Source organism: Cervus elaphus, chromosome 1 (assembly GCF_910594005.1).
Source record: "Cervus elaphus chromosome 1, mCerEla1.1, whole genome shotgun sequence".
Classification (NCBI taxonomy): Eukaryota; Metazoa; Chordata; class Mammalia; order Artiodactyla; family Cervidae; genus Cervus; species Cervus elaphus.
The window spans coordinates 99,203,577-99,275,665 of record NC_057815.1 but is presented as its reverse complement, the minus strand read 5'-3'; the positions used below and the strand labels follow the sequence as shown (position 1 = coordinate 99,275,665).

The 72,089-nt window shown below is 44.5% G+C and overlaps 2 protein-coding genes across 2 annotated transcripts in view; both read left to right on the top strand.

Annotated features, from left to right (window-relative positions):
* LOC122703521 (histone-lysine N-methyltransferase PRDM9-like) overlaps positions 1-14,327 on the top strand; it is a gene marked incomplete at its 5' end in the record, with an annotated part of 100,610 nt that extends 86,283 nt beyond the window's left edge. Inside the window, one exon of the mRNA XM_043917839.1 lies at positions 14,259-14,327. Within this exon, the coding sequence (XP_043773774.1) occupies positions 14,259-14,327 (69 nt within the window). The remainder of the gene's footprint in view (positions 1-14,258) is intronic.
* A 1,015-nt stretch (positions 14,328-15,342) lies between these two features.
* On the top strand, positions 15,343-34,828 carry LOC122703514 (histone-lysine N-methyltransferase PRDM9-like). Its single transcript, XM_043917826.1, has 11 exons — positions 15,343-15,418; positions 15,826-15,942; positions 16,244-16,351; positions 20,515-20,564; positions 22,307-22,463; positions 23,292-23,393; positions 30,433-30,704; positions 31,543-31,610; positions 32,706-32,899; positions 34,574-34,627; positions 34,824-34,828. Exons 1-11 carry the CDS (start codon positions 15,343-15,345, stop codon positions 34,826-34,828), a joined length of 1,203 nt encoding a protein of 400 aa, XP_043773761.1.
* The last annotated feature ends 37,261 nt before the right edge of the window (positions 34,829-72,089 follow it).

The following is a 72,089-nucleotide window of genomic DNA, read 5'->3' as shown; positions in this document are numbered from 1 at the left end:
TGGGTTAACAGTGAACTTCTCCAAGAGGGCTTATGCCATACCCAGGTCTACTGCCCCCAGAGTCCCTGTTCCTGCGGCAGCACACTGCTGACCCGTATCTCCTCAGGACACACCCAGACACAGTTCTGTCTCAGTCTCTGTGTGGCTGAGGTCCTGGTGTGCACAGGGTGCGTTTGAGCCCTCTGAGTGTCTCTGGCAGGTGTGGGGTTTGATTCTGAATGTGACTGTGCCCCTCGTACCATCTTTCTGGGGCTTCTCCTTTGCCCCTGGACGTGGGGTATCTCCTCAGAGTCACTCGAGTGTGACGCAATTGCTGCTCCAGCATATGATAGAAACATCAGTCAGTTCAGTGGCTCAGTCGTGTCCGACTCTTTGCGACCCAATGGACTCTAGCACACCAGGCCTCCCTATCCATCACCAACTCCCGGAGTTTACTCAAATTCATGTCCATTGAGTTGTGATGCCATCCAACCATCTCATCCTCTGTCGTCCCCTTCTCCTCCTGCCTTCAATCTTTCCCAGCATCAGGGTCTTTTCAAATGAGTCAGCTCTTCACATCAGGTGGCCAAAGTATTGGAGTTTCAGCTTCAACATCAGTCCTTCCAATGAACACGCAAGACTGATCTCCTTTCGGAGGGACTGGTTGGATCTCCTTGCAGTCCAAGGGACTCTCAAGTGTCTTCTCCAACACCACAGTTCAAAAGCACCAACTCTTCTGTGCTCAGCTTTCTTTATAGTCCAATACTCACATTCATACATGACCACTGGAAAAACCATAGCCCTGACTAGATGGAACTTTGTTGGCAAAGTAATATGTCTGCTTTTTATATGCTGTCTTGGTTGATCATAACTTTTCTTCCAAGTAGTAAGAGTCTTTTAATTTCATGGCTGCAATCACCATCTGCAGTGATTTTGGAGCCCCCAAAAATAAAGTCAGCCACTGTTTCCACTGTTTCCCCATCTATTTGCCATGAAGTGATGGGACCGGATGCCATGATCTTAGATTTCTGAATGTTGAGCTTTAAACGAACTTTTTCACTCTCCTCTTTCACTTTCATCAAGAGCCTCTTCAGTTCTTCTTTTTGCGCCATAAGGGTGATGTCATCTGCATATCTGAGGTTATTGATATTTCTCCTGGCAATCTTGATTCCAGCTTGTGCTTCCTCCAGCCCAGCATTTCTCATGATGTACTCTACATATAAGTTAAATAAGCAGGGTGACAATATACAGCCTTGACATACTCCTTTTCCTATTTGGAACCAGTCTGTTGTTCTATGTCCAGTTCTAACTGTTGTTTCCTGACCTGTATACAGGTTTCTCAAGAGGCAGGTCAGTGGTCTGGTATTCCCATCTCTTTCAGAATTTTCCCCAGTTTATTGTGACCCACATAGTCAAAGGCTTTGGCATAGTCAATAAGCAGAAACAGATGTTTTTCTGGAACTCTCTTACTTTTTTCATGACCCAGCGGATGTTGGCAATGTGATCTCTAGTTGCTCTGCCTTTTCTAAAACCAGCTTTAACATCTGGAAGTTCACGGTTCACAAATTGCTAAGCCTGGCTTGGAGAATTTTAAGCATTACTTTGCAAGCATATAAGATGTGTGCAGTTGTGGGTTAGTTTGAGCAGTCTTTAGCATTGCCATTCTTTGGGATTGGGATGAAAACTGACGTTTTCCAGTCCTGTGGCCACTGCTGAGTTTTCCAAATTTGCTGGCATATTGAGTGCAGCACTTTCACAGCATCATCTTTTAGGATTTGAAATAGCTCAAGTGGAATTTCATCACCACCACTAGCTTTGTTCGTAGGGATACTTCCTAAGGCCCACTTGACTTCACATTCCAGGATGTCTGGCTCTAGGTGAGTGATCACACCATCATGATTATCTGGGTCATGAAGATCTTTTTTGTACAGTTCTTCTGTGTATTCTTGCCACCTCTTCTTAATATCTTCTGCTTCTCTTAGGTCCCTACCATTTCTGTCCTTTGTTGAACTCATCTTTGCATAAAATGTTCCCTTGGTATCTCTGATTTTCTTGAAGAGATCTCTAGTCTTTCCCATTCCATTGTTTTCCTCTACTTCTTTGCACTGATTGCTGAGGAAGGCTTTCTTATCTATCCTTGCTATCCTTTGGAACTCTGCATCAAATGCATATATCTTTCCTTTTCTCCTTTGCTTTTCACTTCCCTCTTTCACAGCTATTTGTAAGGCCTCCTCAGACAGCCATTTCACTTTTTTGTATTTCTTTTTCTTTTCTGTATTTTTGGGGATAGTCTTGATTAGTGTCTCCTCTACAATGCCATGAACCTTCATCCATAGTTCATCAAGCACTCTATCAGATCTAGTCCCTTAAATCTATTTCTCTCTTCCACTGTATAGTCATAAGGGATTTGATTTAGGTCATACCTGAATGGTCTAGTGGTTTTCTCCACTTTCTTCAATTTCACTCTGAATTTGGCAATAAGGAGTTCGTGATCTGAGTCACAGTTGGCTCCCAGTCTTGTTTTTGCTGACTGTATAGAGCTTCTCCATCTTTGGCTGCAAATAATATAATCAATCTGATTTCAGTGTCATGCAACTGTTGATGTCCACGTGTAGAGTCTTCTCTCGTGTTGTTGGAAGTCAGTGTTTGCTATGACCAGTGCATTCTCTTGGAAGAACTCTACTAGCCTTTGCCCTGCTTCATTCTGTACTCCAGGGCCAAATTTGCCTGTTACTCAAGGTATTTCTTGACCTCCTACTTTTGCATCCCAGTCCCCTATAATGAAAAGGACATCTTCTTTGGGTGTTAGTTCTAGAAGGTCTTGTAGGTCTTCATAGAACTGTTCAACTTCAGCTTCTTCATCATTACTGGTTGGGGATAGACTTGGATTACTGTGATATTGAATGGTTCGCCTTGGAAATGAACAGGGATCATTCTGTCATTTTTGAGATTGCATCCAATTTCTGTATCTCAGATTCCTTTGTTGACTATGATGGCTACTCCACTTCTGCTAAGGGATTCCTGCCTGCAGTAGTAGATATAATTGTCATCTGAGTTAAAGTCACCCATACCAGTTCACCTTAGCTTGCTGATTCCTAGAATGTCGATATTCACTCTTGTCATCTCCTCTCTGACCACTTCCAATTAGCCTTGATTCATGGACCTAACATTCCAGGTTCCTATGCAATATTGCTCTTACAGCATCAAACCTTGCTTCTTATCACAAGTCCCATACACAACTGGGTGTTGTTTTAGCTTTGGCTCCATCCCTTCATTTTTTCTGGAGTTATTTCTCCACTGATCTCCAGTAGCATATTGGGTACCTACCCACCTGGGGAGTTCATCTTTCAGTGTCTTATCTTTTTGCCTTTTCATACTATTCATGGGGTTCTCAAGGCAAGAATACTGAAGTGGTTTGCCATTCCCTTCTCCAGTGGACCACATTCTAAACCTAACACTAACCCATCCAACTTAGGTCACTTATTCTTCAAATGTCAATGTTCACTCTTGCTATCTTCTTCTTGACCACTTCTAATTCACCTGGATTCACAGACCTAACATTCCAGGTTCCAATGCAAGATTGCTCTTTACAGAATCGGACTTTACTTATACCACCAGACACACCCCCAACTGTTTCTGTTTTTACTTAGCCTTTTCATTCCTTCTGGATTTATTTCTTCACTCTTCTCCAGTAGCATATTGAACACCTACAAACCAGGGGAATTTATCTTTCAGTGTAATATCTTTTTGTCTTTTCATACTGTACAGCTGAATATTAAATGCCAGCTGAATTGCTAGGCAGTTAATATTCAGGAGGATTCAGGGTTTTGTAGTTGTTCAGTTGCTAAGTCATGTCTGACTCTTTGTGACCCCATGGACTGCAGCACACCAGGCCTCGCTGTCCTTGACTATCTCTGGGAGTTTGCTCAAACTCATGTCTGTGAGTGGGTAAAATCATCCAAACATCTCATCCTCTGCTGCCCACGTCTCTTCCTGTCCTCAATCTTTCCCAGCATCAGGGTCTTTTCCAATGAGTCAACTCTTTGCACCATGTGGCCAAAAGATTGGAGTTTCAGTACTTCCAGTGAATATTCAGGGTTGATTTCACAAGAACTTTCTCTTCAACACATACAAATTATTAGTACAGTTCAATTTAAAAAAAAAACTCAACAAAAACAATCAGGCAAAGGTCTAAATGCATGTTTCTCTAAAGAGGTCATAGAGACGGTGATAAAAGCACATGAAAAGATGTTCAGTATCACTAGCGCTTTGAGAAACGCAAATCAAATGTACCATGAGGTATCACCTCACATTGGTCAGAATGGCCACATCAAAAACCTACAACAATAAATTCTGCAGAGGGTGTGGAAAGAAAGAAACCCTCCTACACTGTTGGTGGGAATGTAAATTGGTACACCCAATAGGTAGAACATTATGGAGATTCTTTTAAAAACTAAGCATAGAGGTACCCAGTGATCCAGAAATCCAATACCTAGAAGTAAATCCAGAAAAAAACGCAAAATTTTAAAAGATACCTGCACTCCAAAGATCATGGCAGCACTAGGTACAATAGCCAAGACAGGGGAGCAACTTAAGTGTACAACAACAGACGAATGGATACAGAAAATGAGGTACATATATGCAAAGCAATATTGCTCAGACATAAAAAAAGGATGAAATTATGCCATTTCCAGTTACAGGGAAGAAACTAGAGGTGATCAAACGAAGTGAAATAACTGAGGAAGGGAAAGATAATAGAGAGTATCACTTCTGTGGAATCTAAAAATGGATACAAATGAGCGTCATTACAAAATGCAAACAGATTCACAGACTCAGAAACTTAGGCTTACCAAAATGGAAAGGTGTCAGGGGGTGGGGGCAGTAATTAGCTGGTACAGATCAATATTTACATGTCAAAACTGGTGCATTTTTTGTTGTTTAGTTGCTCAGTCCTGTCAGACTCTTTGCAACCCCATGGACTGCAGCCTGCCAGGACAAAGGATGTCAATGGGATTCTCCAGGCAAGAATACTGGAGTGGTTTGCCATTTCCTTCTTCAGGGAATCTTCCCAAACCAGGGATCGAGCCCAGGTCTCCTGAAAGTCTCCTGCATTGCAGGTGGATTCTTTTACCACTGAGTGAGCAGGGAAGCCATAAAATAGGTGCTGAAGGGCTCTAAATAGTCACAAGTTTGACAGGGCTTTAAATGACATCTGCCCTCAAGAAATGTCCTGGGGTATTTCATCCGAAAAGAATTCCAAGCAGGGCCAAGTTGCAAGAGGCCAGTTCCAAGAGACAAATTGTACTCACAAAGTATAAAATAATAAAAGCACATGGATAGATAGTCCACACCAATAATTATTAAATCAATGCCAATCAAAACTACAGTAAATTATCACCTCATGCTGTTCACAGTGGCCATCATCAAAATGATCTACAAAGAATAAAGATTAAATAAATAAACAAAATAAAACATCTGCAATGAATATACGGAAAATGAAATCCTCCTACAAGGTTTTTGGGAATGTAAATGGTGAAGTCACTATGAAAAACACCATGGAACTTCCAAGAAATACAAGACATAGACATATCACATGACCCTGCAATCCCACTCATGGGCCTAGGTCCAGAGAATGTGAAGTGAAAGTCACTCAGTCGTGTTCAACACTTTGCAACACTATGGACTATACAGTCCATGGAATTCTCTAGGCCAGAACACTGGAGTGGGTAGCCTTTCCCTTCTCCAGGGGATCTTGCCAACCCAGGGATCAAGCCGAGGTCTCCCACATTGCAGGCAGATTCTTTACCAGCTGAGCCACAAAGGAAGCCCAAGAATACTGGAGTGGGTAGCCCATCCGTTCTCCAGTGGATCTTCCTGTCCCAGGAATCGAACTGGGGTCTCCTGTATTGCAGGCAGATTCTTTCCCAACTGAGCCATCAGGGAAGCATGGTCCACAGAAATTCACCATTCAAAATGACACTTGCACCTTGATTTTCAGGGCAGCACTGTTTCAATAGGCAAGACATGGAATCCACCAAAAGGTCCAGTGGAAGAAAAGTGAAGAGAAGGCAGTGCATCTATAATTGGAACACCACTCAACCATAAAACAGAGTGAAACAAGGATGCTGTCAGCAGCATGGGTGTGCTAAGAAATCGTCACCCCAAGTGAGGGAACTCGAGACAGAAAGACACATATCATGAGATATCTCTTACAGGCATAGTCTATAAATTCATACCAATGACTAATACACAAAACGGACTTCACAGTGTGCGAAAATCAAATTATGATTATCAAAAGAAAAAAAGAAGGGATAAAGAGTTTAGGATTTATATACACACTAATATCTAACAAATTGATAAGCAAATAGGACCTAGTGAAAAGAACAGGGAACTCTACTAAAGAGACTGTAATAATCTATATGAGGGAATACATGGAAAAAGAATAGATTCACTTCTATAGAGAATCAAATTAAGTTCCTGTACAGCTAAAACTAATAAAACAATGGAAATCAACCTGACTCCAATAGAAAATAAAAATTACATCACAGAAAATCCATCTAGGGGACCCCAGACAGTGGCGACCCTACAGATTAGGTTTGTGATACACTATGATGTTAATATGACACCACCAAAGATTTTCACCCAGCAGAACACAGAGCAGCAACCCATTCAAAGGGGCCTGACCTCACGTGAATGTCCCAAGATGAAGAGAAGAAAGACCACAGGTTAATCAGGGCAACACCCTCAACTCAGTTGTTGGGGATCTCCAAGGGGCAAGACACACAGAGGTGAAGAGCAGACACGGGGCCTCTGGGCACAGGATCCGGACCCGTGTGGATGGGGTGAGACCCACACGGTCCCCAAACCCTGCATCTGGGGCTGCATGACTCTTGGTTAGGACACCAGGTCCCTGATGGCTGGGCCCCAAAGGCGGAAACAACTGGGTTCCTGCAACCTCCTGGGTTCCTGGAACCTTCTCTCGTCCCAGAGAAGTCCCCACTCCTGCCTTTGTTTATGTCTGATACTAACTGTTTTGACAGCTGTCACGATAATGCTGAACACACTGCCTTGGTTCCAGTGGGCTCCGTTCTTTGTTTTCCCACTGAGGTGTTGAGAAAACACACAAGGTGTGGGGCTAGAAGACTAGGGGCAGGTCTGGTGTCGGCTGAGCAGGGACAGCCGACGGGAAGGCGATCACATAGCAACCTCACCTGCTGCCCGTTGGATTTTTGCCTGATCCTTGTTCCCCGGAATCAATTAGCCAGGTGAACCTGCCTCCCTACTCAAACTGAATGCACTGAAACACTGGAATAATTACCAAGTAGCCCACCTGAGGGGTCTCCATGAGCCTCAGGGCAGGTGAGCCTGGCAGGAGGATAGACTAAGAGCCCTACTGCAGCACTGACCCCTGGGAGGGCCATGGAACCCCACTCAGAGGAGGGCACATTACCCAGAGAAGCCCACCTCAGCTCCAGGCCCCAGACCTCTGAGCACTGACATTCAGACACAGGCACGGAGTTTGCCAGGACGGAGGCCAGGCCCAGTCCGCACCCAGGTCTCCACGTCCTCATGCACACAGAACATGGTCAGGTGTCAATATTCTCATTGCAGAAAGCAAGCAGTCTTGTCTAAACATAATCAGTGCAGACAGGATTGAAAAGTCAAAGTATTCATCCTTCAGACATGTCTGACTGTTTGTGACCACATGGACTGTAGCCCTCCAGCCTCCTCTGTCCATGGGATTCTGCAGGCAAGAATACTGGAGTAGGTTACCATTCCCTTCTCCAGGGGATCTTCCCAATCCAGAGATGAACCCAATTCTCCTGCACTGCATGCAGATTCTTTACCATGTAAGCAACCACAGAAAGTCCTAGACAAGACAGAGAGGTCTAAATCTACCATGCAGACAGAAGTTGGTCAGGTTTAAACTAGCATAAATTTGCTCTCCCTGGAGGCACAGGTTTCTCATCATTGGACAGGGGCCTCACCCTCAGGTGGGAACTAGCAAGAAAGTTTCTCAAAGGAAAAATCATCACTGGGCCCCACATGTCACCCACATCAGGAAACCGAAAGAATCTTTGACATTAAACACTTTAACAGGCAAAACAAAACTGTTACCAGTATCGTTGGCCATGTGGTGGTCAGGATCCAGGGAAGATCCAGGAACTTCTTAGAGTTGAGTCCAGTGTCTTGTAAAGACAGACAAACAGTGCCCTGATTCCTTCTCCCATGCTTCCAGCAGGAGGCAGCCACACTGGAAGCCTTCTAGAAAAGGATATTCTGTATCAGAATAAGAATTGTTGAAATGGAAAGCATACTAGTTAGTATTTGCCAACCTAAAATATTCTTAAAAGCTTGGCCCCCAGATCTTTGTGGTTCCCACTGGTTCCTTTGTGTACAGATTGTCAGGGTAGAAACAATCCATTGTTTCAAATTGGTTTCTTCTAATTCTGTTATTTGCTATTATATGAATGAAAGGTCACACTTGAAAAATACCTAAGAAAATTCTTGCAAGAAAAAATGTAGTCAAGGAGCCCATAAGCTGTATGAACGCTGCCTTCTAACCATTTCAATTTCAACGACTGAGGGCAGGAGGACAAGGGGATGACAGAGGACAAAATGCTTGGATAGCATCACCAACATAATGAACAGGAGTTTGAGCAAACTCTGGTAGATGATGAAGGACAGGGAAGCCCAGCATGCTGCAGTCTATGGGGTTGCAAAGAGTTGGACACGACTGAGCAACTGAAAAACATCAAGCTTCAATTTTCTGCCTGGAGAAACCTGATAAAATAGGCACCCTGATTTTGTCACTTCTCTGTTTAAACTCTCCTAAAATGAAATTGATATTCATATCAACATGTAAGAGTTTCTGAGTTTTGAGATGTCACACCAAGGTAAGAGGTGCTGGTGAGAATAGAACGCTGCTGGTGGGCAAAACCTTCTTCAAATAAAGCTCTGTTTCAAACTGGATTTAAATACAACACTACATGGGTACATGAAGTATGAACCAAGAGCCTAAATATAGCAGGCAACATGTAAAAACAAATTTGATATCCCATATGTGAGAGTAAATGCTACTGGTTTTTGCAGTAGTCATGTACGGATGTGAGAGTAGGACTACAACAACATGAGAATAAATGTTTCTTGTCAGACCTGCAGCTGGTACGCACACATTGGTTTAGAACACTCTCCAACACAGATTGTCTCTAAGCTGATGAAGTGTGTCACAAGTGCATGAACCAAAAGGTAATGGATTCATTCCGGGATGGAACAGAATGTAACTTTGAACAGTCTGTAAAATTTGCAGAGTCTGTAATCCGCTTAAGATTTCAAATAATAAAACATTCACCTGAAATTTAAAGCCTCTTGGAAAGTTGCATCCTACCTATGAAAACATTCCATAGATTTCTTTTCATAATCATTTTTCACAGTGATAACACTTTAACTCTTCAGTTGCTGATATTTTTACCAAGATAAACTTGTCCTCATGGGTGTGGGAGATGAAGTCGATCCATTGTGATTGCTCTCTGGTCAAGTGACTCTCGCTATTTCTAATTATGTTCTATATCCACAATGTTTATTTTTACATCCATCGAAGTCTACTTCTCAGATCTTTATGTACACCAAACAATAGATACCTGGTGAGTTCAGATTATATTAAACACTCTTTCCATAACTTTTCCAATGTCAATTGAATCAGAACAAGGTGAAGCAGGGACAAGTGTTGAAATTTTAAATGATCTCTAAGGACCCTAAAAAAAAAAAACTTTAGACAGAAATCCTAACCATTACTGGTCTATACAAAAGAATCACAATGTGTCTTTTTCATGAAACTCCGACCACTGACTAAATAGAGCTGCAAAAAGTTGGAGTTATGCTTGATTTGAGTTGAAACAGTACGGATGTGGGCATATGAGGATATATAGATGATACATACTTAAGGAGGTAACAAGTATGAATCCAAAAATGTATAAGCTATACTTTGTAAACAAAGATGAAACATTTAACTTGTTTTCACTACCTCACCCTTCCAGACTTTGCCATCATCTACCAACTCCCTGTGGACTTGTTGGTTTAGTGCCCTCAGATTAAAACTAGTCACATGCATCTTGCTTAGCTCTGTTCTCTTTGTTTGGAATTGTTTATGTTTCTCTCTCCTAGTATGCTCTTATAAATGCCACTATCTGTATCACTTATTTTGTCTATAAGGTGGTCTCCTTCATTGTCCACTGTGTAACCATCCTCCGTGTATACAGATATTTACATGTCTATGTATATAGATACCTATGTCTATATGTATCTATAATAGATATTTATATCTGTATATACATAGATAGTTATGTCTATATGTACATATACATTTATATGTCTATGTATATAGATATTTATGTCTCTATGGACCTAAGTATTTATACATCTATGTACCTACAATATGTATTTCTATACATATAGACATTTGTATATCTACATACCTAGACATTTATATCTCTATCTGGATATTTACATATCGATGTACCTAGATATTTACATTTATGTACACTTACGCATGTACAAATAGATGTCTTACCAGTATAACAGGGCCTGTAGCAAAGGGAGCGCTCCTACAAAAAGACCTGACTTGGCAACTGAACAAAAACAAAATAGAAAATACACTCGATTCACCTGCCACCAACAACACATGGTATATCAATGTTACTACAATATGAAATAAAGGTTACTTTAAAAAAATAATGCTTAGGGGGACTTCCCTGCAGTCCAGTGGTTAAGATTCTGTGCTTCAAAAGCAAGGGGTGAGGGTTCGACACTTGGTCAGGGAACTAAAAATCCCACATGCCACATGGACCTGCCATTAAATTTTAAAAAATTTAATATAAATAAATAAGAATGCTCAGAAAGAACACTCAAGGTTTTGGGTGTTTCTTCAGGTACATTCCATATTGAATTACACTCTTGGGTTAAAACTTGAAAGTTTTCACTTTCAAGGCAATCACAACTGGGCATGAAAAAGTCCTGACGCCTTGTGGCCACTTCCTGCAATAGCACCCTTAAAACTTATGCTTAAGATTTGCATTTCTCTGATAATGAGTGATGTTGAGCATCTTTACATGTGTTGATAGCCATCTGTATTTCTTCTTTGGAGAAACCCACTACAATATTGTAAAGTAATTAGCCTTCAACTAATAAAAATAAATGGGAAAAAAAAACCTTATGCTTATGAGAACATTTCACGCAAAGATGGGCTCAGTAAAGGACAGAAATTGTATGGACCTAACAGAAGCAGAAGATATTAAGAAGGGGTGGCAAGAAAACACAGAAGAACTGTACAAAAAAATATCTTCATGAACCAGATAATCACGATGGTGTGATCACTCATCTAGAGCCAGACATCCTGGAATGTGAAGTCAAGTGGGCCTTAGGAGACATCACTACAAACAAAGCTAGTAGAGGTGATGGAATTCCAGTTGAGCTATTTCAGATCCTAAAAGATGATGCTCTGAAAGTGTTGCACTCAATATGCCAGCAAATTTGGAAAACTCAGCAGTGGCCACAGGACTGGAAAAGGTCAGTTTTCATTCCAATCCCAAAGAAAGGTAATGCCAAAGAATGCTCCAACTACTGCACAATTGCACTCATCTCATACACTAGCAAAATAATGCTCAAAATTCTCCAAGCCAGGCTTGAACAATACGTGAACTGTGAACTTCCAGATCTTCAAGCTGGCTTTAGAAAAGGCAGAGAAACCAGAGATCAAATTGCCAACATCCACTGAGTCATCGAAAAAGCAAGAGAGTTCCAGAAAAAAATATCTATTTCTGTTCTACTGACTATGCCAAAGCCTTTGACTATGTGGGTCACAATAAACTGTGGAAAATTCCCAAACGATGGGAATACCAGACCACCTGACCTGCCTCTTGAGAAATCTGTATGCAGGTTGGAAGCAACAGTCAGAACCAGACATGGAACAACAGACTGGTTCCAAATTGGGAAAGGAGCATATCAAGGCTATATATTGTCACCCTGCTTATTTAACTTCTATGCAGAGTACATCATGAGAAATACCGGGCTGGATGAAGCACAATCTAGATTCAAGATTGCTGGGAGAAATATCAGCAATGCAGATGGCACAACCCTTATGGCAGAAACTGAAGAAGAACTAAAGAGCCTCCTGATGAAAGTGAAAGACGAGAGTGAAAATGTTGGCTTAAAGCTCAACATTCAGAAAACTAAGATCATGGCATCTGGTCCCATCACTTCATGGCAAATAGATGGGGAAACAATGGCTGATGTTATTTCGGGGGGCTCAAAATCACTGCAGATGGTGACTGCAGCCATGAAATTAAAAGACAGTTCCTCCTTGGAAGAAAGGTTATTACCAACCTAGACAGTATATTAAAAAGCAGAGATGTTACTTTGCTAACAAAGGTCTGTCTAGTCAAGGCTATGGTTTTTCCAGTGGTCATGTATGGATGGGAGAGTTGGACTGTCAAGAAAGCTGACTGCTGATGAATGGATGCTTTTGAACTGTGGTGTTGGAGAAGACTCGAGAGTCCCTTGGACTGCAAGGGGATCCAACCAGTCCATTCTAAATGAGATCAGACCTGAGTGTTCATTGAAAAGACTGATATTGAAGCTGAAACTCCAAAGCTTTGGCCACCTTATGTGAAGAGTTGGAGACTGGACCAGCTGATGCTGAGGACCCTGATGCTGAGAAAGATTGAGGGCAGGAGGAGCAGGGGACGACAGAGGATGAGATGGTTGGATGGCATCACCAACTCAATGGACACGAGTTTGGGTAAACTCCGAGAGTTACTGATAGACAGGGAGGCCTGGCGTGCTACAGTCTATAGGGCTGCAGAGTCAGACACGACTGAGTGACTGAATTGAACCGATAAGGGGAAAGAATATGAAGAAGAATAGATATCTAAATCTATATCAAGAATAGATATCTATATGTATACCAGACAAGCTGGAATGTAAGGGATGCTGATGGTGACTGGTTCTGACTCTCAAGACTTTAATCGACTGAAGCTTAGAGTCTTCCACAGCCCAAGACCCTTAAAGAACATGCCTGTAAAGTTAACGTGTTAGTCACTCACTCATGCCTGACTCTTTGCAACCCCATGGACCACCAGCCTCCTCTGTCCATGGGATTCTCCAGGCAAGAATACTGGAGTGGACTGCCCCGCCCTCCTCTTGGGATCTTCCTCATTTAGGGGTTGAACCCGGGTCTTCTGCTATGCAGAGATTGTTTACCATCCGAGTCAACACAGAAGCCGGAACATGCCTGTACTCATAGATTAAAGCTTACCCAACTTTGTGGTTTACAAACACCCTGCTCTGGAAAGCTCGGTGGTGTTCTCCATGGTTCTGCAAGTAATACACTTTTCCTTCCCATGAGCTTTGGCTGGGTTGTACCTTCTGGCTCTACACCCACCAAGAGGTAAACTCGCTTTTCTGGTAACATTTCTCCATACAGACTCCCAACCACCACTTCATACTAATTCTACAGTCAGTCGCTTTGCTTCCAATACATGGAAATCACATTATTTTTCTGTGAGCAAAGCTACCTAAGGGCCAGAAACAGTATCCCTATTTTATCTTGTGAAGCCAGTAGGTGTCACGCAATCTCAGCTCCGTGGATCCACAATCTTCAAGATCTATGCCTCGGCTTACAGAAAACACTTTCAGGGCTTTGAGATTTTACTTATACCTCATTTCTGAAGGCTTTTCATACCTACATTACATATACAGATGGCTCATCAGTGCCACTTCCCCTTTCAGGTTAAAAATCCTCCAAGCTTTTTCTAACATCCTTATTCCACGCGTTGTGTTTAAATCTTTGATCATACGGCGTTTATCTTGTGTCTCATCAGAATGTAGCTAATAACACCATTTCCCTTGAATAATGCAGTAATCAACACATAAGAGTTCTTGCCAAAACTGGATTTGACAAGTTAGGGCACAGGGCGGCCTAGGATACACTCCGGGAGCACGGTTACAGTCTGGTGGAGCCGATATACCAGTTGAGGGCACTGGAAAGAAACATTCAGCCTGAGGACAACCCGCCGACTTGATGATCCAGGCCTAAGCGGCCATGCATGAAAACAAAGAAACCAGCCAAACTGCGCATGCGCGCTGGAGGCTTGACAGACACGCCCACAGAGCAGCCAATCCCGAGCGGTGGGGCGGGGCCTCCATCACGCTCCCCACCCTCCGGCCGCCTATTGGCCAGACTGCCTCAGTCACAACGCCGATTGGTCGCTTGTGCCTGACAGGGTACAGGCAGGCTGCTGGCCCTTCACTTCACCTCAGCGCCGAAGGACTGGACTTCGCTGAACCTCTAGCTCTCCTGGGGACAGGGTGGGCAGCGCGGCAGGACAGCGGGGAGGCTGACGGGAACGCGCCCTGCGCAGCCCTCATAAACTCTTAGCATGACGGCTTCAAATTCCAGGGTGGGAGGCCCGAAATCCTGTCAACTTTGAGTAACCTGAGTCTCGATCGGAAGGGGACTTGCTTCTCGTCAGCTTCAGAGATTACAAGTCCCTTCACCCACAGAAACAACAAACCCCTTAGTGCTGTGACCCTCAAATAGCTAGATTAACCCCACTTCCCCACAGCCTGAGGCACCCTAAAAATACCGCCCGCAGAGAGACCAAATTTCCTCAACCTCGCAGACCCTGAATCCCTCCGCCTGCGAGCTCTTAAAACTCTTCCTCCTCAAGACCCTAACTGTCCTACCTGTCAGAGACTTGAAGTCCCTTAATAAGAAACCCCCGATTTCCTCAGCCTCAGAGTTCCCAAGTTTTCTCACCCTGCGCATTCTACATCAGCCAAAAGATCCCCAGTCCCCTCTGTCTGAGGACCCCAGTTACTTCAGCCCGTGGGACCCAGATCTCCTCAAGCCGAGTGAGTTGTCCCTTAGAAGTAGAAGCTACGTTATGCCCAGATTTTTCTGAGTCCCCAGGAGGAGATCCTCAAAACATTCTTGGAGAAACATTCCCTCTGCTGCACTGGAACAGAGCCCTGATTTCAGCCTGACCCCAGTCCAGCAGTTAGGGGTTTCCGGGTCTCCTCAAGAATTCCTCCGTCACCCACAGACACATCCCTCCCAGTGCCTTCCCTCAGAGGGGCTGAATTGTAGGGGAACCAAAGAAACCAAATCTAGTTCACATTAGGCTGATCTGTCATATCTAGTCAGGATCCATCCATCCCACCAATACCCTCACCCTGACTTTCCCCTCACCTTCCTGCCCTGGACACTCCACCCAAGGAAGACACACCAGGCTCTGGACACTGGTCTGGGCCATCTCAGCACCTTCTTCTTCCACAGGCACCTTGGCCTTGAGCACTCCAATGGCCATGAGGCCAAACAGGTCTCCAGAGGAGAGCACTGAGGAAGATGCTGGGAGAACAGAGTGGAAGCCTACGGTGAGAGGTGGAGGCGGCAAAGCTGGGCTCTAAGCCAGCTCTATAGGAAGGACATGGTGCTGGTCCCTGAAGCACCACAGACTGCTTGCCTGGGCAGCTGAATGAACTTCCCTGTGACTGTACACAGGATGGGAATGCCTGGTCCTGTCTGAGATGGTGGGGGTGGAGTGGGACAAAACAGGACACTAGCTTCGTCAACTGCTCTGTGTCCAGGGAGAGTTAGGAAAATGCTCAGCGTTTGTTCAGGTAAGCAGGACACAGTCGGGAAGGAAAGTCTTCATCCCTGTCTCACACAGACCATCCAGTAGCTTCAGGCTACTCCCTGCACAAAAGGTGGAGGAGAAGGCCCAGCTCTAAGGTCTGACTTAGATTAGTAAATCACTGATGAAATCTATTATTTTCCTTAGGCCAAAGATGCTTTCAAAGACATCTCCGTATACTTCTCCAAGGAACAATGGGAAAAGATGGGAGAATGGGAAAAAATCCGATATAGGAATATGAAAAGAAACTATGAAGCGCTGATTGCTATAGGTAACAGGAAGTGCTGGGTGCCTGTGAGCCTGGGAAACATGAAACAGGTCTTCACCCTCACTGTTCACTTGGCCAGCTCTTAGGTGGCTTCATCTGCTCACAGTTCCCTTTTGTGTGGAGACTAAGGAAATGTTTACAGTTTTGTACCAAAGGGAGGTTGACCCTGCAGTGCACAGCTCACCTCTTGCCTTATTCTAGATTCCCCCAGCCCATCCTACAGATTTCCTTGACTTTGTGACACTTCCCATTGCTTCTATGCTTTGTTTCTCCTTCTTAGAACAAATGTTTTGCTTCTTTCCAGGTTTCAGAGCCACTCGACCGGATTTCATGCATCACCGCAGGCAGGTTATCAAGCCCCAGGTAGATGACACTGAGGATTCTGATGAAGAATGGACACCAAGGCAGCAAGGTGAGAGGCCAGGAGGATTTGGAGGTGTCTTCCTGAAACCAGCCTGGGCTTAGGTCTCAACTACATCTCAGCCAGTAATAGAGAAAACATAATTTTCAGCATTCCGAAGTGGTTGTGGCTGAATATTGACATTAGCCTGAATGAAGATGAATGTATAGGTTTTCCAGTGTAATTCTCAAAAGTTTTATGGTTAAAATTTATCATTCTTTTTACAAAGAATTATTTTTGCTAAACATTCTTAGTGAAAGGCAGTTAAAGAAACCTTAGAAATAAATTCACCAAACAGATTTATTACTAATCTCATTGGTTATTGGATTAAATCTCTTCGAAGAGGAAATGATTAACATATTATGTCAAGATACATTATTTATGTATGTATATAAAACAAAACCTGTGATCTTCTTACCCTAAGGTTAAACTAATTCTTTATTTTGATTCTGGGAAAGGGTTGGAGAGAACTATTTATTCTCCATGATCTTTCCCACATTTCACTGACCAGAGATGGCATCAGGTAAATAAAATGAAGTGCACTTATTATAAAATAGAAGTGAGCAGCTCACTTCCTCTTCTGCTGCTCAAAGAGTTTAGAAGAGTTAATCTGCCTAGACTGGAGGAAACAATTTAGATAGTTCTATGATTCTCCATCTATGAATTTCTGTTCTCCCAGATTTTTAAAAATTATTTATTTAGTTTTGGCTGCACTGGGTCTTCATTGCTGTCCATGGGCTTTCTCTGGTTGCGGTGAGTGTCTTCTTGTTGCAGAGCACGTGCAGGCTCTGTAGTTTGTAAAACACAGGCTTAGCTGCCCCGCAGAAAGTGGAATCTTCCTGGACCAGCCATCAAACCTGTGTCCTCTGCATTTGCAGGCAGATTCTCATCCACTGTGCACCAGGGAAGTCCCTCTGTTCCCTGAGGTTATTAAAACTAGTGAAAGGGACATGAAAAGCAAACATTTGGTTGTCTGCAAAGGTTTTGACATAAGGAGAGATTCTTCACAGGGAATACATACGCCTCGGTTCACCACACGCCTGCACGTCTTTATTTACCTTTTTAACAACTTCTGAGTGTATGGCACACTGTTGCTAACTATGTGCACATTAGTGTTAGTGGCCATAGTGCTAATCGCTCAGTCATGTCTGACTCTGCGTACCCATAGACTGTAGCCCATCAGGCTCCTCTGTCCGTGGGATTCTCTAGGCAAGAATCCTAGAGTGGGTTGCCATCTCCTGCTCCAGGTGATCTTCCCAACCCAGGGATTGAGCCTGCATCTGTTGCATCACCTGCATTGCAGGTGGATTTTTTACCACTGAGCCACAGGGGATATATATACACATTGATGTATAACAAATCTGTAGAAATGATACATCTTGCATAACTGAAGCCCTAACCCACTGAGTAAGAATTCTCCAATCCTTCCTCCTCACAGCCCTTGGCAACCACGATTATATTTTCTGTTTCCATGGATTTGATTAATTTAGATACCTCATAGAAGTGGAAGTGGGCAATATTTCTCATTTTTGATTGGTTCATTTCACTTAGTAAAATATCATCAAGGCCCATCCATGATGTAGCATGTGACAGAATTCTTTTTTAAGGCTTCAAAGCATTCCGTTGTGTGCATGTGGATGTAAGAGCTATAATATATATCTTATATATAATCTTTATCTTTTATCCACCAATGAACATTTAGGTTGCTTACACACCTTGCCCATTGGGAATAATGCAGCAGTGACCATACATGTGCCCACTATTTATTCAATAACTTGCTTTCAATTTTTTATGGAAATACACTTTTGATTGGGATTGCTAGATCATACAGCAGTTCTAATTTTCTGTGGAAACTCCATACTGCTTTCTAGAAAGCTTGCAACATTTTACATTGCCAACAATAGTGTATAAGTGTTACAATTTCTCCATATCCTTACCAAGCTTGCTATTGTCTTCTTAGACATATTGCCCATCACAGAAGGTTTCAGTTTGTATTTCCCTATTGATTAGTAATATTGAGCATCTTTTCATATGTTTGTTGGCCATTTGTATATTTTCTCTGGAGAAATGCCTATTCAATTCCTTCTCTCACTGTTAGTCAGCTCTGACTGCCATAACGAAGCAGACTGCATTCCTTAAACCACAGAAATTTGTTTTCTTAAAAGGCTGGAGTGTGGAAATTTGATATCAAGGTGCCATCATGGTCAATCAGGGTCTCTTCCTGGCTTATAGTTAGCCTTCATACTGGTGTATGCTTAGTAACCCCTTATCAGATGCATATTTTACAAATATTTTCTACCATCCTCTAGGTGGCCTTTTCAACTCTGTTCAGTGTCCTTTGCTGCACAGAGGTCTTAAGATTAATCTCATTTGTCTATTTTTACTTTGTTCCTAATACTTGTGCACTTGGCACCATATCTAAGAAATCATTGCTGTTTCAGTGTCGTGAAGCTTCACCCTTGTTGTCTTCTAAGAGTCTTATCAAGTCTTGTATTTAGGTCTTTCATCCATTCTGAATTGATTTTTCTTCAAGATGTAAGATGTTCATTATTTTGCATATGGATATTTTGTTTCCCCAGCACCATTCATTACAGGGATTAAACTTTCCCCATTATCCTGACACTCTAGATGAAGATCATTAGACCATGTATCCAAGAGTTTATTTCTGGCTGTCTATACTGTTCCATTGATTGACATATCTGTCTTTATGCCAGCCAGCTTCCTCAGTGGCTCAGCAGGTGAAGAATCTGCCTTCAGTGCAGGAGACACAGGAGATGCGGGTTCACTCCATGGGTTAAGAAGATCCCCTGGAGAAGGAAATGGCAACCCTGTCCAGTGTTCTTGCCTGAGAAATCCCCTGGACAGAGGAGCCTGGTGGGCTACAGTCAAAAAGGTCACAAAAAGTCACGAAGACTGAGCGACTAAGGATACATTTTTTGCTAAATCTACACTCTTTTGGTTCCTGTACCTTTGTAGTATGTTCTGAAATCAGAGGCCTCCAGCTTTGCTGTTCTTTCTAAGATTGCTTTGCCTATTTGGGGTGCTCTGAGATTCCGTGTTAACTGTTGGATGGATTTTCTATATCTGAAAAAAATTCCATTGGGATTTTAATAGGAATTGCATTGAATCTTTAAATTGCCTTGGGTAGTATGAACAGCTTAATAATATTAAGCCTCCAAATCCATAAACACGAGACACCTATCTATTTATTTATGTCAGATTCCTTTCAGCAATATTTTGTAGTTTTCAACATATAAGTCTTTCATCTCCTTAAGTTTACTCCTAATTACTTCATTCTTTTCAATGCTATTATAAATAAGATTATTTGTCCAGTGGCTAAGACTCCACACTCCCAATGCAGAGAACATGGGTTCAGTCCCTAGTCAGGGAATTAGATCCCACATGCCGCAACAAAGACCTGGCACAAACAAATAAATAAAAATAAATATATTGTTTTTTAATTCAGCTGTTCAGTATAGCTTTAAAAAAATAAAAAATAAATAGGATTGTTTTCTTACTTTCCTTTCTGGAATGGTCATTCTTCATGCATGGAAAGATATTTGAATGTTGATTTTGTACCGTGCAACTTTCTGTGCAGGATTTTTGTGTGTGTGGATTTAAAGATATTTCTGCACATAAAACCATGCCCCTGTGAACAGACATAATTTTACTTCTTTCTTTCCAAATGGAAGCCTTTTGTTTCCATTTCTAACCTAAAGCCCTGGCTAGGAGTTCTAATATTATGGTGAACAGAAATGTAGATATCAGGCATCCTTGCCTTTTTTTCTGGATCATAGAAGTTTTCAGCTTTTCACTGATGACTATGATGTTAGAGGTAGACTTTCAACATATGACCTTTATTATATTGCAGTCACTTCCTCGTATTTCTACATTGATGAGTAGTTTTGTCATAAAAGGCTACTAAATTTATTACTTTATGAACATCAGATGAGGCACAGATGAAGTTTCATTTTTTTTTTTTTTTAATTTTAAGAAAATTATGTAATGCTCCCAGTGGAAGCATAGAAGTTGATGATATAGAAATCATCTTCCATTCCTCCTTTGCTAATCATTGTCTTTGTCACTCTCTGGCTTAGATTTATGTCTCCTTAGTTAGAATACCCAGAGTTTGGAAATATTTACCAACCAAAACACTGATTCTCACCTCTTTTTAGGTAAACCTTCTTCGATGGCCTTCAGAGTAGAGCACAGTAAACACCAGAAGGTGAGTATTTCCCAAATCCTGTTGCCAAAATGTCCTCCTCATGGATCCAGTTACAGGTGAAAATAGGAGAAAACACGGAGATCCTGGAGATGGCTGCCTTCCTGCCCTGGATCTTTAGCACACTGTCTGATATCATCACCACCTTTACAGTTAGTAAGAACAACAGCAGTAGTAGGCGGTTCTGTTGTTACATTATTTTCATAATATTTCAGACTTTAAGCATTTTATATGAATAAACTTACTTAAACCTTAAATCAATCCTACAGTACCTATAAGTAGGTATATAGCTATCACCATTATAGATCCAGAAAATGAGGTAAAAAACCTTTGATTATATGTCTGAGATCACAGTATCATTGGTAGTGCAATCTAAACCAATGCACGTTCTCTAAACCCTTTACAAACTGATTAAAACTCCCATAGTTCTCTGAAGCTTATTCATACATCTTTATATCATTCATCTGAGAGATGTTTTCAACCTCAGTTCTTTTGTGCTGTGCTAGGGAGGGATATGCTGAGACATCTGACTAAGGGAAGCTAAGGACATGCTGGGCAGTTTGTAGAGTGGACAGTCCAAGATGAAGAAGGAGACAGGATCCCTACCTCAGAGCCTCCCACTCCAATAAGAGGAAGCAACTCGCCACCCTGAGAAGCCTCAGGGTTATGACTGAAAAGCAACAAATAAGAAAATAACAGAAGGACGTCACATAGATTACCCACTTTTGAGTAGAAACTCATCATCTGGGCATCATTTCAAATGCTCCTTCTTGCAGGAGGAGTAACAGCTCCTCCTCTGAGCTCTAACAGGCAACTCTCCTGTTTGGAATCATGTGTTTAGCCTGCCCCTGTGTTGTGAGCTTTGGGAGCCTAGCCCACACCCATTCACTCTCAGAAGTCCAGGCCCAGCTCAAAGCCCCTGAGGGACCCTGAATGTTTTGTGAATGAGTGACTCCACATTTAAGCATTCATCTAGGAGTAGAAAGGTCAAAGAATGCTGAAGATAGTATCTGTGAGCTGGACTTCAATTATAGATGCAGTTTAGGGAATAAATTGATACCAGGGATGTACGCTCACGTTCTAACTGTATTAAATAGCTCACACAACAATTTGTTGAAGGTTATTAAATTTCATGTCCACTATAATATTAAGAATTAGCCTGCATACCAATGAATGGATCAGGAAACTAAGCAGAACCAGCTAGTCATACAGCCTTGTTCAAGGAGAACTGATGAGACCAGCTACTTTAATTCCAAACATTGTCTCTAGGACATGGCAACCTGCAACTTTCATCTCATTTTCTTTATTGTCTAAATGTGTTTCTGCCGATCGTCTTTTCTCTTCTTAATCTCACTGCTTTGTCACCTTATTTTCCAGATGTGTTTTGTCCCCTCTGTAATTTTCCATACTTCCTCATCCATCAAAGGGCCACTAATTAATAAAACACCCCTGATTCTCTCTACGAGCTCTTACCCTCTTCTTTCCCTGACCTCCACCTATTCTTCCTCCCTTGCTCTCACTTTTATGCAGAAAGTTGAAGGGGAAGAACCTTAAGATATGAATTCTAGCTTTGATTCACTATCCACCTAGGCCCTTTTGTTACACTCCAATGTTCAGACCCACCCCCCTCCAAATCAGGTATTTCTAAGAATTGTCAAATATTAACTAAAATCATGCATGTGAAAACACTTCATAAAGTCCTAAAGAACTAAAGAACTGCATGTTGTCTCTTACTCACATGGAAGAGAATGTCCAGGGCCCCATTAAGTAAGGAATCTAGTTTGAAGGAATTGCCGGGAGCAGCAAAATCGCTGAAGACGAGTGGCTCCAAGCAGGCTCAGAAACCAGTGCCCCATCACAGAAAAGCAAGGACCCCTGGACAGCACCCCAGACAAAAAGTCGGTAAGAGAAATTTGGGGGAGTTCCTCTAATTCCTCTAATCCCTGTAGAAAAACTAATAAGTATGGCCTAGGTGTGTGGCACGGACTTTGGGTAGGCATGGGTTTAAGCTGGACTGATCTGAGACATGAAGTTAGCCCTGGGGCCTTGGGAAAATCTTATACATTTTCTGAGGTCCCGGTTGCTATCTGGAAAGTGAAGATACGGATACATAACTCATACGATGCTTGAAAGCCTTACATTAAATGCAAAAGTCTGACATCTACAAGTACTTCAATATATCCAGCTGTGATGATGGGAACCGTGCTTTGTTAGTGTTTATGCCCAGATCTCTGCTCATGTGCCCTTACATGTCATGTGCCCTTAACATATGTTTTCTGAGTAGATGTGTCGGTGAACTATTTCCTAAGTAGGAAGGTTTGGAAGTTAAACCTACTAACGGGAAGTGCAGGATGCTATCACTGAACTGGGCATCTGTGGTCAGTGGAGCCTCAGTCTCCTGAACCTGTAGTTAAAGGGAGAAGAAAGAAAGTATAGAGAAGGGACTTCTTGGGGGTGAAGTGGTTAAGGCTCCACACTTCCACTGCAGGAGGTGTGGGTTCCATTCCTGGTCGGGGAACTAAGATCCCACAAGCCATGCAGTGTGGCCAAGAAATAAATAATGTAACATGAAAACATAAAATTACAAAAGTAAAAGTTTGAAAAATACATGTAAGAAAGTTTTAACAACGTGTATAGATGGACAGGTAGGAGAACTCACACTTTCTGATAAAACAGGGACTAACTCCCCAGACCCCATCAGCCTTGCTTAGCTTCTGTTCTCCATCTTAGAACTCAGAAGAAGGGAGACTGGAGTGAGGAGGTACAGTCTACGGGAAAGAAAGGGCCACGTGTACCAAGAGGTCAGCGAGCCCCAGGATGACGACTACCTCTGTGAGTGACCCCGCTGGCCCACTCACGGAGAAGGGGCTATGAGGCCTTGGTCCACTAACCTCACCTCACCATCTGGTCCCCCGGTCATCCCCTTCCTCTATGACTTGGGGTGCAGGATCGAGGCCAAATGCCATTGTTGCAGGAAGGGGGAGCCCTTCCAGGGCCTGAAACTGGGCTCTTGTCTAACACTCGGAAATGAATTGTCCAAGGAGACACGTGCTGACAAAGCAAGAGATTTTATTGGGAAGGGCACCCAGGTGGAGAGCAGTAGGTAAGAGAACCCAGGAGAACTGCTCTTCCTCGTGGCTCACAGTCTCAGGTTTTATGGTGATGGGATTATTTTCCGGGTAGTCTTTGGTGAATCATTTTAATTCAGAGTCTTTCCTGGTGGCGCACGAATCTCTCAGCCAGGATGGATGCTAGCGAGAGGGATTCTGGGAAGTGGACAGACATGCGGTGTCTCCTTTTGACCTTTCCCGAACTCTTCCGGTTGGTGGTGGCTTATTAGTTCTGTATTCCTTATCAGGATCTCCTGTCATAAAACAACTCATGCAAATGGTTACTATGGTGCCTGGCCAGGGTGGGCAGTTTCAATCAGTGTGCTTCCCCTAACAACTTCCCCCCGAGAGACTTTATACTCAAGATGATTCTTGGGAATTGGGGCAGAGGTCTCTTTCTTCTGTAAATTTTTCCTGCTGTGCCTGGGCATAGGCCTGCCTAGCAGAGCAGAAGTCTCTCTCTACCTGATCTAAGTTGGGGTGTTCTTTATCTGAAACCAGCTTTTACTCTAGTAATAACAGCAATTTAGTTTGAAACTGTTGGCGCCTCTCAGAGATGAAATAGACAGGGGCCAAACAGGAGACCTTACAGGATGGTCATCACTGGTCCCCAGAAATAGGAGGCAACATTTGGAGTGAGGGCTGCAGGGTTTGTGACTTTTTTTTTGTTTGTTTTTTTGCTTGGCTGGTGGTGAAGGAACAGAGCTGTGCTCCAGGAATCTTGTGTTTAGTCTGAAGTTACCATCTTCCACCTGGGTGGTGGCTCCAGCTCCGTAGAAGAACTCAAAAGACATTGTTATGCGTATTTCTTTGAGTAGGAACCAGGACCCTGTCTCAAGGCTGTACCACCATTTGATTGTTTCTCCTGTTTCGGTATTCTCTCCCTTCCCTGATTTGCAATCGTTTGAATCTACCCTTTGGAACTCAGGGAAGGTCAAGGAGGCTGAATGAAGCCTATATCTTACAGATAAGAAACGGAGAACACACAGCAGATCTGTACTCCAGAGTCGCCACCCACAGAGTCCTGCTCAGTTTTAATTTAGGGAACAGGGCAACTATGACTGTGATAAATTTTTGTCAAAATGGGGCATAGGACCGCCTCAGCTTGGAGAAGAGACACTGAATTGGAAGTATTCCTGAGCTCTAAGTCCTAGATCTGAGCCTTGTATGATTAAAATCTCAATCTTTTGGTCTGCCATTTTGTTGTAACAGACGCAATTAGTAGTAGCTGGAGGAGGGATAACTGGAATTTTAATAGACAAAATAAATCTCTTTTTTTTTAAGAATAGGCCTGAAACCCAGTCTAGTCCTGCCACTTCACGGAGACTTTTAGCCAGGTGGCCAGTTGTCTCGTTTTATAAAAAGTAAGGTAGAAGTTATTAGAATCCAGCAGACATTGTTTTGATAATGGTGGCATCTAAGCCTGACACGACTCAGAAAACTCAAGTGTTTAGCAATATAACGTCTAATCTGAAATTACACCCATAGTAACACCTGGTTATTTTCCAGGATGTCTGAACCATAGCTGAGTACTCTATTTTGACTTTTAGTTGTAAAATTTTCCTTAATAGCCAAAGCAGATGTCACCATTACTGACGTCAGTGTTTCTCTAGGTATGAGAAGATGCAAGAATTGGGACTAATAAAATCTCTTGAAAAGATCTAACTATCTGAAGGCCTGTTCTGCCAGTTTTTTTCAGAGCACCGAGTGCCTCATTCCTGATTTTCACCCTGAACTCCTTTCAGGGCTGTTGAAAGTCAGCAGTTGCACAGGCCGTGATTTAATCTCTGTAGATGTAGATGGCAAGTGTCAATCTTCAGTTGGCAGAGCCCCTTTTTGCTCATAAACTTGACCATGATTTTGAGGGGGGCATTTCATGACCATTTTATCCCATGGTGCTGAGAATGTCCATTTTCAGGCTTGGCAAAGATTTTGTTGACAGGCCACTCAATGTGCTGTTACTGGACTAGGCCATTAAACAGTATCCAAAATTCTCTGGACCACCTGTCTTACTAGCCTTTTGGTCCAGGAAGACATTCCCTCTTGTTGCTTTTTTTCATATCTAGAGTTACACTGTTATCATCATCGATCTCATAGGGAACTATATATTATTTTATCAGAGGCCCCAGTCACACATTTGGCAGTGTAAGAAAGAGCAGTTTTGTTAAACAGGTGAAATACAAAGAGCATAGCCAGCAGTATTAGTAAAGTCACAAGTAAGACTTAAGAGCTTCCATTAGATGTAGCCCAGTATATCCCAGGTCGTCTGACTGAGTCTACTCTGTACGAATCTTTATCTTGCACGGAAATTATCCATTGGCACCACCATCTATAAGGCACATAGCCCAGTGTAACTCAGGTCGTCTGACTTAGTCTACTCTGTACAAATCTTTATCTTTCAGGGAAATTATACATTGGCACCACCGTCTATAAGGCACATAGCCCAGTTTTTTAGTGTTACTAGACTGATTATCCTTAGTATGATTTAATTGTTTCCAACACAGAGGAGACTTTAAACCTAAATTACCATAGCATGGTGTTATCTATATAAATCCTTCTCATAATTGTGGGAGTTGTTTTTTTTTTTTTTTTTGCTGAAACTTTTCTTGTTGCTCTGATTAAGCCTGAGTAATAGAAAAAAGCTCAAATTTATGGCCAGAGTCAGAGCAGGCATAATTAATTGGCCCAGTGAGAGGATCCCGTCTAGTAGCATCACAGTGACCTGAATATGACTATAAGTTTTTTTTTTTTAAGTAAATTTTTTCAGGGCCAACCAGTTAGAGTCTTATAGTAGAGAAATTTACCAAGGTAACCCAGAATTAGATACAGGTAATTGGCCACAAACCCAACAATTGGATTGATTTCTAAAACTAGCATAGGATCAGGCCTATGATAGAAAAGCATTTGATTTATATGCAAATGTCTAAGAAGTCAAGAAAACATTATAAATGATCATACGAAGCAGATCCAGCATCTCGGACAAGCTGCCTACCTCTGATGTAGTTGTCTTTTCATCCTGGTGTAGTGTAGTTTTTCCTGTTTGAGCATCATTTGAAGGTGAGATCAGGTCGGCTGTCTTTTCTATAGACCAATCCAGTGTAGGGGCCTTTGGAAGTGGGAATTAATCTAAGAGTTAATTTTCCTTCAGTTTCATTGTGCATGAGCTAGTTAAGAGTACCTGATAAAAAGCCCTTCTATCCAGGTTGGAGACAGTCTCCTAAATTATGTCTTTTTCTAGTCCTGGTTGCAGGTCATGAGGCATCTGATCTTCATCCAAAGATAGATTACTGAGATAAGCTTCAGAAACAAACTTAGGGTGTTCTTTAAGAATTCAATTAAATTTTACATTAATATCACATAACAGCAAAGAACTATCTAAGAAATGAGTCTTACTACATGCAGACCTCCATTAACTGAGATGTAACATTTTTTTGAAATATCTTTTTTTTTCCTAAAGTTACCCTCATTTTTATCAAACCAAATTAAGGCTAGTTTGTTTGCAAAACAGGTCTGTTCTCACTAATTTTGGTCTAATGATTTATATAACCATAATTGTTTATAGACTTTTTATTTTGCTGAAACATTTATAGAATCTCAGACTGAACTTTTACTATAAAACAGGGCTGGGAAACTCACACCAAAGGCTTATCACAGATTTTGTCTAACAAATCAAGGTGAACTCTTCCCTTTTTAAGGTCTCAAAAATTCCTTGATATTTTTCTACCTGTTAGTGAGATAACCTTCCTAGCTCATTTGATAAACTTACTGGAAACCTAAGAGTTCCAAATTTCTGGAGGAGTCAGATAGAGAGAAAATATAATTGTTTTGTTCATAACGTATAATTTTACCAAATTATTTTCATAATTAGTTTGAGAGGAAGGTTTTCCTTACTCCCGGAAAACACAAGATTCAAACCTGTAATTTTTTTAGATAGAAACCATAAGTTATAAGCATATTTGCTGGTTCATTCAGTCCTTTGTTAACTTTTGTGTTTTAGGTTTCTAATTAGAACACCAAGACATATCAAAATGTTAAGAACTCCATATAATTTCTAGGATATCTGTATTAGTAATTTTATCATACATTATAACATGAGCAGATTTATTACTCATTTGATAATCTTTTTTGTGTAATTTAACCAACCAAATAAACACAGTTTAATATCTCTCTTTGGGATGTTTCAGGGGCCCTCTGAAGCACCCCAAAGTTAGCTAGAGGTCAAAGGAACTTCAAAAGAATTCGATTTAGGAAGTTTTATTGAAAAGATCAATTAAAAGCGTTTAGAACATTTGGTCAGATTTAGTCAATGTTGATGGGTGTATCATTTAGCTTGTTGGTATGTCACAATGGGCGTAAATACCAAGGCTCAAGGTCTAGTGAAAGTCAGCTCCGCCATCTTGGACCTAAGGGGCTCTAACCAGTTTTCTTATGACCCTGTCATTCCTAACAAAATCCATTTACCTAACTAATTGTAATCCAATTTTAGAAAATCCTGATCATGCATAACTCTTTTTAGTATTTCTTCATACTTTTTTACTGAAAGCACACTTCCTGCTTTCCTTTAGCAACCAAGAGCTAACTTTTATATTAGCATTTTATAGATTGGTGAACATAAATACCAGTGATAATTTCTAAAACCCTTGCTTTCTTAAAACATTTTAGGATGGCATCAAACATTATTCATTTATAGTCCCAAATCTCTTTAGTTTTTCTGTAAAAGGAAATCAGTGTTTAGTAGTAAATGTTTCAAAATCTTATTTCATTTGGAAATGACCTAATTATTTAATAGACTTCCAATACTTAGTTTAGCACAACCCTTAGAAATTCAAGTTACGCCAATCTGGGGAGACTATTGTAGACAGATATTTTTAAAGAATAATTATTCTTAATAGAGTTTATATACAAACTCATACCTCATTTACATTTTTTAGAAGTTTTTTCACTCGAGGTAATTTCCTTGTTGACAAACTTGTAAGAGGTATAATATTTAACTTATATTAAACCTAAATACAATGAAAATATTCTACTTGATGTTAATTACTCTAAGACATGTCTATATTAGATAGGTCAACAAACAAACATTAATATCAGGTATTTAGTACTGAATATTTCCCAGTTCACCTAAACCTGGAATTTAGTGTTTAATTTAGAATTATTTGATTTGTAAGCACTTACCTTTTTTTAAGCCAATTAAATAGAGCTAATTTACAAGTTAACCTAAAAAATATTACCCAGAGACAAAGATATACCAAAACATATTTGGACAGACACAGTGCAAGATCTAGCTTCATTTTCTAAGTTTGGTCATGAATTAGATATTACAATATAAAATTTACTAGTTTATAAAAAAGTTGAAATAAATAACACTTTTAAAGGCTTTTTTCCTTTTTCTCTCAGTCTCAGGAGTTAGAGATGGTCTATATAAGTGTTCCTGAGAGCCCTGGTCTCAAGGCACAGGGAAAGAAAATCAAGTTCTAACAAAATGGCAGCAGGTCTAAATGGTGGCCAGACAAAGAAAAATGGCCGTCACAAATCACAATACAGAACAGAGTTAAAACACACACATATAAACCTGGCAGTCCTCATCAGACACTCCCTTAAATACAAGAATACAGTCTCTCAGAAAACCTTCCATAGAGACACAAAACTTCAGATGTCTTCAAAGATTTCAAAAGGAGGAAAGGAAGCCAGGTTGAAAGAAGGAGGAGGAGGCGGGAAAGGGGGGCAAAAGGGGTGGCCTTACAGACGTCTCCTGCCAACTGCAGACACCCAGGCATTATGGGACTTTTCCCTGGGCTTCCAGAAAAGGGAGGACTGGAACCCGGCCCTACCAGAAACCAGACCAGAAAATTCGAGTTCTCTGCCAAGAGGAGGTGATAGGTCTCCAATCCTCAGCTCAAGCTGAGGCCCTTCAACCAGATTCCTGCGTCCAGGACCAGGGGACTAGAAAAATGGGAAGGATAGGAAGGGCTAGGGAGAGGAAAGAGAGAGGGAAGGGGAGAGGTCAACAAAGTCTCTTGTTCCTTACCGGTCGGGGCACTCTGGGCAGTTGTCCGCATCAGTAAAAGACCAGGGACAAAAGGGTCCCAGTTGCAGCCGCTGGGTCTGGCCCATTGGTAGGCAAGCTGGCCCCTGAGTACCCCAAGTGGTCAGGATATCAGTCTCAGTGAAGAAGAGTCCCACCAGAGTCGCCATTTGTTGCAGGAAGGGGGACCCCTTCCAGGGCCCAAAACTGGGCTCTTGTCTAACACTAGGAAATGAATTGTCCAAGGAGACACATGCTAACAAAGCAGGAGATTTTGTTAGGAAAGGGCACCTGGGCGGAGAGCAGTAGGTAAGGGAACCCAGGAGAACTGCTCTGCCTCGTGGCTCACAGTCTCAGGTTTTAAGGTGATGGGATTAGTTTCCGGGTGGTCTTTGGCGAATCATTTTAATTCAGAGTCTTTCCTGGTGGCTGACGCATCCCTCAGCCAAGGTGGATGCTAGAGAGAGGGATTCTGGGAAGTGGACAGACATGCGGTGTCTCCTTTTGATCTTTCCCAAACTCTTCCGGTTGGTGGTGGCTTATTAGTTCCGTATTCCTTATCAGGATCTCCTGTCATAAAACAACTCATGCAAATGGTTACTATGGTGTCTGACCAGGGTGGGCAGTCTCAATCAGTGTGCTTCCCCTAACACCATGAGTGCCCCAGTTCTTTCGAGGAGGTCGTTACGACCAGCAACATCACTATACCTCCTCTCATCCCTGTTCTCACCTCCAGATTGCGAGGAGTGTCAGAACTTCTTCATCGACAGCTGTGCTGCCCATGGGCCCCCAACCTTTGTAAAGGACTGTGCAGTGGAAAAGGGGCATGCCAATCGCTCAGCCCTCACGCTGCCCCCTGGGTTAAGCATCAGACTGTCGGGCATCCCTGACGCTGGGCTTGGAGTGTGGAACGAGGCAGCAGATCTGCCGCTGGGCCTGCACTTTGGACCCTATGAGGGCCAGATCACAGACGATGAAGAGGCCGCCAACAGTGGATACGCCTGGCTGGTGAGAAGCACCCCTTTCCCTGTCCTCTGGCCTCTAATGGCTTGTATGTGGTGGGGAGTACTTCATGTCTACATGCAAGGACGCACATGGTGATAACACGGTCAGCAATGACACAGTCAGCCCTGGGTACTGTGTGCCCTGGGCGTCAACAGAAGACTTCCCTCTAAAGGTGAGAGGAGAGGTGGGACCACAGTGTAGAGACACTCAGGACTTCTATCTAAAGGTCAGAGGAGAGGTGGGACCACAGTGTAGAGACACTCAGGACCTCTATCTAAAGATCAGAGGAGTGGTGGGACCACAGTGTACAGACACTCAGGACCTCTATCTAAAGGTCAGAGTCGAAGTGGGAACACAGTGTACAGACACTCAGGAACTCTATGAAAAGGTCAGAGGAGTGGTGGGACCACAGTGTAGAGACACTCAGGACCTCTATCTAAAGGTCAGAGGAGAGGTGGGACCACAGTGTACAGACACTCAGGACCTCTATCTAAAGGTCAGAGGAGAGGTGGGAACACAGTGTACAGACACTCAGGAACTCTATGAAAAGGTCAGAGGAGCGGTGGGACCACAGTGTAGAGACACTCAGGACCTCTATCTAAGGGTCAGAGGAGAGGTGGGACCACTGTGTGGCTCCCTTGTGGAGCCCTTCCCTTCAATGAACCAAGAGACTCAGACTTGCAATGATGAGTAAGGGGCTTACCGTGTGGTCCGACTGGCACGTGAATCCATGCAGGCTGAAAAGCACCAATGACTACAGAGGGAAATAGCTCTTCTATATCTTCCTACCAAAAAAAAGAAAAGAAAGAGGAAAGCTTGTAACTCTTTCTCTGACACTCAGATCACCAAAGGGAGGAACTGCTATGAGTATGTGGATGGAAAGGACACGTCTTGGGCCAACTGGATGAGGTGAGTGCAGTGAGTCTCCAGTGTGTAGACATTGAGACTCCCTCCATCCCACGCCCCTTTCCTTCTCAACCCGGCTCCCTCAACAGCTTTCACATCTTCTTTCCTCTTTTCCCTCCATATCATGCTCTTTCATTTCAAAAGACACTAGAAAGAAGGAAATAAAAATACGATGTGTGCTGTCAGAATAGAAGTCTATATGCTGAACAAAACTGGTGGACTTGAAAACAACTTGAGGAGTCTAGATTCACCAGGGACACTTTAACTCACTCAATGGACACTTACAACACACTTTATGTTTCAGTTTAGACAGTGAACTTCGTTACTGAAGCAGATCACACAACCCATGTCCTTTTGGAGAACATACTGCAGACAGACATTAGCCAATTGATTTTAGGAACAGTAACCTTAATTTTTCTATCTTTGAATAGAAAAATACACAGTGCCAGGATAACCGAATACAGGAGACCTTGACTCTATGTGGGCAACAACCTCCTCAGGCTTGGTTGCAGTGAGAAGTGGGCCCTGAGGCCTCGGAAGGAATGGGGGGCAGGATGGCCCTGAATGGGGGCAGGATGGCCCTGAATGGGGCCATTCTCTGAGGGCCTCTCCTTTCATCAGGGCAGGCAGACAGTGAACAAACAATTACTGTTCCGTGTCTCAAGCTATATCAGAGCTCTCTCCAAGTGTCCGTGGGAGGGGGTGGGCAAGCGAATAGGACCCTGGATACACGTAAGGAGATGGGAGATAGCCTGGGAGAGAAGGCAGGCTGGGGTGAGTGCTGAGGGCTGTGTGTTAGCCAAGGAGCACCAAGTCCTGTGGATGAAAGAGAACTTAATTCAAAGTTTAGAGGAGCTGGAGGTCACCAGCCCCACGGACAGTTCAGGTGGAGATGAGTCTGCAACTGGGCTCTGGAAAAATGGCTAATTAGGTAAGGAGAGACAAGCATGGGAATTCACATGGCTTGGCCGAAGGTGTGAACAGAAGGTCCACATGAGGGGCGGCCTCAGAGGCGGAAGGCAAGGAGCTGGGCATGGTCGGAGGGTGGAGGGCACTCATCACCTGAGGTTTCTTTCCCTTTCCCGGCCTCGACCCCAGGTATGTGAACTGTGCCCGGGACGACGAAGAGCAGAACTTGGTGGCCTTCCAGTATCACGGGCAGATCTTCTACCGAACCTGCCAGGTGGTCAGGCCGGGCTGTGAGCTGCTGGTCTGGTACGGGGACGAGTATGGTCAGGACCTTGGCATCAAGCGGAACAGCCGGGGGAAGAGTGAGCTCGCGGCCGGGAGAGGTGAGTGTCAGCCCTCTTCCAGCACCACACCCCATCCTGGGAGCCTCCGTGGTCCCATTTCAGACCAGAGTACAATCCAGTCCAAAGTCAGTTGAGTTGCAATTAAAATGCCTCAGAATTTTATTCTTGTCATATGATTGTTAGGAAAAATTATTATATTAAAAATGCTAGTTCTAATTTTTAATATTTCATGCAAAAAAATGGGTAACATCACCTTCTGCTGAAAGGCTTAGAAGCAAAAAACAACATTTCCAGCACCTACCAGCTTTCTGCCCTTTACCTGTTTCTTCCTCATTTCCTCCCATTTCTAAGCGACACATGTACAGTGATGTGCATTCAGTTACTGTTCCAGTTTGCTGTCATGTGAGTTCATACTCTGTGCCAGATAGGGCTCCACGCACCGAAACAGACAGAACCACTGCCCTGGGGCAGCAGGGGCTTCATGCCACACAGGGGCTGGTGCTCTGAGGAAAACCAGCGCAGGGAGCGTGCCTCGGGTCAGCGTGAGCAGAGGGTGGGGTGTGGTGCAGGACGGTGGGGCAGGGTCTGTGCAGAGATAACGCCTGCCGGAAAGGATTCCAGGCAGGGGAGCAGCCAGTGCTGCAGCCCCATGGCCGGGAAGAGAGGCCATGCCAGGGGTCGTGGGAGGAAGCACAGAGGGAGAGAAGGAGGCTGGATGGGACACGGAAGGCTCAGGGCCTGTGTCCACGTGCAGGCCCCAGGGGTCCTCCTGGGTGACACAGAACAACCGCGCGTCTTTCTGCTGCAAGCAGCATGTTCTCTCTGCTAAGACGATGCTTTGGTTCATTTTTGGGAAGACACAGTAGCGGGAGTCCCCTCAGAGGTCAGTTCATTGCCAGACATGAGGGGAGAGTGGGCTAGCTTAATATGCTTGGGAGTGAGGGTGTGAAGAGTCTGGCTGGAGATGTATTTTTAAATAGGGCTTCCTAGTGCACATTAAATGGACTAAGACTGAATGAAATAAATGAGGTATGAGTACTGGTGAGGTTTGAGAAACGATATGTCTTTATTTTATGATCTATGGGAAACTGAGAGAGGAGCAATTTGTGAACCTGTTTGGGCAGCAGGAGCCAGAGACCTGTAGTCAGTGGGACCTGGGCCGCTCGGTCTCATCCAGTCTCAAACCCACTTCCTGCAGAGATCGACACAAAGGCTGCTCTTTGAACAAGGAGCCACAAAGTCAGATTTACCCACACCTGCTGTAACCACCGCCTGTGCTGCCTCCCATATGCAGAGAACTCCAGGCCAGGCACCCCTAACTTAATAGACCCTTTCCCCTCACAGGGAGCCACTCAGGAGATTTCACCTAAGTCATTAAGTCTTATCCCTCAGTAGGGTAAATACCTGTGGCCACTGTGACATGACATTTCAGACACTTACACGCAGGGAAAGTCCCTGCAGATCCACCTCTATCAGGAGAGATGCTGCCTCTGATGCTGCTCGAAGGTCCCTATCTGGGTGATATGTAGAAAAGACCCCTGACACCAACTTCCTCAATTTCTGTAGATGTAGAGAATAAGAGTGGAGTGGAAATGTGGACTATAAAGACACACTCAATGGGTGACAAATCGTGCACTGTCAACACTTAGATGATTAGTGAGGCAGGCCTGACCACGGCAAACCAGCTACCTGACCAAAAGCTTCCTCTTTCAGCAGAACCGAAGCCCAAGATCCACCCATGTGCCTCCTGCTCTCTGGCCTTCTCCAGTCAGAAATTCCTCAGCCAACACACCCAACACAGTCACCCCTCTCAGAACCTCCTGAGACCATCCGAAAGAGACCTCCTCCATCCAGAGGATCCCTGCCCAGGCAATCAAAATCAGCAATATTCAGATCCACACAGCCCGAGCGACAAACCTGAGGGTCAGGAGGCCAAGGACAGGCCCCAACCTTTGCTGAAAAGGGTAAGGCTGAAGAGGATTTCAAGGGCCTCTTCCTACTCACCCGGAGGACAAATGGGGGGTTCTGGGGTGCATGAGAGAATGAAAGACGAGCCCAGCACAAGCCAGAAACTGAATCCAGAGGACACAGGCACATTGCTCATGGGGGCAGGGGTCGCGGGGATTATGAGGTTCACGTACGGAGAGTGTGGGCAAGGCTCCAAGGACAGGTCAAGTCTCAGCACACACGAGACGACACACACAGGGGAGAAGCCCTATGTTTGTGGGGAGTGTGGGCGAAGCTTCCATTGGAAGTCAGCCCTCATCAGACACCAGAGGACACACACAGGGGAGAAGCCCTGTGTTTGTAGGGAGTGTGGGCGAAGCTTCAGTCAGAAGTCCCATCTCATCAGACACCAGAGGACACACACAGGGGAGAAGCCCTATGTTTGTGGGGAGTGTGGGAGAAGCTTCAATGATAAGTCAAATCTCATCTCACACCAGAGGACACACACAAGGGAGAAGCCCTATGTTTGCAGGGAGTGTGGGCGAAGCTTCAGTCGGAAGTCACTCCTCATCAGACACCAGAGGACACACACAGGGGAGAAGCCCTATGTTTGCGGGGAGTGTGGGCGAACCTTCAGTCACAAGTCCGCCCTCATCAGACACCAGAGGACACACACAGGGGAGAAGCCCTATGTTTGTGGGGAGTGTGGGCGAACCTTCAGTCACAAGTCCGCCCTCATCAGACACCAGAGGACACACACAGGGGAGAAGCCCTATGTTTGCGGGGAGTGTGGGCGAAGCTTCAGTCACAAGTCCGTCCTCATCTCACACGAGAGGACACACACAGGGGAGAAGCCCTATGTTTGCGGGGAGTGAGGGCGAAGCTTCAGTCAGAAGTCCGTCCTCATCAGACACCAGAGGACACACACAGGGGAGTAGCCCTATGTTTGCAGGGAGTGTGAGTGAGTCATGACCAACAAACCACACCTTAGCCACAGGAGGATTACTGCAGCCACCCCATGCCTCAGCTCTAAGGGGGCCTCAGAGGAGGCCTGTGACCCGTTACTGTCCCCAGGAGTATGAGGAGAGACTTCCCAGGTGGTCCAGGGGTCAAGACTCCAATGCAGAGACCCACGTTCAATACCTGATTGGGAACTAGCTCCCACAATCTGCAACTAAGACACAGCACAGCCGAATAAATAAATATATGATAAATATTTTAAAGAAAGAGTGTGATAAGCAAGAATTACTTGTTAAATAGACCTTCCACTTTCGTGACAGGAGAGGAGGTAGATAAACAGCACAGGGTTTCTTAAGTGTTCTGGAGATGTTCATGCCAATTGCTTTCGTGGTTTTTTAGGTCTCCTCTTCTAATAAATTTTGTCTCCAAATAAATCTGAAGCCCAGACTATGTAATCATTTCCCCCTTATCACTGACAGTAGTGGAGTCCAGTCGTAGCTGAACCCCTGGGAAGGCATCATTCTGGAGCCAACTCAGTTAGGTCACTGGACAGTCAGTTCCTGGGTCCAGGGAGAGGAATGCAGAGTGGAGTCAGACTCACCAGGGAAGGGAATTCCCTGGCCTCCTGGGAACTGGGGCCTCTCCTTCTTATAGACCCCGACTCTCCTTTGGCCTCTCCTGGTGGCCCTCTGGTTCCCTCTGACTTCTGTAGCCGCAAAGGTGAAGGCCATGTGCACGTGTGTGTGTGTGTGTGTGCGCGCCTGTCTCAGCATGGGCCATCTGGTCTCTTCTGCTCCCTCAGGGTCATCACAGCATCTGGACTCCAGATGCGACCACAGGAGTCCAGTTCTCAGCCCTACCCCCAGCAGCTCTGTGAGCTGGGGCAAGATGCTCAACCTCTCTGTGTCTCTATTCACATCTGGAATATGAGGTGGGAGCACCAGCATTTTGGTCTGATGTGTAAGCACAGGCGGAATCTGGCAGAGGCTGGCTGAGAATGCAAGCCACACCTTTGCTTTCCTTTGTATTTTTTCTTTAATCTTTTTTATTTTTTAATAGAAGGCTAATTGGTTTACAGAATTTTGTTTCCTGCATGTCCTCCAGCCCCCACACCTTCCAGGTCTTCAGAGCTAGACGAGGAAGGGGCCGTTTAGGCACTGGGCTGCCCTGATGAGGGGGTGTGAGGTCAGGGGTGCTAAGGGAGGCCGACCTCCCTTCCCTCCCCTGCCGTTCCTGCTGAGCTGGGCAGCCCCAGGGCCCCTCCACAGACAGGCAGTGCCCACAGTCATCACCCCTGCTGAGAACAGAGCCTGGAGCCGCGTTTGCAGGAAATCCCTGACCGTCCCCCATCCCACCACCACATGGAGGGTCCTTGAAGCCCACACCGCGGCTTCTCTCTGCATGGGCCTCGTACCTGTGCCCGTGCGCTCTGGTCAACGCTGTCGCGACCTTGAAATTCTTAACCATGGAATAGTTCATCCTTACACTTCCCTGTCATGAGTGAAGTCTGATGGGCCCCGGGGTGTGCTGTGAGCAGGGCAGATGCACACACATCACGGGTCCTGGGGTGACCAGGCTGCACGAGGGGACAAGGTGGACACAAAGCCCCCCACCCTGGGTGAGTGAGGGTGGGGACAGCACCAGGAAGCCACGCTTGCTCAGACCCGGAACTGAGCTCCGACAGAGTGGGGGCAATGGGGTTCTTAAGGTCGACCACACCCTCCCCTCTGTGAATGACCTCTGCCCTGGCCTGGTCCTTCCAGAAGGGGCTCAGGAGGCTGAAGTCCGCCTGGCCACCAGAAGACACCAAGGGGAGACTGGGCCACGGGGCGGGGGGTGGAGGGTGCGAATTCCAGGATTCGGGGCAACGGCCCTCAGTTCCCTCCATGTGCCAGGCTTGTGAAGCGTCTCTACATGAACCGCGTCAGTAAGAACCACCCACTATGATTTTCCGGTTTCTATGCTTTCTTAAAGGAACGTGTTTGTCTGTGGCTTGGTTTCCCTACAGGAAGGGAAGCCACATAAACTCCCCATCTTCTGTGGCTTCAGGCCGGGGCCACGGGAGGGAGAGTTAGGGGTGGTGTAGGCAGAGGGGCTTCAACTGAAAAACAGTGGGGACCCAGAAACCTGCAGGGGCTTCTCACCTGCACCTCCCACCAGAGCTGGGCCTGGAATCCCCTGGAAGGCTGAGCAGGTCAAAGCTTCTCCCTCCCCTCCCCTCCACTCCCCTCCCCTCAAAAAGCTGGCTCCTGGGGCCAGCCCACAACACCCCCAAATTCCCCATCACCCAAGCCCCACACAGGCCCTCCCTCACAGAAGTGGGATGACCTGGATGGTAGCACAGATGGTGTGTGACCCCAGAGCTAGGTGTCTCAGCTGACCTTGAGCAAGGGGGTTGATGCTTTACACAGCCTCCCAGCCCAGGGAGCTGCCAGCAGCCACAAGCCAGGATCTGAAGCGGAGCTGGGAGATGGGGAGTGGGGATGCGAGCTCTCTGAGGTCCCATCCTGTCCCCAGGACAGTGGCCAGGCCCCGCCTGACACCGTGACTGCCCTGCATGGACACACAGGACACCAGCATTCACAAGACGGACAGCCAGCTGCCTCCGCCGCACGCTCCACCCTGACCACGGTGGCCCCGTGGCTGTACCAGCCCCGCTTGCGCACAGCTCTGCTTAACTGCCAGGGCTCGGGGACCCTGGGTGAGTCGGTGAGGGCTGAGCTACAGAGGCCAAGCCTGTCTTCAGCCGCCAGACCTGCCCTGCTTACTGGACTCATGAGCCCAGCCAGTATCTGAAGCCAAGATGCCTTTGGGAGAATTGACTCCACAGACGCTGACCTCAGAGCTCAGACTCCTGAAAACTTACTAAACAGATTATTTTAAAGGCGGATGTTGGTAGGAAGCGGGGAGGGGAATGACTCCCTTGATGGTGCTGTGGTTAAGAATCCACCTGCCAATGCAGGAGACACAGGTTCAGTCCCTGATCTGGGAAGACCCCACGTGCCGTGGAGCAACTAAGTCCGTTCACAACTACTGCAGCCCAACAGCCTCGAGTCTCTGCTTCCCAAACAGAGCAGCCGCCACAGGAAGAAGTTCAGCGCAGAAACGAGAGAGCAGCCCCCGCGCCCGACAGCCAGAGAAAAGCCCACACAGCAGCGAAGACCCAGCAAGCCGAAAATAAATAACCTTGCTTTAAGTAGGAGATCGCAACATTCTCTGCTGATCCAGAGGCTAGGACTCAGCTCCCAACACAGGGGGCTACATTCAATCCCTGGTCAGGGCACTAGATCCCACATGCTGCAACTGAAGGCCCTGCATGCCACAGCTAAGACCCAGCGCAACCAATTAAATGAATACTTAAAAGTAAGAGGCGGTTCATCTGTCACCATAAAAACTGCGACATTTTAGGAAAAGGAAAAAAAAAAATAAGAGCTTATTTTGCAAGTGCTCATGGTTGACTGCAAAAATTTTCTCATAATATGCAGCTGTTTAAAAAAAAAAAGAAATTTTGAAAATACAGAAACTAAAACCCACCGATAAATGTATGGGGAACATCAATTACTGCAGCATGCAGCCACCACACACGGGAACACACGTCCGTGTTTTTCTTCTACAAAGAAGTTTTCAGCCTCCACCCACCTTCCCACCGGCCTCTGCTCTGCTCACCAAGAAGACTGCGCTTTGGCCTCGTGACCGGGGGGTTTCTGTTGAACTCAGGGAGGTGGACGAGTAGCGCTGTGTCGTTGGGGGCACCGTCTGGCCTGCAGTGAGCAGAGAAACAACAGTGCTCCATCTCTGGGTCGAGTATCTCCAGGGGCCTCGGGGAGCCGCCCAGGAAGAAGCCTCTCAAACACCTTCCCTTCAGTCTCCACAGTTACAGCACATCCCACGTGTCAGGGTTCAGCTGTGGGTTATCAAGTCCTCTCTTGTTGGACAGAAAAGTGTTTCCACAGAGAATCTGCCTGGATCTTGGCCTCGGTTGGTACCGATGTAACAGGCAGTACGTTCAGGGCTCAGGGAAGTTAGTTCTGAAGCTCTCTGGGTTTAGGGCTACAGCACCTCCTCACCTCCACCCCTTCCACGGTCATGGAGCCTTCTCTTCCAGAGGAAGGTGTTTGGCAACATCAGCCACAAAGACATACTGAAGAGGAGAAAGCCCACGGCAGGCGGGGCTGGGTGTTCCTGGGGGAGCAGAGGGGCCTTGGACACTCCATGCTGGACCCCTGCCCCACCGGATTCTCCTCCTTCTCGCTGGGCATGCAGCTTTCACCTGCTGGGTGCCCACAAGTGAGGGACCCCCAAGACACCAAGCTGGGGTTGGCGATGGGGGAGCTGGATGCAGGGAAACCCGAGACTCTGCAGCAGGTCAGTGCACTGTGGACGAGGGCCGGCCTCACTGAACTGTTAGGCCCTGTGCATTCAGGACACCCTCTCTGGATTCCAGGTGGAGGTGCTTCTGCCCCCAGGGCCCACCTGGGTCTCAGGAGGTGGAAGAGAGACCGGGTTGTCCTTCCCTCCTCCTGCCCACAGACTGATAAAGGCCAGTTCCCAAAAGTCACAGCAGGGTGGGCAGAGTGAGTCTTGGGTCTCACAGGGTCCCTGTGAAGAGGGGTTCACTGCTCCCTGGATCGCTCTTGGCTGGTTCCCCTTCTGTGTTGTTTTCACACCAAATCTCACAAGGACGAGGCCGTCCAGGTGCCCACAGCATCACTTGCCCAGGTCCTGACAACCCTCCTTATTTATTATGGGCAGGGAGACAGGGTGGCTGGTGTGACGCTCCCCTGGACTAGACAGGAGACCCCCCAGGGTGTGTCCCTGCCACCTCCTGAGACCCAGGAGGGCATTGGGGGCAGAGCACCTCCAGCTGGGGTCTGGAGAGGGTGTCCTGAATGCACAGGGCCTAACTGTTCAGTGTGGCTTCAAGGGGTACGGGCAAGAGGGTCACGAACTCCTTTCTAAATATTTCAGACAACCACTGAGATCCTTTTGGTTTTTGGTTTCAGATCTTTTTATATGGTCCATTTTCAGAGTCTTTATTGAATCTCTTACAATATTGCTTCCATTTTATGTTTTGATTTTTTGACTGCAAGACATGTGGGATTGTTACCAAGTCCAAGCTCACTTTACATGCCTCACAACAGACCGATAAATCAGAGGCGAGGTGCTGAGGCAAGGAATATGACTTTACTCGAAAAGCCAGCAGATTGAGAAGATAGCAGACTAATATCTCCAAGAAACCATCTTGTCAGGGTCTATTTGCCAGTGTCTTTTATAGAACACAGAGCTGGGAGGTGAGGAAATACAGTAAAAAGGCCATATATCTGGCAAATACCTGGAATGGCCAGTCTCGGGAGGAGATGTGTTACTTTCTCCCTGCTGTAGCCATCCACAGGTGGACAGGTCCTGGACAAAGGCAGAGGGGCGGGGTTTCCTGAGGCAGGCCATTATGTATGGACAGTATCCCTGTAGCAAACAGACCAACAGGAAGCAAAGGTTAGAGTAAAACATTCAACATGGAGTCAGATTTTGTTCTTCCCTGTAACAATTCCCAGTGTAAGCGTCCATTCCACAATCTTATGGGAAATGGGGTGATGAGTGTTCTAATTGCCCCACTAGTTGCATCTTTTGGGGAGTGCCCACCACTGGTGCCAGTGTTCTGAATGTTGACATTGGTCTTTGTTGTTCTTTGGAAAGTCTCTACTTCATATGGATAGACATAATAATATTATAATACAGGTGTTGAGAGTTGTTTTATTCAGTACAAATATTTTAGGACTTCAAAACCAGGGGGCAGCATCTAAAGGTAAGGAACTTAGCACTTTTCTATGTGTGGGAAGATGCACCAGCCATCTCACTGAAATCATCCCCTTTGATATACACCTTACCACCTGGGACCAGCATCCTGACTTCTCCTTCCTGAGTTTCCTCAGGCTGCAGTCTGATGGCTGCTGGAAAGCAGGTATTCTTTTCTTTCCTGAGTTTCCTCAGAGCTCACCATGAGAAGTGGCTTCAGTTTGATGGCTTCTAGAGAGTAGGAGGGGGAACCTGGGTGCCCATTGAGATCATCTCAGCAGAGAGAGCAAGCAGGTCCTGTGACTCCAGACAACCTTCCAACGTTCAGGGCTCAGCGTTCAGCCTGCAGGATCCACATTCGTCAGCTCAGCCACCATGCTCTGCACTTAGTTGCTATCTAGCCCTGAAACCTACACTGCAGGAGGCCCTCTAAATGTGGCGTCCTGTCCAGCAAACTCTCGGTCACACCCTCCAAGCCTGACCCAGGCCCAGCTCTGCTGAGAGGGCCTCACTGGGACCCAGGTTCCCCTCCTGCTCTCCCACATTCCGTACCTGAGTGGGGAGAAGGCAGGGGCTGGGGGCACAGTGCCTCCAAGCAGGTAGGGCAGACGTTCTCCAATCACCCCTTGTGGTCCATCCCAGGGAACACAGTCTAATGTCAGTTTTAGCAGCAGAGGACATGTGCCCCCAGATCCGGCCTTCCCTCTAACAGATGTGAGCTGTGAACACTAACACAGGAAACCCCAAGTGACCTGCTTAGGCTGGAAGACTAGTTCCTGGGATGTGAGCTAAAGTCTGAAAGTAGCTTCTCATTGGGATTAGCCTTCTCCAGACATAGCTTGGGGGCAGCAAGAGTGAAATAAGTGGCCCCCAGCTGGGACAGCCACACAGTGCCTCTTGACAGCCCTGTGGAAACTGCACCAGAGTGACCACGAGCCCACATTCACCCAGCAGATGGCTTCTGAGAGGTCAGAGACAGACTAAAGCCACCATGAGCCTGTACTCACAGCAGACAGCCGCTGACAGGCCTGTGACAGACCAGAGTGACCACAAGCATGCATTCACCCAGCAGACAGCCCCTGATAGGTCTGTGACAGGTCAGAGTGACCACAAGCATGCATTCACCCAGTGGATGGCCTCCGAGAGGTCTGTGACAGGCCAGAGTGATCAGAAGCATGCATTCACCCAGCAGACAGCCCCTGATAGGTCTGTGACAGACCAGAGTGACCACAAGACTGCACTCTCCCAGTGGATGGCCTCTGAGAGGTCTGTGACAGACCAGAGTGACTACAAGCCCACACTCACTCAGCGGTGAATTCTTGCCTGGAGAATCCCATGGACGGAAGACTCTGGTGGGCTACAGTCCATGGGGCCGCAAAGAGTCAGGCACAACTGAACACCTGAGCACACACACATGAGACAGAAATGGACTCGGGGACAGAGGGAACAGACTGGCGCTCTCCGAGGAGGAGGGGCGGTGCAGGGATGGAGTGGGAGGCCGGGGTCAGCAGATGTAGCTTTTGTAAGTAGGATGGATAAAGAAGGCCCTCCTGCATAGCAGAGAACCATATTCAGTATCCAATGATAAACTATAAAAGAATATTTTTAAAAAGAATGTATATGTGTGTATAAGTGTATCCCTGACATGTGCAGCAGAAATTAACACATTGTAAACCAACTATACTTCCAAAAAAAAAAAATACTGATTAAAACAAACAACAACAAAAAAAGAACAGACCCTAGCCAATTACAACAGAAACTCAACCCAGGAGCACCAAGTCCCGAGCAGTCAGAACATGGACCAAGCAGTCAGAAGAGGGGCCGACAGGAGACGGGGTCCCACGGCGGCCCACAGGCTGGCTGGGAGCCCTGGGCGCCGTAAGCCACAAGTGTCGCTGGAGGAAATGAGAACTCTACCCACACGACTCCCCCTCCAGCTCTAAACAAAGCGGCTCTGCTTCCCCTGACCCCTTAACTGAGGGGCCCCGGGATGCCCTGGCTTGGTGCTGGGACCAGGAATGTAGTGGTCAGACCCCAATGCAGGGGAGGTCTGTGCGGGCAGCTCTGGAGCGGGTGGGCCAGGATGAGTGCAGCAGCTCAGCCCGTTCCTCGAAGGTTGGACAAAAAAGAACCCAGGAGGCCGGAAAGTGTCCTCATGGAGGGCAGGCCCCACGTCGGAGCCTCCGCTCTCTGGCTGAGGCCCAGCGCTGACCCCCTGGGCCGGTCTGCAGCCCGTTCTGCACCCGCCCTGACGGCTCAGCCGCTGAGCCCCAAGGAGAAGGCTTGTGATGGCAGCCAGGCCCACAGGCACCAGCAGCACTGACCATCTGGCCCCCGGCCCAACAGCGAGGTCCAGCTGAGACCAGTGGACACGTGGTCAGCGGTGCTCCAGGGAGGGCCCCGGGTCACCAGTAAATGGCAGTGTCACGATGCAGGCCAGCAGGACACAGCCTGGCGGATTGCTAGAATCAGCGGGGACACACCGACCCATGAACACTCCCAGCCCTGGGTCAGGCAAAGACCCGAACAGGCAGACAACTGCAGAGAGCAGAGCCCACGGCACAGACAAGGAGTACCCGTCCCCGGGCAGGGAAGGGGCCCCATCTCAAGGGGTGCCCTTGGGATCCCCCAGCTTAAGCATAAGGAGGCTTCAGGCACAGGTGGTAGGAACAGACTTGGAGCTGCTTTTAAGTCATGCAGGGCAGGACACGCAGGTGAGTGAAGGCCAGAGGGAATGTGCCGTAGAAAACAGACTGTCTGGGGAACAGACGGGCTTGGGTGGAGCTGAGCCCAAGGGGGCTGGGAGTCCGGACTCAGAAACCCTGTATGCCTCTCTCCCGGCTCGGCCTCCTAATCTACTTAACCCCCACGCTGCAGCCTGACGCCGCCTGTCCTGTTCATCTCCACACTCGGACCGTCCACTCATTCACAGATATTTGCTTAGCACCTGCCTCTGGCCAGGTCGTGTTCCAGGCACGGGACAGCCATGAGGAGACAGACAATAACCCCAGTCCTTGGGGAGCAGAAACTCTACCAGAGGCCAGATGCACCCCTCCTGGGGCCGAGCCCCGGCCTTGCCCTCCTCACCCACTGGCCAGCCCTGCTGGAGCTCCGGGCCCAGATGCAGTTCTGTCTGAGCATCCCCCCTCCTCCAAGAAGGCCCCTCTCTGGACTCGCCGCCCATCAACCCCTGCCTCCCCATGTCCTATGTCCTTCTCAGCACAGACCACCACCTGAAACGGCCTCCCCGCCACCTGTGTGACCTCAGTGTACCTGGCGATGTCACATCCTCGGTGAAGGAAGGTCCCAGCTGCCCTCACGGCTTTCTGCTGAGTTCCCACCACAGATTCCCCTCACGACGGCCTGGAAGGGCTCTCCAGACGGGTGTGGGGCAGGGCTCGGAGGGGCCCGAGAGGGTGGGCCCCTGGGCCGCTCCAGTGGTCAGGGTAGACAGGGACCTTTCAGCAGTGGTTCGGACCGGCCGGCAGGCCGATCAGCTTCCTTCTCCCTGGGACCACGAGGGGGCGAGGCTCTCATCGCTGCTCAGGTTCCTGGCTGCCCAGGAAGGGCTGCCAGTTCCACAGTCCTGAGCACCCTGTGAGCTGTTACACGTTTTACCTGTGTGATCTCAACTCCCTCAGGCAGAACGCTCTGGGCTACACACTTGGAAGTATCTACTGGAGTGGTTTCAGTTCAGTTCAGTTGCTCAGTCGTGTCCAACTCTTCGCGACCCCAAGGATTGCAGCACACCAGGCCTCCCTGTCCATCACCAACTGCCGGAGTTTACTCAAACCCATGTCCATTGAGTCAGTGAGGCCATCCAACCATCTCATCCTCTGTCGTCCCCTTCTCCTCCCGCCTTCAGTCTTTCCCATCATCAGTCAGACATGATTGAGCAACTGAACTGAACTGATGTGACTGTGAATAAATGCAAGAGGAAGAAATCAAAGTCCCATCACCTTTGTTTATCATACTGCCTCCTGACTGTGAGCCCTTCCTTCTATGAGCCCCTAGATTCCTCAAGGCGAGAGGCACAGGTCTTCAGGCATGAGCCTGCTGGGTTCCCTTCTCTGCCAGCTGAGAATTGAAGCCAGCTTTCTATTTCCTCCAGACTCAGTCTCCATGTTCTTTTATTCAGCTTCAGTGGGCAGAGAAGGCCAAGACTGTGGTCAGCAACAATACCACTAACCTGATCATCAGGTTAATCTGGATTAACACCACCACGCATAGCCTACTAATTAGACTCACAAGCCTACTCCTCCTTAATCAATGATAACAGCCTCAATTTCTCATTAGTTTTCTCCCACTCCCTATGGACACCACCACTGATTTTAGCTACATGGTTATGACCCCTTATACTAATAGTCAACACTACGTATTAAAAGAATCTCTATCAGAAAAAAAATATTATCACTGCTAGTCATATTATAATTACTTTAATTATAACATTTACTGCCATAAAATTCATTCTTTTATATATTCTATTTGGAGCAACACTAGTTTCAACACTCATTATCATTACTCAAAGAGGAAATCAAAAAGAACACGTTAAAGCAGGTCTCTATTTATTTTATATCCTAGTTAGTTCTCTCCCCCTCTTAGGAATACTTGTCTACATTCAAAATACAGTAGGATCTTTAAATATTCTAATGCTGAGCCCAATCAGTATCCAACTCTTGATCCAATGGTTTCATATGGTTAGTATGCATAGTTGCCTTTATAGTAAAAATACCATTTTATGGCCTCCACCTTTGACTACCTAAAGCACATGAAGAGGCCCCTATTGCAAGCTTCATAGTTTTGGCTATGCTGCCAGCACTACTAAACTTTGGATGCTATGGTATACTACGAATTATGAATCACAATAATTTGAAACCCACTAACAGACTTCATAAGGTATCCACTCATTCTATTGTCCTTATGAGGCATAATTATAACCAGCTCAATTTGCTTATGCCAGACAGACCTAAAATCACTCACTGCATACTCTTCTGTCAGCCACATAGCACTTTGCTATCCTTACCCGATCACCTTGAAGTGGTATAGGAACGACAGCCCTAATAATTGCCCATAGTCTTACATCCTCTGTATTGTTCTGCCTGGCAAATTCAAATTACCAGGTCCATCGCCAAAGAATAATCCTAGCCTAAAGCCTACAAATGTTCCTCCTACTAATAGCAACCTGATGATTACCAGCAAGTTAAACAAACCTAGCTCTACTCCCAAATATTAACTTGATTGGAGAGCTATCTGTAGCAATATCCCTCTCGTGATCAAACATTGCAAGTATTTTAATAGCAATTAATATAGTAATTGCTGCCCTATACTCTTTATGTATACTCATTGCAATACAGTGAGGCAAATACACACACCACATAAACAGTATCTCTCCATCTTTTACATGAGAAAATGCTCTCATATCTTTACCCATCCTACCTCTTCTACTCCTATCCTTAAACCCAAAAATCATTCTAAGCCCCCTATACTGTATATATAGTTTAGAAAAAAACACTTGATTGTGAATCTAGTAAGAGAAGACAATACCTTCTTATTTACCATAGAAGTATATAAGAATTGCTGATTCTATACTCCCATGACTAACAGCATGGCTTTTTCAAACTTTTATCCATTGGTGTTAGGAACCACATATTTGGTGCAACTCCAAATAAAAGTAATAAATTAAATTTCCTCTTTCACTCTAGCCTCACTATGTATATCATCGATCATAATAACAAGCACTAACATTTATAAAACCACCACATACCCTCTATATGTAAGATTATCTCATATGCCTTCACCATTAGCTTAGTTCCAACAATAATATTCATGTATACAGGCCAAGAGATAATTATCTTAGACTGGCACTCAATCACACTACAAACCCTCAAGCTATCATTCAGTTCTAAAATAGATTATTTCTCAATAATGTGTGCTGGTGGCCCTATTTGTCATATGATCAACTATAGACTTCTCAATATGATCCATTCACTCAGACCCCAACATTAACTGATTCTTCAAACACTCCTTTTCCTTGTTACAATACTAAATCTTGTTACCACTAATAATCTCTTCCAATGACTTACTGGCTGAGAAGGAGCAGGGATTATATCCTTCCTGCTCATTGGATGATGGTGTGGACGGCAGATGCAAACACAGCGGCACTACAGGCAATTTTGTGTAACACCTCAGTCGCTCAGCTGTGTCCGACTCTTTGCGACCCCATGGACTGTAGTCCACCAGCCCCCCAGTCCATGGGATGTTCCAGGCAAGAATCCTGGAGTGGGTTGCCATTTCCTTCCCCAGGGCCAAAACACCTCAGCGAAGCCCAGAGACTGACTGGAAAGAGGAGGCAGACTGCTGGCTTGCGCTGGGTGCATGTGGGGATGCAGGGCACGGGGGCGTGGATGTGAGAAAGGGAGGCCAGGGGGGTGTGGACCTGTTTCGTATAACCCCGTGCTGCTGCTGCTGCTGCTAAGTCGCTTCAGTCGTGTCCGACTCTGTGCAACCCCATAGACAGCAGCCCACCAGGCTCCTCCGTCCCTGGGATTCTTCGGGAACAACACTGGAGTGGGTTGCCATTTTCTTCTCCAATGCATGAAAGAGAAAAGTGAAAGTGAAGTCACTCCGTCATGTCTCATTCTTGGCGACCCCATGGACCACAGCCTACCAGGCTCCTCCATTCATGGGATTTTCCAGGCAAGAGTCCTAGAGTGGGGTGCCATTGCCGTCTCCAAACCCTATGCTGATACAGGTTTTATTAAAACAACAGCATGATTCTTACTTAACTTCAAGGCATGACACTTACAACAAATTTTTATCCTCAGTTCAGTTCAGTTGCTCAGTCGTGTCCAACTTTTTGCGACCCCATGAACCTCAGCACGCCAGGCCTGCTTGTCCATCACCAATTCCCGGAGTTTACCCAAACTCATGTCCATTGAGTTGGTGATGCCATCCAACCATCTCATCCTTTGTCGTCCCCTTCTCCTCCTGCCCCCAATCCCTCCCAGCATCAGGGTCTTTTCCAATGAGTCAGCTCTTTGCATCAGGTGGCCAAAGTATTGGAGTTTCAGCTTCAACATCAGTCCCTTCAATGAACACCCAGGACTGATCTCCTTTAAGATGGACTGGTTGGATCTCCTTGCAGTCCAAGGGACTCTTCAAGAGTCTTCTCCAACACCAAAGTTCAAAACGATCAATTCTTCAGTGCTCAGCTTTCTTTATAGTCCAACTCTCACATCCATACATGACTACTGAAAAAAGCATAGCCTTGACTAGACAGAATTTTGTTGGCAAAGTAATGTCTCTGCTTTGTAATATGCTGTCTTGGTTGTACATAACATTTCTTCCAAGAAGCAAGTGTCTTTTAATTTCATGGCTGCAATCACCATCTGCAGTGATTTTGGAGCCCTGTTTCCACTGTTTCTCCAACTATTTGCCATGAAGGGATAGGACCAGATGCCAGGCTCTTAGTCTCCTGAAGGTTGAGTTTTAAGCCAACTTTTTCACTCTCCTCTTTCACTTTCATCAAGAGCCTCTTTAGTTCTACTTCATTTCCTGCCATAAGGGTGGAGTCATCTGCATATCTGAGGTTATTGATATTTCTCCTGGTAATCTTGATTCCAGTTTGTACTTCCTCCACCCCAACATTTCTCATGATGTACTCTTCATATAAGTTAAATAAGCAGGCTGAAAATATACAGCCTTGACATACTTCTTTTCCTATTTGGAACCAGTGTGTTGCTCCATATCCAGTTCTAACAGTTGCTTCCTGACCTGCATACAGGTTTCTCAAGAGGCAGGTCAGGTGGTCTGGTATTCCCATGTCTTTCAGAATTTTTCACAGTTTATTGTGATTCACACAGTCAAAGGCTTTGGTATAGTCAATAAAGCAGGAATAGATGTTTTTCTGGAACTCTCTTGCTCAACTTAATTCAAATTTACCTATATTAGTTTTACTATTAGCAGCAACAGGAAAATTTGCCAATTTGGGCTACACCCATAATTATCCTCAGCAATTGAGGGCTCACATCAGTCTCAGCCCTACTCCACTCAAGCACAATAGTAGTAGCAGATATGTTCGTACTCATTCACCTCTAGCCTCTGACAGAAAGGTATGAATGTACCCCATCAGTTACGTTATGCCTAGGGTCTATCACAACATTTATAGCAATATGTGCCATTACCCAAACGATATCAAAATAAATCATTGCTTTCTCCACCTCCAACCAATTAGGCCTCATGATAGTAACAATTGGCATCAACCAACTCTACTCTGCATTCCTCTTTCTCCAAAAAAATGCTTTTGCCTTTTTCAAAGCCATTCTATTTCTGTAATCCAGATTGTTCACAACCTAAATGATGGACAAGATATTAAAAAAAATAGGAGGTCTGTTTAGAGCTATGCCTTTTACTACAACCGCCCTTATCATTGGCAACTTAGCATTGACAGGAATGCCTTTCCTCATTGGATTCTACTCCAAAGACCTAAATATTGAAACTGTGAATATGCCTTATACCAATGCCTGATCCCCTGCACAAACTGCCACCTCACTCACAGCCGTCTACAGCATCCTTATCTTCTTCATCCCACTAGGAGGGCCTCACTTTTCTACTCTGATTATCATTAACAAGAACAACCCCCTCCTAATCAATTAAATGCCTACTAGTTGGAAGTATTTTTGCCGGCTTTCTTATCTCCAACAATATTCCCCCAACAGCAGTTCCACAAATAACCATACCTTGCTACCTCAAAAGAACTGCCCCTGCCCTGAATATTCTAGGCTTCATCTTGGCACTCAAAACTAGCAGTAACACAAAAGCTGAAGTTCAACTATTCAAATGTATTCAAGGATACTTTTTCACTATCATACACTGCCTGACCCCTTATTTAAATTTAACCAGCCAAAAGTCAGCATCCCCCTTCTAGACTGAATCTGATGAGGGGATATTTTGCCAAAAACCACCTCCGTCAATCAAATAAAAATGTCTATATTAGTATCAGATCAAAAGGGGCTAATCACACCTTATTTCTTCTTTCCTTATCACCTTACTCATCAGCATAATTTAAATTTACACGAGTAATTTATGTAATAATTAATTATGACCAACTAGTAACATGGTTGGTTCCCCTTCTCTACAAGCTCATTTATTGCAGCACTTACTATAGTCCACTTACTATCTCTCCATGAAACAGAATCAAATAACTCAGTAGGAAATTCATCTGATATAGAAAAGATCCCATTTCATCTATATTATACATTTAAAGACATCTTGGGTGCCTTGCTACTAGTTCTGGGGTTAAAAACACTAGTCCTATTTTCACCTGACCTACTAGGAGACCCAGATAGCTACACCCCGGCAAACCTCTCAACACACCTTCACACATCAAGCCAAAATGATACTTCTTATTCACATATGCAGTCCTACAATCAAGCCCTAACAAACTAGGCAGAATTTTAGCCCGAATCTTTTCTATCCTAATCTAAGTATTAATGCCATTACTTCATATATGCAAACAACAAAGCATGACATTCTGACCATTCAGCCAGTGCCTATTCTGAATTCTAGTAGTGAACCTCTTAACACTCACATGAATTGGAGGAGAACCAGTAGAACATTCCTTTATCATCACTGGACAACTAGTAACTATTAAATGTTTTTCCTTATCCCACTATCAATGCCAGTAACTAGCATTACCTAAAATAATCTAAAATGAAGCGAAGCCTTTTCTAAATCCAGCTTGAACATCCGGAAGTTCATGGTTCATGCTCTGTTGAAGCCCGGCTTGGAGAATTTTGAGCATTACTTTGCCAGCATGTGAGATGAGTGCAGATGTACCGTACTTTGAGCATTCTTTGGCATTGTCTTTCTTTGGGATTGGAATGAAAACTGACCTTTTCCAATCTTGTGGCCACTCCTAAGTTTTATAAATTGGCTGGAACATTGAGTGCAGCACTTTCACAACATCATCTTTTAAGATTTGAAATAGCTCAACTGGAATTTCATCACCTTCACTAGCTTTGTTCATAGTGATGCTTCCTAAGGCCCACTGGATTTCACATTCCAGGATGTCTGGCTCTAGGTGAGTGATCACACCATCGTGATTATCTGGGTCACGAAGATCTTTTTTGTACAGTTCTTCTGTGTATTCTTGCCATCTCTTCTTAATATCTTCTGCTTCTGTTAGGTCCCTACCATTCCTGTCCTTTATTGTGCCCATCTTTGCATGAAATGTTCCCTTGGTATCTCTGATTTTCTTGAAGAGATCTCTAATCTTTCCCATTCTATTGTTTTCCTCTATTTCTTTGCACTGATCACTGAGAAAGGCTTTCTTATCTCTCCTGGCTCTTCTTTGGAACTCTGCATTCAAATGGGTATCTCTTTCTTTTTCTCCTTTGCCTTTCACTTCTCTTCTTTTCAGAGCTGTTTGTAAGGCCTCCTCAGACATCCATTTTGCCTTTTGGCATTTCTTCTTCTTGGGGATGGTCTTGATCACTACCTCCTGTTCAATGTCACAAAGCTCCATCCATAGTTATTCAGGCACTCTGTCTAGCAGATAAAATCCCTTGAATCTATTTGTCACTTCCACTATATAGTCATAAGGGTTTTGATTTAGGTCATACCTGAATGGTCTAGTGGTTTTTCCAATTTTCTTCTATTTAAGTCTGAATTTGGCAATAAGGAGTTCATGGTCTGAGCCACAGTCAGCTCCCAGTCTTCTTTTTGCTGACTGTATAGAGCTTCTCCATCTTTGGCTGCAAAGAATATAATCAACCTGATTTCGGTGTTGACCATCTGGTGATGTGCATGTGTAGAGTCTTCTCTTGTGTTGTTGGAAGACGGTGTTTGCTATGATGAATGCATTCTTTTGGCAAAACTCTATTAGGGTTTGCCCTGCTTCATTCTGTACTTCTAGGCCAAATTTGCCCGTTACTCCAGGTATTTCTTGATTTCCTACTTTTGCATTCCAGTCCCTTTTAATGAAAAGGACACCTTTTTGGGGTGTTAGTTCTAGAAGGTCTTGTAGGTCTTCATAGAACCATTCAATTTCAGCTTCTTCAGCCTTATTGCTCGGGACATAGACTTGGAACTGTGATATTGAATGGTTCAGCTTGGAAATGAACAGATATCATTCTGTCGTTTTTGAGATTGCATCCAAGTACTCCATCGGACTCTTTTGTTGACAATCAGGACTACTCCTTTTCTTCTAAGGAATTCTTGCCCAAAAGACATAATGGTCATCTGAATTATATTGACCGATTCTAGTACATTTTATTTCGCTGATTCCTGAAATATCAATGTTCACTCTTGCCGTCTCCTTTCTGACCACTTCTAATTTGCCTTGATTCATGGACCTAACATTTCAGGTTCGTATGATATATTGCTCTTTACAGCATCGGACTTTACTTCCATCACCAGTCACATCCACAACTGGGTGTTGCTTTTGCTTTGACTCTGTCTCTTCATTCTTTCTGGAGTTATTTCTCCACTGATCTCTAGAAGCATATTGGGCACCTACCGACCTGGGGAGCTTATCTTTCATTATCCTATCTTTTTGCCTTTTCATACTGCTCATGGGGTTCTCAAAGCAAGAATACTGAAGTGGTTTGCCATTGCCTTCTCCAGTGGCCCATGTTTTGTCAGAAATCTCCACCATGACCCGTTCGTCTTGGCTGGCTCTACATAGTATGGTTCATAGTTTCATTGAGTTAGATAAGGCTGTGGTCCATGTGATCAGATTGGTTAGCTTTCTGTGATTGTGGTTTTCAGTCTGTCTGCCCTCTGATGGAAATCCAATTTTCTGTTGAAGTCCAAGGCTGTGTTCCCTCTCTGTTTTTTGACCTGAGGTCAAACTATGGTGGAGGTGATGAAGATAATGGCGACCTCCCTCAAAAGATGCCATGCAGGCCCTGCTACAGTCAGGCCCCCAACGCTGCAGCAGGCCGCCACCAACCCACGCCTCCAGCAGAGACTCCTGGACACTCACGGGCACGTCTTGGTCAGTCTCCTGTGGGTCACTGCTCCTTTCTCCTGGGTCCTGGTGTGCACTAGGTTCTGCTGTGTCCTCTAAGAGTCTGTTTCCCCAGTCCTGTGGATGTTCTGGCGGCTCTGTGGTGGGTTAACGGTGAACTTCTCCCAGAGGGCTTATGCCATACCCAGGTCTACTGCACCCAGAGTCCCTGTTCCTGCGGCAGTCCACTGCTGACCCGCATCTCCTCAGGACACACCCAGACACAGTTCTGTCTCAGTCTCTGTGTGGCTGAGGTCCTGGTGTGCACAGGGTGCGTTTGAGCCCTCTGAGTGTCTCTGGCAGGTGTGGGGTTTGATTCTGAATGTGACTGTGCCCCTCGTACCATCTTTCTGGGGCTTCTCCTTGGCCCCTGGACGTGGGGTATCTCCTCAGAGTCACTCGAGTGTGACGCAGTTGCTGCTCCAGCATATGATGGAAACATCAGTCAGTCAGTTCAGTCGCTCAGTCGTGTCCGACTCTTTGGGACCCCACAGGGTCCAGCACACCAGGCCTCCCTGTCCATCACCAACTCCCGGAGTTTACTCAAATTCATGTCCACTGAGTCGGTGATGACATCCAGCAATCTCATCCTCTGTCGTCCCCTTCTGCTCCCGCCTTCAATCGTTCCCAGCATCAGGGTCTTTTCCAGTCAGTCAGATCTTCACTTCAGGTGGTTAAAGTATGGGAGTTTCAGCTTCAACATCAGTCCATCCAATGAACATTCAGGACTCATTATGTTTAGGATGGACTGGTTAGATCTCCTTGCAGTCCAAGGGACTCTCAAGACTCTTCTCCAACACCACAGTTCAAAAGCATCATTTCTTCGGTACTCAGATTTCTTTATAGTCCAAATCTCATATTCATGCAGGATTACTGGAAAAACAATACCCTTGACTAGACAGATCTTTGTCGGCAAAGTAATGTCTCTGCTTTTTAACATGCTGTCTAGGTTGGTCATAACTTTTCTTAACAGCAGTAAGCGTCATTTCACTTCATGGCTGCAATCACCATCTGCAGTGATTTTGGAGCACAAGAAAATAAAGTCAGCCACTGTTTCCACTGTTTCTCCATCTATTTGCCATGAAGTGATGGGACCAGATGCCATGATCTTAGTTTTCTGAATGTTGCTGCTGCTGCTGCTGCTGCTGCTGCTAAGTCGCTTCAGTCGTGTCTGACTCTGTGCAACCCCGTAGACGGAAGCCCAACAGGCTCCCCCATCCCTGGGATTCTCCAGGCAGGAACAGTGGAGTGCGTTGCCATTTCCTTCTCCAATGAATGAAACTAAAAAGTGAAACTGAAGTCGCTAAGTCGTGTCCGACTCTTCACGACCCCATGAACTGCAGCCTACCAGGCTCCTCCGACCATGGGATTTTCCAGGCAAGAGTACTGAAGTGGGGTGCCATTACATTCTCCTCTAAATATTGAGCTTTAAGCAAACTTTTTCACTCTCCTCTTTCAGTTTCATCAACAGGCTCTTTAGTTCTTCTTCAATTTCTGCCATAAGGGTGGTGAAATCCGCCTCTCTGAGGTTATTGATATTGCTCCCGGCAATCTCGATTCCAGCTTGTGCTTCCTCCAGCCCAGCATTTCTCATGATGTACTCTGCATATAAGTTAAATAAGCAGGGTGACAATATACAGCCTTGACATGCTCCTTTCGAATTTGGAAACAGTCTGTTGTTCCATGTCCAGTTCTAACAGCTGCTTCCTGACCTGCATACAGGTTTCTCAAGAGGCAGGTCAGGTGGTCTGGCATTCCCATCTCTTTCAGAAATTTCCACACTTTATTGTGATCCACAGTCAAAGGCTTTGGCATAGTCAATACAGCAGATATTTTTTCTGGAACTCTCTTCCTTTTTAAATGATCCAGTGGATGTTGGAAATCTGATCTCTGGTTCCTCTACCTTTTCTAAAACCAGCTTGGACATCTTGTTTTTCACCATTCACGTATTATTGAAACCATTATGTCTACTACTGTGGGCAAGAATCCCTTAGAAGAAATGGAGTAGCCATCATAGTCAACAAGGGAGTCTGAAATGCAGTACTTGGTTGCAGTCTCAAAACGACAGAAGGATTTCTGTTCATTTCCAAGGCAAACCATTCAATATCACAGTAATCCAAGGCTATGTCCTGACCAGTATTGCTGAAGAAGCTGAAGTTGAACAGTTCTATGAAGACCTGCAAGACTGGAATGCAAAAGAAGGAAGTCAAGAAACACCTGGAGTCACAGGCAAATTTGGCCCTGGAGTACAGAATGAAGCAAGGGAAAGACTAATAGAGTTCTGCCAAGTGAATGCACTGGTAAAAGCAAACACCCTCTTTGGAAAAAAGTGTACTTAAAACTCAACAATCAGAAAACTAAGGTCGTGGCATCTAGTCCCATCACATCATGGCAAATAGATGGAAAAACAATGGAAACAGTGACAGAATTTATATGGGCGGTGGGGGGACTCTGCCAGGCTTCAGCAATACATAAACTGTAAACTTCCAGATGTTCAAGCTGGTATTAGAGAAGACAGAGGAACCAGAGATCAAATTGCCAACATCCTCTGGATCATCAAAAAAGCAAGAGAGTTCCAGAAAAAGATCTATTTTTGTTTTATTGACTATGCCAAAGCCTTTGACTGTGTGGATCACAATAAACTATGGAAAATTCTGAAAGACATGGGAATACCAGACCACTTGACCTGCCTCCTGAGAAACCTGTATGCAGGTCAGGAAGCAACACTTAGAGCTGGACATAGAACAACAGACTGGTTCCAAACATGAAACGGAGTAGGTCAAGGCTGCATATTATCACCCTGCTTATTTAATTTATATGCAGAGTACATCATGAGAAACCCTGGGCTGGAGGAAGCACATGATGGAATCGAGATTGCCAGGAGCAATAACAATAACCTCAGATATGCAGATGACACCACCCTTATGGCAGAAAGTGAAGTAGAACTAAAGAGCCTCTTGATGAAAGTGAAAGAGGAGAGTGAAAAAGTTGGCTTAAAACTCAACATTCAGAAAACTAAGATCATGGCATCTGGTCCGATCACTTCATGGCAAATAGATGGGGAAACAATGGAAACAGTGACAGATTATTTTTGGGGGGCTCCAAAATCACTACAGATGGTGACTGCAGCCATGAAATTAAAAGATGCTTACTATTTTCAAAAAAAAAAAAAAAAACTATGACACATCTAGACGGCATATTAAAAAGCAGTGACATTACTTTGCCAACAAAGGTCTGTCTAGACAAAGCTATGGTTTTTCCAGTAGTCAGGTATGGATGTGAGAGTTGGACTATAAAGAATGCTGAGTACCGAAGAATGGATGATTTTGAAGTGTGGTGTTGGAGAAGACTCTTGAGAGTCCCTTGGCCTGCAAGGAGATCCAACCAGTCCATCCTAAAGGAGATCAGCCCTGAAGGTTCATTGGAAGGAATGATGATGAAGCTGAAACTCCAATACTTTGGCCACCTGATGTCAAGAGCTGACTCATTGGAAAAGACCCTGATGCTGGGAAAGACTGAGGGCAGGAGGAAAAGCGGATGACAGATTATGAGATGGTTGGATGGCATCACCGACTCAATGGACATGGGTTTGGGTAAACTCCAGGAGTTGATGACAGACAGGGAGGCCTGGTGTGCTGCGGTTCATGGGGTTGCAAAGAGTCAGACACGACTGAGCAACTGACTGAACTGAACTGAAAATCACTGCAGATGGGGGCTGCTGTCATGAAATTAAAATAGGCTTGCTCCTTGGAAGAAAAGTTACGACTAACCTAGACAGCATATTAAAAAGCACAGACATTACTTTGTTGACAAAGATCTGTCTCGTTAAAGCTATGATTTTTCCAGGAGTCACGTATAGATGTGAAAGTTGGACTATAAAGAAAGCTGAGTGCTGAAGAATGGATGCTTTTGAACTGTGGTGTTGGAGAAGTCTTGAGAATCCCTTGAACTCCAAGGAGATCCAACCAGTCCATGCTAAAGGAAATCAGTCCTGAATATTCATTGGAAGGACTGATGGTAATGCTGAAACTCCAATACTTTGACCACCTGATGAGAAGACCTGACTTATTTGAAAATACCCTGGTGCTAGGACAGATTGAAGGCGGGAGGAGAAGGGGATGACAGAGGATGAGATGGTGAGATGGCATCACCGACTCAATGGACATGGGTGTGGGTCGACTCCAGGAGTTGGTGATAGACAGGGAGGCCTGGAATGCTGCAGTCCATGGGGTCACAAAGAGTCGGACAGGACTGAGCAACTGAACTGAACCAAAATACTGTTATTAACAGTCTCCTTCCTATCAACTTGAGCATTAGACCCCTGATTCCAATATAACCAATGAATACATTTACTCTCAAATATTTTCTATCCCTAACACTAAGCCCTATGCATATGACACATATCCTTATCCATTCTATTATCAAGTACTCTTCCACAAGTATAAGAAATGTGTCTGACTAGAGTTACTTTGAGAGAGTAAATAATAGAGATTTAAATCCTCTTATATCTAGAATTATAGGAATTGAACATACCCTTAAGAATCCAAAGTTCTTTGTGCTACCAAATTACACCACATTCTATAAGTAAGGTCAGCTAATTAAACTATTGGGCCTGTACCCCAAAAATGTTCATTTATACCCTTTCTGTACTAATAAGTCCCATCATCTTTATCATTATCCTACCAATTATTTTCTCAGGATTTACTGTCATTGTAATTCTCTCCATTGATTACTTATCTGATTTGACTTTGAAATAAATATACTAGGCATGATCCCCATCATAATAAATAAATTCAACCCAGGAGCAACAGAAGCATCAACTAAATACTTGACACAATCCACCACATCAATATTACTCATGATAACTGTCATTGTTTATTATTCTCAGGCCAATGGACTGTCACAAAACTATTTAATCCAACAGCATCCATATTAATAACAATAGCCTTATGAATAAAACTGGGAATATCTGCGTTTCACATTGCAGTACCACAAGGTATACAAGACATTTTACTAACATCTGGCTTCATCCTATGAACATGACAAAAACTTGCACCCATGTCTATGCTATACCAAACTTCACCATCAGTTAATTTAATAGTGTACTGTGTGCTGGGCTTAGTCGCTCAGCTGTGTCTGACTCTTTTTGACCCCAGGGACTGTATCCCACCAGGCTCTTCTGCTATGGGCATTCTCCAGGCAGGAATACTGGAGTTGGTTGCCATGCTCTCCTCCAGGGGATCTTCCCAAGCCAGGGATCAAGCCCAGGTCTTCCACATTGCAGGCAGATTCTCTATCATCTGAGACACCAGGGAAGCCCAAGTTGATACAAGCTATATCCACATTATCCATTATAATTGGAGGCTGAGGATGGTGAAATCAGATGCAGCGTGAAAGATCACAGCCTAGTCATCAACGGCCCACATAGGGTGTACAAACGCCATCCTATTATGTAATCCCACTCTGACAGCACTAAACCTGGTTGCTGCTGCTGCTGCTGCTAAGTTGCTTCAGTCATGTCTGACTCTGCAATCCCATAGACAGCAGCCCACCAGGCTCTGCCGTCTCTGGGATTCTCCAGGCAAGAACACTGGAGTGGGTTGCCATTTCCTTCTCCAATGCATGAAAGTGAAAAGTGAAAGTGAAGTCGTTTAGTCATATCCGACTCTTAGCAACCCCATGGACTGCAGCCTACAAGGCTCCTCCGTCCATGGGATTTTCCAGGCAAGAGGACTGGAGTGGGTTGCCATTGCCTTCTCCACTAAACCTGGTTATATTATCTTAACTTCCACCATATTCAGAATGTTCATGACCAACTCCACCACCACCACATTATCACTATCACATACATGCAACAAAATACCTATCATAACAACCCTTATCCTTATCATTCTATTATCAATAGGAGGCCTTCCACCACTATTAGGATTCAGACCCAAGTGAATAATTACTGAAAAAATAACAACAACCAAAAAGAGCATCGTTTTACCAACAGTAATAGCAATCATAGCACTACTGTACTTCAACATATGACTCACACCCTCCACGGCACTAACCTTACTCCTCTCCGCAATTAACAGAGAAAACATGATGATTCTACACTATGAAACAAATGACACTCCTATCCACGATAACTGCAATAGCCACAACATTTCTACCCATAACACCAATTCTCTCAGTGCTGGAATAGGAATTTGGGTTAAATAGACCAAGAGCCTTCAATGCCCTGTATGCTGTGGGCTTAGTCGCTCAGTCATGTCCGACTCTTCGCGATCCCATAGACTGTAGCCCACCAGGCTCCTCTGTCCATGGGATTCTCCAGGCAAGAATCCTGGAGTGGATTGCCATTCCCTTCTCCAGGGGATCTTCCCGATCCATGAATGGAACCCAGGTCTCCTGCATTGCAAGCAGATTCTTTATTGTATGAACTACAGGAAAATTCCTGTACTACAGGGATGTTCCTTATACTTCAAGTTCTAAGCAAGTATAATTTACTTAATTCCTGTTCATAAGGTTTGCAAGATTATATCTTACATCAATTGAATGCAAACCAGCCACTTCAAGCTAAACCCTCTCTAGATTGGTGGGCTACAACCCCAGGAACTTTTAGTTAACAGCTAAATACCCTGGTCAACTGACTTCTACTTCTATTGCAAAAGGAAAAAAGAAAAAAAAAAAAAAGCGGTATAAGTCCCAGCAAACTGAACCGGCTTCTTTGAATTTGCAATTCAATGTGAAATGTTCATACAGGACTTAGTAAAAAGAAAAAGTGGATTAAGCCCCTCTCTTTAGATTTACAGTCTAAAGCTTACTCAGCCATTCTGCCTATGTTCGTTAACTGCCTATTATTTTCAACTAACCATAAAGATATTGGTACTATATACTTACTATTTGGTGCTTGAGCCGGGAGGCAGTGTTGCAGTGAAAGGGAAAAAGGAGGAATGAGTTTTTCTCCTTTCTTTTCTGACAACAAAGAAGATAAAGAGAAGAGTGAGCAGGCCTGAACATTCCTAACTTTTCTTTTTCCTGTAACTGCTCCTCACGCTGAATGTCTGTGACTAAGTTTGCTTTTCTGTCCCTAACTCTGCAGAAGCTACACTTGGCACCTATTTTCCTTTGACTCTGCGCTAAATATATCCCCTATCTGCTGTTTACCCTCAGAACACTCTTCCCCTTGTAGTTCCCTATCAGAAAGAAGGCCACAGAGCCACTGAATGCCAGACTCAATTACTGGGTTATTGACGTCAGTCTCCTACTGTCTTTGAAACAATGCAAAAGGAAGAAATTAAGATCCTATTCCCTTTGCTCCTCATCACTGATTCCTGACTGTGAGCTCTTGCCTTCTATAAGCCCCTAGATTCATCTCGGGGGGCAGGGCACAGCTCTCGAGGCATAAGCCTACAGCCTTTCTCCTTTCTGCCAGATAAGAATAAAAGCCACCTTTCTATTTCCTCCAAGCCCGGTCTCCATATTTTCCGTTCAGCGTCAGTGGGCAAAGAAGGCCAAGATTTTGGCTGGCAACAGTAGGCACAGCCCCAAGGTTCTTAATCTGTGCTGGGTTGGGCCAACCTGGAACTCGACTTGGAGATGACCAAATTTATAACGTAATTGAAACAGCTCATGCATTTGTAATAGTTTTCATTATAGTACTCCCTATTATGATTGGAGGCTTTGGTAACTGATTAGTTTCCCTGATAGCTGGAGCTAATGACATAGTTTTCCCTGAATAAATAAACTTCTGACTTCTCCCTCCCTCTTTCCTCTTACTGCTTGCATCACCAATAGCTGAAGCAGGCACTGGCACAGGCTGAGCTGTCTACACCTTTAGCCAGAAATCTAGCTCATGCTGGAGCTTAAGTAGACTTTACTATTTGTTCTCTACACCTAACAGGTGTTTCTTCTGTCTTAGGTGTTATCAATTTTATTACTACAACTATTAATATAAACCCCTGCCATATCCGAATATCAAACGCTGTTATTCATGTGATTAGTCCTAATCACAGCCATATTACTATCACTACCTGTATTGGCAGCTGGTATTTTTACTGTGCTATTAACAGACTGAAATCTAAATACAGCTTTCTTTGATCCTGAAGGAGGAGAGGACCCAATACTGTATCAACATTGATCTGATCTTTCAGACACTCTGAAGTATATATTTTGATTTTGCCCGGATTTAGGATGATTTCACATATTGTAACCTATTACTTAGGGGAAAAGAAACTTTCAGGTGCATGGGAATGGTCTGAGCTATAGTGTCAACTGGATTCTTAGGATTTATTGTATGAGAACACCGTATATTCACAGTAAGGATGTATGTTGACACACAAGCCTATTTCACATCAGCCACTATAATTATTACCAGGCCAACAAGAGTAAAAATGTTCAGTTGATTAACAATGCCTCACGAGAGTAACATTAAATGAGCCCCAGCTATAATGTGAGTCCTGGGTTTTGTATTTCTTTTCACAGTCAGAGGGTTAACAGGAATTTTCCTGGCTAATTCACCTTCAGATATTTTCTTCATGATATATACTATGTAGTTACATACTTGCATTATGTACTTTCAGTGGGAGATTTGCTATTATAGGGGGCTTTCTGCACTGAATCTCATTATTCTCAGGCTATACTCAAATTTACATGAACAAAAATGCACTTCATAAATGGATTTGTAGACGTTAACATAACCTTTTTCAAAAACACTTTCTAGGCCTGTTTGGAATACCACAACAATATTCTGGCTACCCAGATGCATACACAGTATGAAATACTATTTCATCTATAGGCCCATTCATTTCTTTAACCACAGTAATACCAATAATTCTTATTACCTGAGAAGCATTTGCATCAAGACGAGGTCTTAACAGTAGACCAACCATACCACACACTCAAAGAACTTATGCACATCATTTTAAAATAAAGAATGAAGAAATCGAACCCCCAACTACTGACTTCAAGCCAAAATCATAACCATGATTTCTTTCTCTATTTAGGAGATGTTAGTGAAATATTATATCACTTTGTTGAAGTTAAGTTATAGGTGAAAAATCTGTATATATCAATGGCATATCCTCTACAACTAGACTTTCAAGATGCAACACCAGCCATCATCGAAGAATTCTTACACTTCATGATAACACATTAGTAATAGTTTTCTTAATCAGCTCACTAGTAGTTTACATTATCTCACTTATTCAGGCAACAAAACTCACACACACTAGCACTATAGACACACAAGAAGTAGACTATCCGAACAATCTTACCAGCTATTATTTTCATCTTAATTGCCTTTCTATCCCTATAAATTTTATGCATAATGGACAAAATTAATACTCCATGTCTTATGGCATAAACTCTCAGTCACCAAAGACATTGAAGCTATGAATATACAGTTTATGAAGACTTGAATTTGACTCCTATATAATTCCAACATCAGAGTTAAAGCCAGGGTATTTGGAAGTAGATGATTGGGTTGTTTTACTTATAGCAATAGTTAAATGAATGTTAATTTCCACAGAAGATGTGCTACGCTCATGAGCTGTGACTTCTCTAGGACAAAAATCAGATGCGATCCCAGGGCACCTATATCAAACAATTTTTCTAACACTAATTCAGTTCAGTTCAGTTACTCAGTCATGTCTGACTCTCTGCAATCCCGTGAACTGCAGCACACCACACCTCCCAGTCCATCACCAACTCCCGGAGTCCACCCAAACCCGTGTCCATCAAGTCGGTGATGCCATCCAACCATCTCATCTTCTGTCGTCCCCTTATCCTCCTACCCTCAATCCCTCCCAGCATCACGGTTTTTTCAAATGAGTCAGCTCTTTGCATGAGGTGGCCAAAGTATTGGAGTTTCAGCTTCAGCATCAGTCCTTCCAACGAACACCCAGGACTGATCTCCTTTAGGATGGACTGGATGGATCTCCTTGCAGTCCAAGGGACTCTCAAGAGTTTTCTCCAACACCACAGTTCAAAAGCATCAATTCTCCTGTGCTCAGTTTGCTTTATAGTCCAATACTCACATCCATGCATGACCACTGGGAAAAGGATACACTTGACTAGACAGACCTTTGTTGACAAAGTAATGTCTCTGCTTTTTAATATGCTGTCTAGATTGTTCATAACGTTCCTTCTAAGGAGCAAGTGTCTTTTAATTTCATGGCTGCAATCAGCATCTGCAGTGATTTTGGAGCCTAGAAAAATAAAGTCAACCACTGTTTCCCCATCTATTTAACATGAAGTGATGGGACAGGATGCCATGATCTTAGTTTTCTGAATGTTAAGCTTTAAGCCAATATTTTCACTCTCCTCTTTCACTTTCATCAAGAGGCTCTTTAGTTCTTCTTCTCATTCTGCCATAAGGGTGGTGTCATCTGCATATCTGAGGTTATTGATATTGCTCCCAGCAAACTTGATTCCAGCATGTGCTTCCTCCAACCCAGCATTTCTTATGATGTACTCCACATACAAGTTAAATAAGCAGGGTGATAATATACAGCCTTGATGTACTCCTTTTTCTATTTGGAGCCAGTCTGTTGTTCTATGTCCAGTTCTAACTCTTGCTTCCTGACCTGCATATAGGTTTCTCAAGAGACAGGTCAGGTGGCCTGGTATTCCCATCTCTTTCAGAATTTTCCACAGTTTATTGTGACCCACACAGGCAAAGGCTTTGGCATACTCAATAAAACAGAAATAGATCTTTCTCTGGAACTCTCTTGCTTTTAGCAGATGTTGGCAATTTGATCTCTGGTTCCTATGCCTTTTCTAAATCCAGTTTGAACACCTGGAAGTTCACGGTTCACGTCTTCCTGAAGCCTGGCTTAGAGAATTTTAAGCATCACTTTACTAGCCGTGTGAGATGTGTGCAATCGAGGGGTAGTTTGAGCATTCTTCGGCATTGTCTTTCTTTGGGATTGGAATGAAAACTGACCTTCCCAGTCCTGTGGCCACTGCTGAGTTTTCCAAATTTGCTGGCATATTGAGTGCAGCACTTTCACAGTGTCATCTTTTAGGATTTGAAATAGCTTAACTGGAGTTCCATAACTCCACTAGCTTTGTTCACAGTGATGCTTCCTAAGGCCCACTTGATTTCACATTCCAGGATGTCTGGCTCTAGGGGAGTGATCACAATATCATGATTATCTGGGCCATGAAGATCTTTTTTTTAACAGCTCTTCTGTGTATTCTTGCCACCTCTTCTTAATATCTTCTGCTTCTGTTAGGTCCCTACCATTTCTGTCCTTTATTGAGCCCATCTTTGCATAAAGTGTTCCCTTGGTATCTCTGATTTTCTTGAAGAGATCTCTAGTCTTTCCCATTCTATTGTTTCCCTCCATTTCTTTGCACTGATCACTGAGGAAGGCTTTCTTCTCTCTCCTTGCTATTCTTTGGAACTGTGCATTCAAATGGGAATATCTTTCCTTTTCACTTCCCTCTTTTCACAGCTATTTGTAAGGCCTCCTCAGACAGCCATTTTGATTTTTTGTATTTCTTTTTCTTTTCTGTATTTTTGGAGATGGTCTTGTTTTCTGTCTCCTGTACAGTGTCACGAACCTCCACCCATAGTTCATCAGGCACTCTATCAGATCTAGTCCCTTAAATCTATTTCTCTCTTCCACTGTATAGTCATAAGGGATTTGATTTAGGTCATACCTGAATGATCTAGTGGTTTTCCTTATTTTCTTCTATTTCCACTCTGAATTTGGCAATAAGGAGTTCATGATCTGAGCCATAGTTGGCTCCTGGTCTTGTTTTTGCTGACTGTATAGAGGCTCTCCATCTTTGGCTGCAAAGAATATAATCAACCTGATTTCGGAGTCGTCCATCTGTTGATGTCCATGTGTAGAGTCTTCTCTTGTGTTGTTGGAAGACGGTGTTTGCTATGACCGATTCATTTTCTTGGCAAAACTCTATTAGCCTTTGCCCTGCTTCTTTCTGTACTCCAAGGCCAAATTTGCCTGTTACTCCAGGTGTTTCTTGACTTCATATTTTTGAATTCCAGTCCCCTTTAATGAAAAGGACATCTTTTGGGGGGTGTTAGTTCTTGAAGGTCTTGTATGTCTTCATAGAACTGTTCAACTTCAGCTTCTTCAGCATTACTGGTTTGGCCATAGACTTGGATTACTGTAACATTGAATGGTTTGCCTTGGAAAATAACAGGGATCATTCTGATGTTTTTGAGATTGCATCCAGTTACTGCATCTCAGACTCGTTTGTTGACTATGATGGCTACTCCACTTCTTCTAAGGGATTCCTGCCCACAGTAGTAGATAAAATGCTCATCTGTGTTAAATTCACCCATTCCAGTCCACCTTAGTTTGTTGATTCCTATAATGTCGATGTTGACTCTTGTCATCTCCTGTTTGACTACTTCCAATTTGCCTTGATTCATGGACTTAACATTCCAGGTTCCTATGCAATATTGCTCTTGATAGCAAAGAACCATGCTTCTATCACCAGTCCCATCCACAACTGGGTGTTGTTTTAGCTTTGGCTCCATCCCTTCATTATTTCTGGAGGTATTTCTCCACTGATCTTCAGTAACAAATTGGGCAACTACCCACCTGGGGAGTTCATCTTTCAGTGTCTTATCTTTTTGCCTTTTCACACTGTTTATGGGGTTCTCAAGGCAAGAATACTGAAGCGGTTTGCCATTCCCCTCTCCAGTTGACCACATTCTAACCCTAACCCTAACCCACACATCTTAGTTCACTTATTCATCAAATGTCAATGTTCACTCTTGCTATCTTCTTCTTGACCACTTCTAATTCACCTGGATTCATAGACCTAACATTCCACGTTCCTATGCAATATTGCTCTTTACAGCATCAGACTTTACTTATACCACCATACACACTCACAACTATTTCCGTTTTGACTTAGCCTTTTCATTCCTTCTGGATTTATTTCTTCACTCTTCTCCGGTAGCATATTGGGCATCTACCAACCAGGGGAATTCATCTTTCAGTGTCATATCTTTTTGTCTTTTCATACTGGACAACTGAATATTAAATGCCAGCTGATTTGTTAGGCAGTTAATATTCAGGACGATTCAGGTTTTAGTAGTTGTTCAGTTGCTAAGTCTTGTCTGACTCTTTGTGACCCCATGGACTGCAGCACTCCAGGCCTCGCTGTCCTTGACTATCTCTGGGAGTTTGCTCAAACTTATGTCTGTTGAGTGGGTAAAGCCATCCAACCATCTCATCCTCTGCTGCCCACTTCTCCTCCTGTCCTCAATCTTTCCCAGCATCAAGGTCTTTTCCAATGAGTCAACTCTTTGCATCAGGTGGCCAAAAGATTGGAGCTTCAGTCCTTCCAATGAATATTCAGGGTTGATTTCACAAGAACTTTCTCTTTAACACATACAAATATTTAGTACAGATCAATTAAATTAAAAAACTCAACAAAAAACAATCAGGCAAAGGTCTAAATGCATGTTTCTCTAAAGAGGTCATACAGACGGTGATAAAAGCACATGAAAAGATGCTCAGCATCACTAGTTTTTGAGAAAGGCAAATCAAGTGTACCATGAGGTATCACTTCACATTGGTCAGAATGGCCACATCAAAAACCTACAACAATAAATTCTGCAAAGGGTGTGGAAATAAAGAAACCCTCCTACACTGTTGGTGGGAATGTAAATTGGTACACCCATTAGGTAGAACATTATGGAGCTTCTTTTAAAAACTAAGCACAGAAGTACCGAGTGACCCAGAAATCCAATACCTAGGAGTAGATCCAGAATAAAAAGCAAAATTTTAAAAGACACTGATGCTCCAAAAATCATGGCAGCACTAGGTAACACAGCCAAGACAGGGGAGCAACTTAAGTGTACAAGGACAGACGCATGGATACAGAAAATGAGGTACATATACACAATGCAATATGGCTCAGACATAAAAAAGGATGAAATTATGCCATTTCCAGTTACAGGGAAGAAACTAGAGGTGATCAAACTAAGTGAGATAACTGATAAAGGGAAAGATAATAGAGAGAATCACTTCTGTGGAATCTAAACATGGATACAAATGAGCGTCATTACAAAATGCAAACAGATTCACAGACTCAGAAACTTACCCTTATCAAAATGGAAAGGTGGCAAGGGGTGGGGGGGGAGTAATTAGCTGGTCAGATCAATATTTACATGTCAAAACTGGTGTGGTTTTTGTTGTTTAGTTGCTCAGTCATGTCCGACTCTTTGCAACCCCATGGAGCGTAGCCTGGCAGGACAAAGGATGTCCATGGGATTCTCCAGGCAAGAATAGTGGAGTGGCTTGCCATTTCCTTCTTCAGGGAATCTTCCCAACCCAGGGATCGATCCCAGGTCTCCTGAAAGTCTCCTGCATTGCAGGTGGATTCTTTTACCACCGAGTGAGCAGGGAAGCCATAAAACAGGTGCTAAAGGGCTCTAAATAGTCACAAGTTTGACAGGGCTTTAAATGACATCTGCCCTCAAGAAATGTCCTGGGGTATTTCATCAGAAAAGAATTCCAAACAAGGCCAAGTTTCAAGAGGCCAGTTTCAAGAGATAAATTGTACTCACAAAGTATAAAATAATAAAAGCACATGGATAGATAGTCCACAGCAATAATTATTAAATCAATGCCAATCAAAACTACAATAAGGTATCACCTCATGCTGGTCACAGTGGCCATCATCAAAATGATGTACAAAGAATAAAGAATAATTAAATAAATAAAATAAAACATCTGCAAAGGATATACGGAAAATGAAATCCTCCTACAAGGTTTTTGGGAATGTAAATGTTGAAGGCGCTATGGAAAATAGCATGGAGCTTCCAAGAAATACAAGACATAGAGGTACCATATGACCCTGCAATCCCACTCATGGGCCTAGGTCCAGAGAATGTGAAGTGAAAGTCACTCAGTCGTGTCCAACACTTTGCAACACTATGGACTATACAGTCCATGGAATTCTCTAGGCCAGAATACTGGAGTGGGTAACCTTTCCCTTCTCCAGGGGATCTTACCAACCCAGGGATCAAGTCCAGGTCTCCTGCATTGCAGGCAGATTCTTTACCAGCTGAGCCACAAAGGAAGCCCAAGCAAACTGGTGTGGGTAGCCCATCTTGTCTCCAGTGGATCTTCCTGTCCCAGGAATTGAACTGGGATCTCCTGCATTGCAGGCGGATTCTTTACCAACTGAGCTATAAAGGGAAGCGCAGGTCCACAGAAAATCACCATTCAAAAAGACACGTGCACCTTGATTTTCAGGGCAGCACTCCTTCAATAGGCAAGACATGGAATCCACCAAAAGGTCCAGTGGAAGAAAAGTGAGGACAAGGCGGTACATCTACACAGGAACACCACTCAACCGTAAAACAGAGTGAAACAAGGATGCTGTCAGCAGCGTGGGTGTGCTAAGAAATCATCACACCAGGTGAGGGAACTCAGAGACAGAAAGACAAATATCATGAGATATCACTTACGGGCACAATCTATAAATTCATACCAATGACTAATGTACAAAACGGACTTCACAGGTTGCGAAAATCAAATTATGAGTATCAAAAGAAAGAAAGAAGGGATAAAGAGTTTAGGATTTATATACACACTAACATCTAAGAAACTGATAAGCAAATAGGACCTACTGAAAAGAACAGGGAACTCTACTAGAGAGACTGTAATAATCTATATGAGGAAAAAAATGGAAAAAGAATAGATTCACTTCTAGGTAAAATCAAATTAAGTTCCTGTACAGCTAAAACTAATAAAACAATGGAAATAAACCTGACTATAATACAAAATAAAGATTAAATTACAGAAAATCCATCTAGGGGACCCCAGACAGTGGCGACCCTACAGATTAGGTCTGTGATACACTATGATGTTAATATGACACCGCCAAAGGTTTTCACCCAGCAGAACACAGAGCAGCAACCCATTCAAAGGTGCCTGACCTCATGTGAATGTCCCAAGATGAAGACAAGAGAAAGGACCACAGGTTAATCAGGGAAACACCCTCAATTCAGATGTTGGGAATCACCAAGAGGGAAGACACACAGAGGTGAATAGCAGACACGGGGTCTCTGGGCACAGGATCCGGACCCCTGTAGACGGGGTGAGACCCACACAGTCCCCGAACCCTGCTTCTGGGGATGCATGACTCTTGATTAGGACACCAGGTCCCTGATGGCTAGGCCCCAAAGGCAGAAACGACTGGGTTCCTGGAACCTTCTCTCATCCCAGAGAAGTCCCCCTCTCCTGCCCTTTGCTTCTGTCTGATACTAACTATTTTGACAGCTGTCACGATAATGTTGAACACACTGCCTTGGTTCCAGAGGGCTCCGTTCTTTGTTTTCCCACTGAGGTGTTGAGAAAACACACCAGGCGCGGGGCTAGAAGACGAGGGGCAGGTCTGGTGTCTGCAGAGCAGGGACGGGTGACGGGAAGGCAATCACATAGCAACCTCACCTGCTGCCTGATGATTTTTTGCCTGATCCCTGTACCCTGGAATCAATTAGCCAGGTGAACCTGCCTCCCTACTCAAACTGAATGCGCTGAAAAACTGGAATAATTACCAAGTAGCCCACCTGAGGGGTCTCCATGAGCCTCAGGGCAGGGGAGCCTGGCAGGAGGATAGACTAAGAGCCCTACTGCACCACTGACACTGGGAGGGCCATGGAACCCCTCTCAGAGGAGGGCACATAACCCAGAGAAGCCCACCTCAGCTCCAGACCCCAGACCTCTGAGCACTGACATTCAGACACAGGCACGGAGTTTGCCAGGACGGAGGCCAGGCCCAGTCCGCACCCAGGTCTCCACGTCCTCGTGCACACAGAACATGGTCAGGTGTCAGTATTCTCATTGGAGAAAGCAAGCAGTCTTGTCTAAACATAATCAGTGCAGACAGGATTGAAAAGTCAAAGTATTCATCATTCACACATGTTTGACTGTTTGTGACCACATGGACTGTAGCCCTCCAGCCTCCTCTGTCCATGGGATTCTGTAGGCAAGAATACTGGAGTAGGTTACCATTCCCTTCTCCAGGGGATCTTCCCAATCCAGAAATGAACCCAGTTCTCCTGCACTGCATGCAGATTCTTTTACCATCTAAGCCACCAGGGAAACTGCAAGACAAGACAGAGAGGTCTAAATCTACCATGCAGACAGAACTTGGTCAGGTTTAAACTAGCTTAAAGTTGCTCTCCCTGGAAGCATGGGTCATACACAAGCATGGTCTCTCATCCCTGGACAGGGGCCTCACCCTCATGTGGGAACTAGCAAGTAAGTTTCTTAAAGAAAAAATCACCACTGGGTCCCACATGTCACCCACATCAGGAAACCGAAAGACTCTTTGTCATTAAACACTTTAACAGGCAAAACAAAACTGTCACCAGTATCTTTGGCCATGTGGTGGTCAGGATCCAGGGAAGATCTAGGGATTTCTTAGAGTTGAGTCCAGTGTCTTGTAAAGACAGACAGAAAGTTCCCTGATTCCTTCTCCCATGCTTCTAGCAGGAGGCAGCCACACTAGAGGCCTTCTAGAAAAGGATATTCTTGATCAGAATAAGAATTGTTGAAATGGAAAGCATACTAGTTAGTATTTGCGAACCTAAAATATTCTTAAAAGCTTGGCCCCCATATCTTTGCAGTTCCCACTGGTTCCTTTGTGTTCATATTGTCAGGGTAGAAACAATCTGTTGTTTCAAATTGGTTTCTTCTAATTCTGTTATTTGCTATTATATGAATGAAATGTCACACTCGAAAAAATAAATAAGAAAATTCTTGTAAAAAATATTGAGTCAAGGAGCCCATAAGCTGTATGAATTCTGCCTTCTAACAATTTAAATTTCAAAGACTGAGGGCAGGAGGAGAAGGGGATGACAGAGGACGAGATGGTTGGATAGCATCACCAACATAATGAACATGAGTCTGAGCAAACTCTGGCAGATGGTGAAGGACAGGGAAGCCCAGCATGCTGCAGTCTATAGGGTTGCAAAGAGTTGGACACGACTGAGCAACTGAAAAACATCAAGCTTCAATTTTCTGCCTGGAGAAACCTGATAAAATAGGCACCCTGATTTTGTCACTTCTCTGTTTAAACTCTGCTAAAATGAAATTGATATTCATATCACATGTAAGAGTTTCTGAGTTTTGAGATGTCACACCAAGGTAACAGGTGCTGGTGAGAATAGAACGCTGCTGGTGGGCAAAACGTTCTTCAAATATAGCTCTGTTTCAAACTGGATTGAAATACAACACTACATGGGTACATGAAGTATGAACCAAGAGTCTAAATATAGCAGGCAATATGTAAAAACAAACTTGATATCCCATATGTGAGAGTAAAACCTACTGGTTTTTGCAGTAGTCATGTACGGATGTGAGAGTAGGACCACAAAGAAGGCAGAGCACTGAAGAACTAATGCTTTTGAACTGTGGTGCTAGAGAAGACTCTTGAGAGTCCCTGGGTCTGCGAGATCAAACCAGTCAATCCTAAAGGAAATCAGTCCTAAACATTCATAGGAAGGACTGACGCTGAAACCAAAGCTCC

Coding starts and splice junctions, on each gene's coding strand:
- LOC122703514 (XM_043917826.1), top strand. CDS start 15,343: ATGAGGCCAAACAGGTCTCCAGAGGAGAGCACTGAGGAAGATGCTGGG. Junction 16,352..20,514: donor ATGGACACCAAGGCAGCAAG/GTGAGAGGCCAG, acceptor ACCTCTTTTTAG/GTAAACCTTCTTCGATGGCC. Junction 31,611..32,705: donor TCTTGGGCCAACTGGATGAG/GTGAGTGCAGTG, acceptor CCTCGACCCCAG/GTATGTGAACTGTGCCCGGG.